The sequence below is a fragment of the Echinococcus granulosus genome, assembly GCF_000524195.1.
Source record: "Echinococcus granulosus chromosome Unknown EG_S00022, whole genome shotgun sequence".
Classification (NCBI taxonomy): domain Eukaryota; kingdom Metazoa; phylum Platyhelminthes; class Cestoda; order Cyclophyllidea; family Taeniidae; genus Echinococcus; species Echinococcus granulosus.
The window spans coordinates 280,036-350,537 of NW_020170402.1; the positions used below are offsets into that span (position 1 = coordinate 280,036).

At 43.1% G+C, this 70,502-nt stretch overlaps 9 protein-coding genes across 9 annotated transcripts in view; 7 read left to right on the forward strand and 2 right to left on the reverse strand. All coding sequences in view use genetic code 11, as the record gives it.

The window, feature by feature from the left end:
• Positions 1-1,508: 1,508 nt before the first annotated feature.
• EGR_03888 (Antigen B) lies at positions 1,509-3,248 on the forward strand (the record flags this gene model as incomplete). Its single annotated transcript, XM_024493137.1, has 3 exons — positions 1,509-1,552; positions 2,797-2,930; positions 3,136-3,248. 3 exons carry the CDS (start codon positions 1,509-1,511, stop codon positions 3,246-3,248), a joined length of 291 nt encoding a protein of 96 aa, XP_024352409.1.
• A 6,243-nt stretch (positions 3,249-9,491) lies between these two features.
• Positions 9,492-9,948, forward strand: EGR_03889 (Antigen B; the record flags this gene model as incomplete). The annotated part of the gene is made up of 3 exons (XM_024493138.1): positions 9,492-9,556; positions 9,644-9,650; positions 9,763-9,948. The coding sequence occupies 3 exons, from the start codon at positions 9,492-9,494 to the stop codon at positions 9,946-9,948; spliced, it is 258 nt and encodes an 85-aa protein (XP_024352410.1).
• A 2,991-nt stretch (positions 9,949-12,939) lies between these two features.
• EGR_03890 (Eukaryotic translation initiation factor 2A) lies at positions 12,940-18,592 on the forward strand (the record flags this gene model as incomplete). The annotated part of the gene is made up of 17 exons (XM_024493139.1): positions 12,940-12,974; positions 13,163-13,237; positions 13,320-13,438; positions 13,506-13,605; positions 13,643-13,725; positions 13,780-13,883; positions 13,923-14,066; positions 14,803-14,980; positions 15,073-15,349; positions 15,704-15,968; positions 16,493-16,715; positions 16,968-17,071; positions 17,177-17,297; positions 17,367-17,456; positions 17,504-17,585; positions 18,138-18,256; positions 18,402-18,592. 17 exons carry the CDS (start codon positions 12,940-12,942, stop codon positions 18,590-18,592), a joined length of 2,310 nt encoding a protein of 769 aa, XP_024352411.1.
• A 355-nt stretch (positions 18,593-18,947) lies between these two features.
• Positions 18,948-20,810, reverse strand: EGR_03891 (Dolichyl-diphosphooligosaccharide--protein glycosyltransferase subunit A; the record flags this gene model as incomplete). The annotated part of the gene is made up of 9 exons (XM_024493140.1): positions 18,948-19,106; positions 19,180-19,286; positions 19,326-19,597; positions 19,637-19,876; positions 19,911-20,002; positions 20,038-20,228; positions 20,264-20,374; positions 20,413-20,507; positions 20,788-20,810. The coding sequence occupies 9 exons, from the start codon at positions 20,808-20,810 to the stop codon at positions 18,948-18,950; spliced, it is 1,290 nt and encodes a 429-aa protein (XP_024352412.1).
• A 3,361-nt stretch (positions 20,811-24,171) lies between these two features.
• EGR_03892 (hypothetical protein) lies at positions 24,172-28,077 on the forward strand (the record flags this gene model as incomplete). The annotated part of the gene is made up of 9 exons (XM_024493141.1): positions 24,172-24,270; positions 24,401-24,646; positions 24,692-24,943; positions 24,990-25,575; positions 25,872-25,961; positions 26,057-26,149; positions 26,224-26,322; positions 26,389-27,791; positions 27,826-28,077. The coding sequence occupies 9 exons, from the start codon at positions 24,172-24,174 to the stop codon at positions 28,075-28,077; spliced, it is 3,120 nt and encodes a 1,039-aa protein (XP_024352413.1).
• Positions 28,078-28,186: 109 nt separating this feature from the next.
• EGR_03893 (Peptidyl-prolyl cis-trans isomerase H) lies at positions 28,187-28,935 on the forward strand (the record flags this gene model as incomplete). Its single annotated transcript, XM_024493142.1, has 5 exons — positions 28,187-28,338; positions 28,376-28,487; positions 28,524-28,619; positions 28,667-28,754; positions 28,826-28,935. 5 exons carry the CDS (start codon positions 28,187-28,189, stop codon positions 28,933-28,935), a joined length of 558 nt encoding a protein of 185 aa, XP_024352414.1.
• A 117-nt stretch (positions 28,936-29,052) lies between these two features.
• EGR_03894 (TIMELESS-interacting protein) lies at positions 29,053-31,779 on the forward strand (the record flags this gene model as incomplete). Its single annotated transcript, XM_024493143.1, has 4 exons — positions 29,053-29,480; positions 29,525-29,600; positions 29,641-30,082; positions 31,562-31,779. The coding sequence occupies 4 exons, from the start codon at positions 29,053-29,055 to the stop codon at positions 31,777-31,779; spliced, it is 1,164 nt and encodes a 387-aa protein (XP_024352415.1).
• A 3,296-nt stretch (positions 31,780-35,075) lies between these two features.
• On the forward strand, positions 35,076-48,793 carry EGR_03895 (5'-AMP-activated protein kinase subunit beta-1; the record flags this gene model as incomplete). Its single annotated transcript, XM_024493144.1, has 7 exons — positions 35,076-35,204; positions 35,268-35,659; positions 37,149-37,242; positions 39,325-39,462; positions 44,003-44,173; positions 48,523-48,621; positions 48,710-48,793. 7 exons carry the CDS (start codon positions 35,076-35,078, stop codon positions 48,791-48,793), a joined length of 1,107 nt encoding a protein of 368 aa, XP_024352416.1.
• Positions 48,794-57,328: 8,535 nt separating this feature from the next.
• Positions 57,329-70,502, reverse strand: part of EGR_03896 (Phosphatidylinositol-4,5-bisphosphate 3-kinase catalytic subunit alpha isoform) — a gene marked incomplete at both ends in the record, with an annotated part of 18,225 nt that continues 5,051 nt past the window's right edge. The window contains 6 exons of the mRNA XM_024493145.1: positions 57,329-57,627; positions 58,146-58,467; positions 58,506-58,886; positions 61,672-61,926; positions 67,967-68,533; positions 69,420-69,602. Of these exons, the coding sequence (XP_024352417.1) occupies positions 57,329-57,627; positions 58,146-58,467; positions 58,506-58,886; positions 61,672-61,926; positions 67,967-68,533; positions 69,420-69,602 (2,007 nt within the window). The remainder of the gene's footprint in view (positions 57,628-58,145; positions 58,468-58,505; positions 58,887-61,671; positions 61,927-67,966; positions 68,534-69,419; positions 69,603-70,502) is intronic.

The window sequence follows — 70,502 nt, forward strand, 5'->3', positions numbered from 1 at the left end:
ATTTTTTATTACGGTTAAGCGATTGAGAAGGTATTGCAGATGACAAGGCAACCATTATATCAAGTGGAATAAAATGAAGAGTCATAGCAAACCGCAAGTCAGTTTATTTATTTAATCTTATTTGATCAAGGAAATGGCGCAAATGACTCATTATTCACTCCCAAACTGCTTGACATACTTCACCAATTGCTTACGAATACGCTGCCTGACTAAGATAAAAAGAAAAGGGTAGATCATAGCGGCCTCAGAGGAATAAAAACCTACCTTCTTTAATCAGTTCCTTCAAATTGGCATAGTAATCAGCGATTTTTTGGCCTAGAGGATCCTTCTCAAAAAACTTATCCCACTTCTCAAGCTTCGCCTTGTATCTGGCTCTAATATCACGAATTGAGTTTTTCTACCAAAGACGAGGTTTAAATTTGCTTATTGGAAAGTAGGGGGTAGAACTTGGTGTTGTAGGACTTACCTCTCTAGGGAAGAGAAGTTATACCAATTAGTATCACACCTGCTCTGCGGAAACAGCAACGACAGCCAAAATGGTGAGGAGAGCAATAATGGCAGCCCGCATTTTGATGACCTAAAGGTGAAAGGAATCCGACTACTGTGGTAGATGGTGCGGTATTTATACTGTCATGTCGGGTTCATTGTTTACATGAGCCAAATGAATTTCCTGTATCTTAGACGTAAGTCACTTTTGAAATTGTTATTGTAATCGGACGCAGTGCGTGAGAGGAAAGTCTAACAAATCTAAAGACTGTCAAAGCAAGATTTGACTTCAGAATGAGATCAAGATGCATCTGTACCCTGATGAGGCTAAAGAGCGTGATGGATAGATGAAAGTCCATTGTTGATTATATTAACTCACGTAGCAAAATTTGTGTGCCTTCGAAGAGATTTTAGGACTAAAAAACTTGAAAGGGGCTTGGCTATAAATATGAGGAAGAGTTGAATGGCTAGCAACGCCGACTGTGCTAGCAAATCTTCATGCCGTCGCTGCTAAGTCCAATTCGCAGTAGACGGAAAGGGTTTATGCGATCATTTCATGCAGCCACACCGTGGTGATCGAATTCCTTCCCAACTCTAAAAGCAACGATTTTCCTGCATTGAATATCCTCAGTTAATTCCCTTTTGCCGCGAGATAATCTTAAAGATCAACAATAACGGTCCGCCTCTTGGGTTTTAATCGTACTGAACATCAATAGTGAACCACCTTTTCTGAACGGAACAAAACCTTGCTCTGAGTTGAACCCTAACCAAGCACATTGTCTTCATGTGTAAACTACCTAGGTCTGGGTACCGCCGCATCTATCCGGTCATATCAACTCAAGGGTACATGGAAGATGAGGTGGAGTAATAGCTTACTTCCTCTCGTTTTGAGGTAGGACACGAGATTTTCTTAGAGTTAATTTTTACTGTGGCTTGAGGTATTGCGCTGTAAGGCTAGGATGAAGTGGGGTGTACTTCGGAAAAGTGGACTAAGTAGTGGGTGGGCCATTTAAGGATGGTAAATGATTTGTCTTTTTGCTTACGGAATGTTAGTTCTCATTCTCAGGTAAGTCAGTCAGTCAAGTGCCAAACATTCCATCACGGATTCCATGGTTTTTCAATGTATGCGAAAGTAGGGACGGAGAAACTGAGAGTGTTCTAGGCCTACTCTCCTTCCTTAACACCTGTGGGTGAACCTAGCCACTCACCTTCTGCCGTCATTTTAGCACTCACTGTGGACACTAACGATTTGTCTCGTAACCTGCCCTTGGTGAAAGAGGATTCCCCATGGTCAATACTAGACTGTCATTCCTACCTGATGTTCTGCATCATTCATTAAGCTATTCATCACCAAATTCACGTTTATACAACCATGAAAACTATCCGGTCGGTGAGTGTCACCGCCTTGTTAAGTGGCGCACTCTCTCCAAACGTCTCGCATGGCCGAATTTGACGAGAAACCAGTGTCTCTGGCTTCGCAATCGGCTTCAGCTTGGCTCGTATGGCAGACAAGCTCGAGTCATATCTGTCAACTTTGAAGAGCATCTACAAAATGGGGGTTCAAAAGAGTATGAGACTACTTCTTCTGGTGGCGAGAGTGAGAGGGCTAGTACCAATGGCCTACAACAATCCGTATTGATGAGCTACAGCAAAACTCGTACGAATTGTTCAGCTCACCCGACTGGTTTCACTGACCTCACAGCCTCTACGTGCCTAGATTAGTTTCTAATCCACTTTGCATGATCAAAACTTATCATTTACTGTTCTCAGTTTTTTTGCACACTCTTCGTAAGCTTCTCATACTTTTATCGGATCTCGCTGCTCGGTATGACTTTAGAAGTGGATCTTACGGGAGGGTATCTGGAAGGCACAAAAGGCGTCAGCTTTGATGGCATCATTCAAACGACGTACAATTGACAACGGTATGGAAGCACCTTTTCAACGCTTTATTTCGACTAAAAGATCCAGATAGATGTGTACCAAGAAGAATTACCACTATCCACTTCCTTTCACACACCGAAAAGGCACTAGCTGTAAAGACGTTGACAAGTAACTGACTAACGGCAGCGCATCCATTGAGGACACTTAGGCCGAGAAACGTACGATAAACATACTCCTGTGTCGGTCATATAAGAGGCAGTTTTGACCACAATCGTAGCTGGATACCCTTTGAAATGCGCGCCTACATTCTGCTCCTCGCTCTTACGGTTTTTGTAGTGGCAGTCTCAGCCGAGTGGGTCCCCGTTTTGAGAGTCTACGTGATCCTTTGAAATATCTTCTAAGTGCTCTAATGCAAAGCTTTTTTTTTAGGGATGATTCATCGCGGGGCGTTATGAAAAGCATTAAAGAGAGGCTGGAATCTATCTATAAATTCTTCCAGGAAGATCCGTTGGGAAAGAAAATAATTAAACTCGTAAAGGACTGGAAAGAAACAATGAAAGATGGTAGGTTTTTACTTTTTCTGTAAAAAGATAACATCCGCCTTTTTTCTATTTCTAGCCAGAAGAAAAATCCGGGAGAAGTTGGCTGAGTACATCAAAACTCTCAAGAGCAAAGCTGACTAACTTGACAAATGTTAAGAAGGCCACCTTTTGTCAGGTTCACAAGGGAAACGAACTCCGAGGGTTTTAACTTAGATTTTCCAAGTAGAAATAAAATTAATTATTCTGAATACAAATTGCATTTTCTTCAGATTAAATTCTGTGATGGTTACTCGCGAACAAATGAAGTGCATTGTCCCAAGATATCAGAAGTCACCATAAGCTTTACCAGTAGGGAAATTGGTTCGATGCCAATGTGCGAAAGGGATAGATTGCTAATGGGCCTGGCCATTAGCCCATCCAAGGGGAATACGAGGTGATCACGTTGGTCTCTTCTACTTGGACCACCGCAGTATATTTGAGGCCTCTAAAACCACTCAGGAGCTAGGTACAGCGGTCATTTTAGTTCATGTAAAGGCAAGATAGCATTCGGTCCCAACATCAGCAGTACACCCCTTATTCTAGTTTTTGGGAAGAGGTGAATCTCATTGGCTCCGCATCGCCTAATGGTTGCCGATACACTGCTCCAATAGCTATTCAGAGGAGCATTTGTTTAGAAGACCAGCCATTATATGTAAAGGGGTTTAGATTTGTTCCAGCCTCGTCTTTCTTCTCTAGTGCTTAATATGGGAGTCGGTACGAATTCAACAGTCTGTATATTATAAATTTGTGTCGATTTTACCTTCCCTAAGAACCACCTCCTCTTATGGCTTTATCTTGCAGCCTCCATCCGGCAAAATCAAAAAATTCAGCCAAATCTCCGCAAAAGTGAGAAACAATGGATTTGTAAAGAACACAAAGGCCCAAATTCATCTCGACAATTTGAAAGTCTCTGAGTTTAGTAGCGCTGGAGTGATATAAGCGGAGCTATGCCGTGATTCAATTTCTATAGTTAAGGTTCCTCACATAAGATGGGCACCAAAGTGGAAAGCAGACTTTCATCTCTTGAGTCATGACCTTTTTAAAAGGCGTAGGAAACTTTAAAGTTATTTCTCGTGGAGGTGACCGATGGCAGACATAAGCGCATATTGCCCGTCCAAGTGGAGTGAATCAATCAAAAGTGCTAAAGAGTCTTATTCTAATTAGTTTCAAAGTTTGCCCCTTATTTTGTTTTGTCAAAACCCTTGTTCAGTTACTCTGTCATTTGTGAAGTACCACAGTCCTTTATTTGCAAGATCTCGATGGATTCCTGGCGTTATTTGTCATCGAGCCGCGCGTAATCAAACATGTTTGCACGAGTGTGGCTGTGGCTGTCCAGGTGCGACCGTTGACACAAAAATTAATATCCACCTTGACGACATTGCTTACATTAGCAATTTGCAAACAGTCGGGATAATGTACTAGCCTAACTCACATTGAGGTATTATTGGGTTGACTTCTTCACCCGCACTGTTTATCAACAAAGGCGGCGGGTCTGACTAAAAGACTGAGGAGGCGGGTTCATAGATCACCGCAGTCGGATTTATGTAAGCAGTTTCGCCACTATCAGTCAAATATTTAGGCTTTGAAGTAGTCCGCACAGCTTGTGATCGCTAGCAGTGGCGCCACTCATATCAGCACAACAATTTTTCCCATATTAAGCCTTCTAAGCAAACGGTTTATGCCAAATCACGTACCTTCTTAGAAGAATCTTCTTCTATGCTGAGACAATCAAGTGCAGCCCTCCGAGTCTTTCTCGTAGCTAAAAGCATTTTAGATACTTAGGCAGAATATGTTTTGCCGGCGAAGAGAAGGGTGGAGTGGGGGGAGGGCTACTAATATGGCCCGAAAGCCATGCCGTTTAGCAGAGGCACAGTGGAGAATTCCCTCAGTAGCCCGTTGCCAAAATCGGGACTTAAATATACTATTAATGTACTACATGGTCCCTCTCCTCATTTGATCCTGGTCCCCAGCACTTCCTTTTGGTCGGAATCCTGCATCTATCACCACAACGTAGCCAGTGCTGTGAGCAAAACACTGGCCACGAACCAACTGCGCCAGTAACCAAATTTCCGTACAAATGGGAAGATATCTGTCCATAACCTCACTTATCCCCCTTAACGATTCTGCTGAAGCTGGAGTTTTGTCATATTTAGGAACTGTATGAAGGGAAGGTGGAGTGTGTTGACAATCTTGATTATCCAGTGCTAATCGCAAGAACGCTAACTCAATGACAGAATCACTTAACAAAGAGTAGTGTAAGAACAAAGTTTCGAACCTATTTCTCCTTACCACTAGATCATGCCTTGACAACACCATGCAGGTACCGTAGACAGCGCCGTAACGAACTTGACTACTTGTTTCAAGGCTGGTATTGCTTCACTTGTTACCAGCATTCATGCAGAACACGGAAATGGGTTAGTTGGTAAAGATAGACGTTATTCCTATTATTCGGTTATAGGTCGAAAAAATTCCCCTGAGTAAAGGGTAAACTCTGCAGATCGTTGTGAGATTAGTCCCAAATGACTCCAAATAATGGAGAATGAATTGTAGCCTCCGACCCGCTTACTGACAGTTTGTTGATTGAAAATACGGCTTTTGTGATTTTGTAAATGATAGGGGGTGCTTCAATGAGTAGAGTAAAGGCAGACCCAAATTCATAATCTTGTGTGCCATTAATCAAATAAATAATCTGAGAAGCATTTGCAATAGCAGTGCCTCTTGTTTTTTTCGGATTCATTAGAGATGATTGTAGGAGGAATGTACCTACACCATTCTAGCGGTTTACAGCAGAATATAAAGGAAGAACCATAAATATACGAAAAAAAATGGCGTTTTCTCCCTTTCTGTTCAATTTCACTCGACCGATGCGTCAAAATATCTGAAGGTGCTCGTTGAAGGCCTGACAAAGAACAGCCATTCGCCAGCACACTAAGGCTCGAGTTAAATGCGTCTTCTCGGAACAAGTTGATTTGGTCTGCCTCCTAAAAATTATAACTAAGCAACGGATTACAATTCCGTATTGGCTAGACCCGGGTAAGTCCTCACCTTGATGTCCTCTCTATCGATCCTATTGTTCATGTGTGGCATGGCCTTGAACTCTCCATTACTCTTTCATCCCTTTAAATACTAGCATCCAAAGGTAAAACGAGTGCCGATGAAAACTATATTCCTAAGCTGTAGGCCAGTTGCCAGTCTGTAGTATCGAATGGGTAACTGTAGCGAATAGGAACTCCAGAGTTATTAGCCGCTGGTGCCCGACCGATCTCCTCTGTTGATTAGTTAGTGCTCGCCCAATTGTGTCAAATTATGAAAATCCGAGCTCCTGTTTTCATCCAGTTTTCTGGTTCCTGCTTATTCCATTTGGCTCCTAAGATCTTAATAAAAGGTTGTCTTGTCATTAACACTCATTTCCAGGTCGGTTTACAAATTCCGGTGTGATCTACAGCAGTAACGAGAGGCTATGAAGAAAGACAGATAGGTTACATCAGCACGATCTAATGTACAGCTGTAATAGTTGAAGTTGGTAGGATAATTACAAAGCAGTAGAATAAAAACCTAGAGCACGATATTTTGCTAGTGTGTCTGAACTTGTGGTCACATGGTCATCACTTGACCTCCAGGAAAGTGTGCAATCTGTAACTCGTTTCCATCCACAAAGAAATAATTGTACTTTAAATGGCTTAACCACAAATATTTAAAAAGAAAAGGCTTTTAAGGGGGCTACCTAGTCTCTGCTTCCTCTAACTAGTTTAAAACAAGGGGTTAGTTGGTTAAAGACATTCAATTCACAGGTATAAGTTTCCTAAGGTGTGTAATCACAAATAGGGCGATGGCAAACCATTTAAGCAAACCCTAACATTTGTGTTTTAAAGAGGCAATAAAGTAGTACTTGCTTTATTACATTCTGCAAGATCTAATGCCTAGATGATTCCAAGTATGAAGGTAGGATAAAAATGATTATCATTGGACAACGACTACACCTAAAAGCAGCTGCTTCAAATCCTTTAGCATTGCAATCTTGGAATTTAGAGGTAATCACAATCACATGAGTTATTCAGATTATCTTGCAACATATTAGAAGCTTTGGGATAACCTGATTGCTTGTTTTACTTTTACACTAAAGGTGCTGCCACTGTACTCCCACATCCTTCAGAATATCCTTTCGTGTCCTTCTGTACCTCGTCGATGCACATTCCACCCAGGCATCATGACTTTTTTCGAATTTAGGGAGGATGCTGGGCGCTCTAGCTGCGGATTCGTGCATCATTGGGAGACATAATTGAGAAGACCTCAGTTCCGATTTAATGAGGATACCAGTTAAAGGCATATGGATGGTAGCCGGGTAATTTTTACACAGTTCAACCCTTAAAGATGCAATAGAAATAGCTAGGAGTTGCACCTGTGTCCTTAACTTCACATAAATGATGGATATAAATTAACCTTCAGGAGAAAGCTAATCGTTTACCCCGATTGGGCTGCAGTCGGACCTCCAGATCGTCGATGCACGCGTCTTCATGCAAGCAAAACCTCTTGTTCTTACAACCATCAACAGTTAGAATGTTCTTTAATTAAAACATGGATGTTCACACAAATTAAACCACAGTAACCCGGTCTTCAACTTTAGGATCAGGCCATCATACTTTAGTGATAAACAATGCGGTTGCGTTGGTTTCTTCAATTAAAAATGGGTTAAGCTTATTAACCATGCACTCATCAGAATGTAAACAAATTACCAAATCCCATTTTACGAAAAAATCCGGTCAAAGTCTTGGTGAATTCTTCACACCTTCGAAATGTTCACTCGATAGAGTGGCACCTAATAGCACTAACCTGTGCCCGAATATCTAACTGATGAACTGGAAAAGTCAAGCTCGTTGTGACTACAGGCCTATTCAAAGAGCCTCTTGAGATATTTCATCTGTCGATTTAATCACCATTTCAATCTGTCATTTATGCTTACCATGACAGGACCTTGCTACCTTACCCACCTCAATAATGCGTCTTGTCTTTAGAATTCTGGAGGAAAGACAAGCCCCAATCAACACCGTTCCTATCCGCTATATCTATCCATCCCTATCCAACTTGTTCCTCAATTGTCTGTTCTACATGACCTTGTGGTTATCCATTTCAACTGTCAAGTAAAGGGAAGTGCATTTACACTTGCGTGCTAGAAATGATTACCTAATTGATGATGTGTGAATGATGACAAGTTATAAAGGCTTTTTTTCATCATGTTGTGGAGCGTACTTGGACGAGTGATTATGGCTAAACCTATCCCCACCATCGAACAGGTAGCATGCACAATTATTGAATCTTGTGCGACCTAAACCACACTAAAATTAGAATAGTTTCAATCGTATTCGTAAAGGTAAGGGTAAATTATTAAAAATTCTCCTAGTAAGAAAGGGAAAAGGTCAACACCAATTTACCATGTGGCATAAAAACACACTTTCTGTCACTGCATTTTCTCGTGCTTCAATAATATGAGAGGCACAACTTTTATGTCACCCTTTAACTGGTTTTACACAAACTGATGTTGCACTTGTTTACGAAGAAATTACAACATATGGACTGGATTTAGCGTGCATAGTGCACAACCAACGTCCACTTTTCCTTTTTACTTCACGGACGAATGTGGCAATCATCATTTAGATAGCAGGAACGATTGTTAAAGTCTAAATCGGGGGAGGGGGAGGGTTGCATGCATTATGCCCTACGTACTTAAACAGGTCTGCCTCTGCTCGAACTACATTGGATTGAGTGGTGAAAATGTCCTGAAGCATGTTAAACTTTACATTTTAGTTGCCTGATACCTCCAATTGAGCCAACTAGGTTATTGTATGTGGTACACGTTTTGCCACAGTTATTACGGAACCGGTTCGTAATGCGGAAGTACTCATTTACGTCTGACATTAGGAGTGTTATCGTTAACGTACGTTAAAACAAACGCCTAAAATCACATCTACCCATTTCAGAAGCCGCAGTAAGACATTATTATACGTTTACAGTGACCTCTTGAAGTTGTCTTTGTTTAAATTGCTACAAAGCTGTGCATCCTTAAATTTAGCCTTAATGACAGTCTTTTCCATTGTCCAAAAACGTTTCACCCTCTTTACACGAGTTGTAAGCCTGTTTAGTTAATGGGTATTAGTTGATGTCTGAAGCCATTAATGTAACAACGATTGTGCATTTATTCTACTCTTTCCATATTTGTTTTTACAAAAAACACTTATTTTTATCCCTTCAAACCAAATGTAGGTTTTTAAATGACTGAAGTAGCCTGTGCCTTGGGTTTATCCCTACAGTATGGAGTAGACTCTCGCGTACGTCATTATTATTTTGAAATAGTCAACTAACAATTCCTGTACCTTTAAATTTACCTATGGACGCAGAAAGGAAAGCCGTCTGAAGAATCATGGCACATACTACAAATTGAGACTCTCCGTACGTAAGCATAAACAACGGCGACCGGAAGTTGAGCGTATATATAAGAGCGGCAGGTCCTTAACAGACGAGCCGCATTGATCAAAGTAAAAAATTGAGATGAGAGCCTCCGTCTTTCTCGCTCTTGCTATCCTCGCTATTACCGTTGTCGCTGCCTCTGTCGAGTAAGTATTCGCCTCCCTCATTACTTAAACTGGTTGGAAGCTAAATTGCATCTATCTAACCTTCTTATCTTCGCTGTTTTCCATTAGCGAAAAGGTACGTGTGAGCCAACTATCCAAAGCTTTTGGTTAACGTCTATCTTACTTCTGTGATTTTGGACGCTTGCTTAATGCTTTCCATTGGTAAATGCTACTTCCTTCTCTTGTAGACATCTGATGATCTGAAGAAGAAAATAATGATGCGAATAGGTGAGACACGCCGCTTCTTCAGGGAGGATCCTTTGGGTCAGAAGATTATCGACCACTTTCAAGAGCTGGTCTCCATCTGCAAGGCTATCAGAGAGCGAATAAGGAAACGTCTCGGAGAGTACTTGAAGGGTCTTGAGAATGAATAAATCTGTGTTTTACCCCCGAGGCAAAGTAGATTAATTAATAGGAAGAATTTCACAGCACACTTAATCTCCTTAAAGACAAGTTATGGAAGGCTGATGATAGAAAAATAAGTCATTTTAGAGGCCAGCCCACTAAGGAGAATACCGAGCAAATATGTAAAAGTTCCAAAGGATCTAGACGGATCACTTTCTCCCACTTCGCAAAGACACTTTTAAATTAGTAATCGAGCCTCAGAAAGAATTTGGGTTTAAGCACTTGCCTTAAGGAGTTAAGCAGACTAATTAATAAATGGTCAATTATGCAAAAAACTGTACATTTTAGTTGTCAAAACAATTTTCCATCTTCCAGTATATTCACAACTATCTAAAACGGCAAATTGTGATTGCTGATTTACATTCAGCTAAATACATTAAAAGAAACTATTAATGCTTCAGCTTGTACTATACTTATATTCTTTAGGAAATATGGCTGGGCTAGTAAATGGAACTTGTAATTTGACTCTAGGAAATAAAACAACTTAGCTAATTTATTCAAAGTCACAATCTCCACAAAACACGATATTGGGTTTTCTCCTTTCATGATTATCAAGATGATACCAAATGAACATTATTTTTAAAGCAGATGATTCGATGAAATATTTTGTTTATAGCAATGTGCGGAGTGCGACCTCTGTTTGCCTACTAGGCGGACCTTCAAAATTGCGCTTTGACACTGGTTACGTAGAGCATTATAAGATATGGGTACCTGTTTGTGACGTAAGAACTTAATGAACTTACAGCTCGAAGTGCTAATGAACGGGCAAAGCGTCGGAACTATTACTGATGTTACTAATTTAGGTCATTTCATGAGTCTTGATTAGGCGTGTTGGACACAATTGACACTCACTTTACTCCTCTGTTCTCATTGCTATTTTATTGCTGCACAATTTTGTAAAACAATTGGTGTGAGATTTGATATATCTGTCTCTGTCCATTCATTGTTTTTCTGAGTTGATGCTTTTTTCAGTTACACCGCATGGTATACTCATTTAGGCATCGCATGGGATCCAGGTTGAATGACTAGAAAATACAGTAGAAAGAATAAGCAGTTCCTACCGGATAATACAATTACAACAGTGTTTTGATAAAAAAACCGAGACAAGTTCTGAAAATTAGCCTCGTTTATCAATTACGCATACATTTAGTATGGAATCGTTTGGGAAATTTGTTGCAATGCTTATTCGTTTTACTATACCTAGTTGGGTTGCTGGCCACCCAGTTTGACAAGTCATGATATTCTTCCTCTTTCTCCCAGGGAATATGAGCCTCGATTCCCACTAAGACTTGTACATCTTCATTCGAGCCCCGTTTTAACGATGCACCATATTTTCTACTAATCACCTATCTGTTCAAGGGCTTAAAAGTGATGATCAGTGAGTAAAAGGACGTAATTCTTTTCTACTGACAGCTCCATCTAACCTCTTCCCTTTTACAATCGATGCAGACCTTAATAAACAGGCCATCGCGCCAGAGTTGACTTCAGTTTCTACCCTAACTGACAGACTCCCCTCAAGATCCTGATTTTACTATCCCAGAATCTACTCTCAGTTGCTCCAAAAGGTGGCATAACTCTGAGAATTTGCTACACTAAACTAGCCAAGCTTATCTCCCTGGAAGAGCAGGAGCTACTTAGGAATTCGCTCCGTCTTGACCGGAGATTACACCAGAAGCCCCCGTGTTCTGACACGGGCTTAACATCAGCAAGAGCTGAAAGACGGGTAGTCATTCAATCCCTGCACGAAGTTCACCCACACTTTATAGTCGACGAGCGCAGTGACATACACACCGTATATCTCAGAGAAGTGGTGAAATGTGAGGCGAGGAGTCACAAAAACTGACTTTTACATCTTGCTGCGAAGGACTCGATAAACTTTATTAACTCAGAGTAACAACTTTAAACTAATGATATAAGAAAGAAAAATTTTATATAGAGAATAGCAGAAAAGAACTGAAGCGGTGTACAAACTCCGTATCTGCGCAGTGATTTGATTCCTCCCGTTCCCGCCTTGAGGGTGAGTTTCAAATTGTCGGCTGCGCTATGTCCAAATTACAAAAGTGAACCAGAGACGCGGCGGAGGTGACGACATATAGCACTTAGACGCTTGTTCAACCACACAGGCACTTAAGCCAACACAGATTTAGTTTGTCAGTTGGCATAGTCATCTGGCCATGATTACAGTCTCTTAACCTTTCGGTACACTAAAGACAAGCCATTCCATGGCGCCCCGAGACTTACCCTAAGACGAAAGAATACATAATGCTTGGACAGAATATACATGTATATGTCCAACATACAGAAGGTATTAGGGCTGCTGGCGTGGCCCGGAGGCCAGTTCATCCTGCGAGATACAATGGCCAAGACAAAGAGGACCTTTATCAAAACCGGGAGTTAAACAGCCAACGTATTGCAATGATTCCGTGATGTAACACATTAGTAGTTGACAAGGGAGACGCAGGACGCCACCATAGTAGGTTGATATTTTTCAACTGTCCCTATATCTGCGTGGGGGCTCTGAGCTCTGCGCTATGGTCTCTGAGATGCATCAGTAGCCTCCCAGCTCTTCTGCCATTTTACTGAGCCTCGGCTTGTTCCAACCTCAGGGAAAACTAGAAGATCTAAACTTATGCCATAGGCATTTCACTATAGCATATTGCTATGCATATATAATAATCTGTTATAGCTGCACCCTAATATGAGCACAATGCGTAAGTCCAGAAGACCTTATATAAAATAAAATGTAAACTGTGAATTTCTTTAAGTAGTTATTTGCAACTATTCTGAGGCGTTCACAATATACAGCGTCCAGTTATATATAGTTTACCATTTGGTGGAGATAGCGCACTTTATAAATTAACAATAAGCTTTTAATGAGTAATCGTATTAGGGCTGTGTATCAGAAACTAACTAGGTTTTTCCCTACGAGCGCCTAATTCAAACGCATTCGGTTGTGCTCGATGGTGTGCTACTATGACGAACTGCGGCATCATAAGTGAGGATATTTGTGTAAAGTAAATTTTAAAATACTTTAGCGAACACAAGTGATGGCATTCGATTCTTCAAATTTAACCCTACGGACGGACTGAAAATTATTAACAAGTACTTCTTCAGCTTCCCCGTTCACATTTCGACTCTTCTTGTGAATTATGATTGGCATAATTTTTATTTTTTTGCTTAAAGAGAGTCTGAAAATGCAGCAAGAGCTGTATGCTACACGCAGGATGGGTCCGTTCTGGCGATGAGTGATGGTGAAAGGTACTATTTGTTTGTTAATGTACTCATTGGTTACTCTTCTGATTTCTTACACTTCGTTGCATATATTCTTATCCTCTTTTAGAATCAGTATACGCAATGGTGATGATAATGTTGAGTTTGCCTCAATTGCTCACAAGGATGTTTCTAAGTTGGCGATTTCACCAGACGCGAAATATGTTTGTACATTTGTGCCATTTAGAAGTGGGTCGTCTGTCCATATTTTACACAGTTTTATGATTATTTGATCATTTGTGATGGTTGTTTTTAGAAACTCCTGAGTATCCGCAAGGTCGACCTAATCTGCTTGTTTTTGAGGTTGCATCACGCGAAATGATCGATTCTCGCGTTCATACTCTATCGGAAACATGGTTTGTTCAAGTTTTTTGACTTTCTTATCCCTTCCAGGCGTCCGCAGTGGTCTCTCGACAGCAATCTGTGTGTTCGTGTTTGGCAGGGCGAGATACAATTCTATGTTGATAACAATCTTGGTAGGTTCTCAACCATTTTTGATGATGAAATTCATTTCATTCCTCTTTGCTAAGGCGGAAAGCCAGCAAAGCGACTGACATTGAAAGGCATGCGACACTGCTCGCTTTCCAAATCGCCGAGGAATCGCCATCTCGCTGTCTATACTCCTGGTGAAAAGGTTAGTCTCTCCCTCGTGATCTTGCTGACTCGTTCGTAGAGCACACCTGCAACGGTATACATCTATGCGTGGCGAAACGGGGATTGCGTTCCTGTAGCTAACAAGTCTTTCTTCCGCGCTGACACCGTCTCCTTTCACTGGAGTGATATTGGCACAAGCCTGCTTGTTCTCACTTCTACTAAGGTTCGTTCCCGCTATTGTCCTTCTGTTTGCGTCGAACTGAGCGTGGTGAATGAAGCCTAACTCTACCGCTACCCATATTTCAACACGTTTCATTCCAGTGGCAAATATATCTAGGACTCCTAGTTTCATAACTAAGCTCAGCTAGTTGTGCTAAGTTGCGTCACAGACAGATCGGTTGAGTTTTAAAAGTAGGTTAAATGCTGGATGATCATGGCCTTAGGAAAAATATGTTCTTCAGGATTTTGAGCTGTAATATCTTTAGAACAATAAAACGCTTTGGTTGTAGTCGCCAGTTTCCCTCCGAGTTCCTTATGGCGGGCTTGCTAATTGTCATCTCCCACCATGTCTAACCTTCCACCCAAGCTATTTCTGCTGACGTTTGAAGGTTTACCGCCTTGGAAATAGCTGTGTTTGCAATGTAAAAAGGGCAGGTAGATTACTAGCTTTGATAGCTTGACTAGTGGTCTACATTAGCACTTTTTTACTTCGGACATCTGCATGAATTTAAAAGTACTATGAAGAGGAAAAGATGTTTCTACGCTGATTCTAATCTAAAGATAGTCCCAGTTTGTGTCGTCCATCGCAACAGTGCTCAAGTGAATGAAGAAATTTGTTAAGCTTATATTGGCGCTTTTGCATACTTTGTTATATGGTGGATGTACTTTGTACGATGCTCGCTTTTTGTGACCACAACAACCTGGGAGATGCCTTACCTTTCTGCCACCTTCACACTTAGATGAGTGAGAATAGCTACTATGGCGAGCAAATGCTTCACTTTCTGACCACCACGAAGAGTGGCGATTCAGCTACCGTACCAATGCCTCGATCGGGTCCGATTCACCAGGTCCTCTGGCGTCCCTCGGGAGGGTTACATGACAGGCCCTCGGATGAACAGTTTGTCATCTGTCAGGGATGTGAGTGCTTTTGATTCTATTAGTAATATTTTAGATTCAGAGCGGTGAAATTTTACCGTAATATAAATGCATCCAAAAATGCTTTAATTTAGCTCTGCCCTCCTCAGTCCTGGTCTTCAATATCAAATGCGAAAAGCTCTACTCCCTGGGTACAGGCCCATGGAATCAGGTCTACTTCAACCCTCAGGGGAGCCTCCTACTAGCCGGAGGTTTTGGCAGTCTGGACGGTAGTGTGACAGTGTGGGACTACAAGAGCCAACATCGTATCTGTGAGTTCTCCGCACGCAACACCACCTACCTATCATGGTTGCCAGATGGAGAACACATTGTCACTGCTACGACAACTCCACGACTCCGGATCGATAATGGGTAAGAGGTCGCTCTTTTCTTCTCTTGTTTTGAAATTTAACTCCCCATTGGTCACTTTTTATTAGGTATTGCTGTCGTAGTTTGTTCCTCATCTTTTTTGAACCTCTCTCCGTGATTATTAATCATTATCCCTCATTTGTGTTCAGATATGTGCTTGCCAATCACCGGACCATAATATATTCCAAAATTGTGAGCAGTCGGCTTGGAGCACCATGGATAGCACGGAATCTCTATGATATAGAGCAAATGATATTCGATTATCCAGACGAAACTCTCTAATGTGATCGGTTTAACGGCGTGTAAATATTTCACACCTCTAGATCAACGGCATTTGAACGTCTCTCTCTCTTCCAGATGGACCGTCTGGCACTTCACAGGTCGTCCAGTAGCGCACGAGACAGTGGAAAAGCGTGCCAATCCACGACCCGCAACAGTGGACCTGCCCGCAGCCACAGAACACGAGTTATATCAGGTTCTGCCTCGTCCAATGCCACTTGACCGACTACCTCCGCCTCCTGCGTTGCCCACCGGCTGGGCGGCCAATGGCAAGTCAGCTGCTCAGGCAAGGAACTTTAGAATTCCCTTCTTCTGCGATTTGATAATTCTTGACCTACCAGGGGTGGTCAAGTCGAATCTGAGATCTTGAGTCTCTTACAAGATCAGAACATATTTATTTTACTTATTTTTTGACTTGACTTTGCTCCTTGTGTAAGTTTATTCCAGTACTGAGCTAGTATCTGGGAGCCAGTTTTGGCACAAAAAGACCCATCTGCACGACTGAACCATCCTAGGACAGTCCGTTTCGCTGTCATCAGTGCTGGCAATTCTACAAGCTTTCATTCATTTGGTTCTTGTTTTGATTCCGGATTGTAATGCCGTACCCAGGATTGGTCACATTCCACCCCACCTCAGCCCTCACCCATCAGTGACTTTGAGTTTTAAATCTAGTTTAGTACGGTGACCTGGGGCTAGGTGGTTCATCAAGGGGATTATGGTTAGCTGATGTCCTGTAGCGAGTACATTTCGTGTGTCAACAACTTTTGTCCGAGAAAATTGCTGAATAATGAAACGTGCAAGGCACTAATTAGTCCCTCTGGATCGCGGACTGGCTTTCATCCCTTTTCTTGCCTTTACTCATTCCAGCTGCCAGCAGTGCGTCTGGAGAAACCGAAGGCCTATGTACCGCCGTCGCTACGAAATCGCTCCGCTACCGCCATCCACGCCGCCAACGTAGCTTCCGGCCGGTCTAATCGTGACCTCCACTCTGCTACGCACCTTGCTTTCACGTTAGATTCCGGTACCTCAGCCACCGCCTCCCATGGCCCCATTGGAGGTGTGGCCGTTGAGTCTGGAGCCTCCAAACAAGGTCCTGTCATGCATGCTACCTATGAGATATTGAGCGCTTGTGTTAGCTAGCTTTTTCCATTGATGAAGGCATGTACAAAACCTCTTTTGAGTCTTCAAAAATAATAATTGTCCTTGTCACGGGCTATTCCTGTAGTTGAAGCTGAACCTGCGCATACTGGACAAGCCTTTTGCTGTTAAACTAATGTTGAACTCTAATAAATCACCGTACACAATCACTCGTTGCTAGCCCGCCTAACTGCAACTTTTTCAGGAGGCAAGAGGAAGAAAAAGGGTGGTGATAGTGGTGGCGGAAATCAACGTGCCGAGGTCCCACAGCCTCTGCCCAATCAGAAGCAGATCAACTTCCTCAAGAAGGTAATGTTTTTTTCCATATATTGATGTCGCTAAAACATCTTGGCAGACTGTCGCCATTACCTCACATCTGATCTCCAAACTAATTTTTTGTTTACCTTGTCTTAGAAACTGGGCGAAATTGAAAAGCTGAAGGCGCTTCAGAAGACCACGAAACTGGAAAACACGCAGCTGGAGAAGATAGCGAGGGAGGAGGGTCTGCGACGCGAACTAGAGCAGCTAGAGCTTTGTATATAGTCGGAAGGAATAAATTTTGACTTTATTGCTGGATCATCACTGGGTCTTCTCTCTTTCCCAGTTGTGTTGCCTTCTGAGGTGCTTAATGCCCACTTCGGTCCTTTTTTCAGCGCCATGACCGTATCAACTGTTCGAATGAGGCGATACAACTGTAAGTTGGTTATGGAGAGAGGAGAAGGTAGCCCACTCCTTTTGTAGTTACCCTGCCAAAGTCGGTGAACACACCGGGACCTCTGACCGAACGCGGAATTCAGGGCTTTGTCACCTACATCTTGTCTTGGTTACTATTTGGTGAGAAGTTGTCTACTGATGTGATATTTGGTAAAATAGGATTCTATACACTGCTTTTTGGTTTTACAGGAATTTATCTGGTCTGGGCCTACGTCCCGCATCATTACTTACACAGCGTGGGGATAGCTTACCTTCCCTCGAGGTAAAATTTTGCCTTAGGTTCCCAAAACTAGCTATATTTGACTTGTTTTACCGATTCGGTTTAAATGGTTAAAGTGTAATTGGAATACGCGAGGTGGTCCATTGCGCCTACTCATAGTTCACTACTGTTGTCATACGTCACCATGGTCTCAACTCAGGCTCTCTTTATCAAGGTCGAGTTGTCAAGCCAAAAACATCTTGCTTTAATGTTTGCGGTCATCTGCGCCGCATGAGTTCATTCTACGGCTGAGCTGATGTTTCTATACCTCAGCGTAATGGAAGGCGCTGTGTGCAACAGCAGAGAGTACATCCCAGAAGGAATTGAAGCTTTTCCTGATGGATGCATCAGCACATAGCCAATTGATGCATTTGCATTGTCTTGCACCTTCTCCCTTTTCAGGTGGTGGGCAATAATCATTCCGTGGAGCCTCCTAGTAGCCCTGTTTGGTGGTGTCGGTATCTACCTCTGGATGAATCGCTATCTTGTCCATCCTCTCTCCTCCATCAACCTCGTCTGTGGTGCGTTTACTAGACGATCAAGGCTCGCATTTTGATGTAGTGAAGAATCGTTTAAACATCCATTCATTCCATATCTATCTAAAGTGGACTAAATAACGAAGCAGCTGGTGTGTCCTTTCAGATTCAAATGCATTGCTCTTTTCAGACGCCACTAATTCGGAACTAGGTCTTCTCCTTCGAAAAGACGACAGCGAAGAGGACAGGCAATTATTTGAGTCGCATCAGCAGAGGTATGCCTTCATACCGGATGGAGGTGTGATGCCACCCACCCTTGATCTCAGCCTTGACTGGGTCAATAAACAACTCTACCTTCGTTCACAGGGTTATTCCATCTAACCGCTAACTCATTTCCTGTTCAGTTTTTTATGTGCCTTGTAAAAAGAAGTTCCATCCAATACTCCCTGTTTGGGGTGATATCCGCCCGCCAGCACGGTGTTTACTGACTAACCAGGCGAGTTCTAGAAGGCATACTGATCACGACGTAGCAGCAATGGGTGGGGAAAGGAGTGTCAATTGTTGAGCCGAAATATCAAACAAGGGAACGAGAAGGACCGCTTAACTCCAAAGAAATTATATTTGCTAAATGTTTAACAACCTGTTGACACATAAACACGCAAATGCTGCTCCTTATTAAGACTACAAGCAGAAAAGGAAAGAATCGCAAGAAAACGACCACAGCACCGCAAGCACATCAGTCCATTTTCGCCTTAGGCTTCCCTTCCCTCAGGTAGAGATATACAAACGAGAAGAAGAAGACACCCAACATCATTGAGATGGCACTTGCGTAGTATGGGTAGGCTGATGTGATGAAGCGTTCATACTGCGTGTGAGTGAATGGACGAACGGAGATCTTCAGGAGGGATGAAAACAAACATTAGAGCAAACGTAGTACACAAAAGTACTAAAAAGGACATAGTGCTAACTTGTGTGGCACTAAAAACTGAGGTATAACCAATTCGATGATAATCCACAACTAGTTTGAAAACACCATACACGTCGGGTAGCTTCATTCGCATCTCGTAGCCGTGATCTAAACGTGAGATAAACCCCAAGGCGAAAAAGAACCTACCTTTGAACTTGAGATTCCGACGAATGAATGGATCAATTCGGACTAGTTCTAGCTGAATGTCCTCAGCCACGTAGTCTTGCCAAACACCATTCTCGTCTTTTTCCGCAATATCAATCCTGTAAATTATTTCGTCCGTTATCGTATATTCATGACGGGCTATCAACTCATCAACTCTATGATGTGAGACGTTGGCAACACGAAGAACACCGGATTCTTTGAAGGTCCATCGCAAGAGGTGATCACAGAACTCAGAGTTGCTAGAGTGTTCAAATCTGAAGTTTCAAAGTTGAGAAGAGCATCTACGATCTCACCGCCTGTTGGTAACTTTGTTAACGACAGGAGAAGAATAGAAGGTATCAGAAAACATCTCGATCGAGCCGGTGAAGACAATACGAGCATCATTCCTCGCCTGCAGGGCCGTGACAAGTTGGGTGTTCTTTCCAACTGTAGTGGGGTATTGTAAGACAATTCTTTTTGTGTCATAAGAGTATGACTTAGCCGATCCATGCAAAATATTGATAAGGAGTGGGTTAGTAGGATCTGTGGAGATTCTAAAGAAAATAAAATCACAGAGACATGGCTCACCCCACACCACGATAAAGAACTGGGTTTTTAAATCCCCCAGTGATAACTGATACATTTATGGCGTCTTCTGGGTCTGCGATAATTAGGGTGTGCTAAAAAAAGTGTGAAAGTAATAAAGATTGCTTACGTCCCCATTGTCCATCTCATCAAAATTGTGATGATCAATAACGGATGTGTTGGGTGCATCGAATTCGACGCCACATTCACTGGCAAAATCTCTGACAGCTTCTCCAAGTTGTGGACCTCCAGCAACGAGGACATTTCCACCATTATCAACAAAATCAGTCAGAGCCTTTACGTTTACGTAGCCGCCAAACTCTATGGTGGGACATATGTTGGCAGAAAACACTTACCTGTTGTAGTAGGAGCAAAAATGATAACATGGTGGTAACTATATTCACCAAATTGCTTTAGATCCAATGTAGAGTCGTCAGCATACTTAAAAGTAAGTTGGTAATTACGGTCTGTACAGCAAGGTATGAAGAAAAACGCAGTAATTTACCTGTAAGTGACTTGAAGAATTGGGAATGGGTATCACGAATTATAATGTTTTCTATGAGAACCAACACGTCTTTATCATCAGCTAGGCCCTCAGCACTGAATAAAAAAAATACGTAAAACAAAAGGAAGACCCTCATCAACCTTATGCAATTAGTCAAACACGACGGTGGTGTGAACGTGTAACTTGCAGCGTGTATAAACGAAATTATAGCCTGACTAAAATTTGGTGCCAACTTTTGAAGTACGACATTATCATGTATGTATGTTGTGTAAGCAAAATTGCTCAATCTCTTTTTAGATAAAAACATACGAGGGCAAGTCTAGCCTAGTGCTATTCTTTTGCAGATCGTTTAGCGTCAGATACCAGCCAAATCACATTTGATTTTGTTGCTGTAGCATGCCTAGTTTTCTGCCACTAAAAGTCTCACTTTTTACAAAGTTACAAGTAATAAGATTCACTTTGTATGCCGGTTAATTTAAAAATTTCTTTCTTGATTAATAAAGATGAGAGTAGGTCCAGGAACTCGCTTTCACTCCCTTTTCTCTTAATGATAACGTTAATCCTCACTAAAAAAACTTTACTGCTCACTGGATGGGTTGTTAAACGCAGAAAGCACATCCAAAACGCTGTTTTTAGTACCGTAGGAGGAGGCTTGTAGTTCTCCTCTTCTCTGGTCCCCCTACTCTTAGAACACCTAGGTTGATTCGGCTTCGTCATGTTTATTGGGTTAACTAAATGGGGAATGCAAGTACAAGCTAAAGGTTGCAGAGCGTTGACCCCTCAGTCGCGAAGTTCTATTCTTATGCCCGCCTCCTCTTTGAAAAGAACATAAAAAACAACATAGGTGTATGATATCGTCAACAGTGGATGCCATTAAGCTAATTTTCTCTATTGCAGAGTCTTGATTCTTCTTTAAAGTTGTAATGGGACAAAGTGGCATAAGAGAACTTCTATCTCTGAAGCCTAGAAGACCATGCCGCAGGGCGGAAGTAAAACATACTGGACGCATGTGCTTAAGCGCACTTTTAAATGAACTACAGACCACTGCATAGTCTCTTCTCCCCTTTGAGCGTCGTATTTCGTACTTTTTTGGTCTCCCTTGTCAGTTGTTACAACGTAGTCGAGACTCTAGAATTATCAGCAAACCAGCACTATAAATCATTGGACTTCCTAGTATGCGGGAAGACACATAATCTTGACTTTACCAATGCATCGCATTAGTTTTACTGTACCCGCAGTTGTGCCCTTTTTGCAAAATGCATTGGAGAAAGGGGAATACATTGGCTTTAAGCTGCTCAAGATCAAAGGTCTTCACATATTAAGAATATCTTGTAGGTCAATCACTTGTCATGGAGAAACCGACTTAAGTGAAATCATCCAGTTAAGCATTTAAATTAAAGGGAAGACGTGGAACGGCCATCGTCAGCTCACTTAAATGTCATCGCCATGTAATTACTGTAGGCAGCTCAACAATGAAATTCGCCTAAGGGTTCAAGTCTTGTGTCGCTTCAGTTGTTAGTGGACCTCTTGCGAAACAAGGGCTTGCGGTAATCACTCCAAGCCATTCCGTTAGGTATCTCCACAGACTCCCCTCCCTCTGCAGGCTTACGGGTTCATATTTAGCCACAACAGTCTGATACCCGTCAATCTAGTTAAGGATTTTTGCCATTAAAACCGAAGTAGCGACTCAAGTCTTCCTCAAATTCGTAATGACTTAAAGGAGTGTGAGAAAGCGGATAATTCTAACTTATGGATCCGAGGGGGCTTGAAGGCCGTGCCAAGAAGTGAAAGTACAAGCCGCGGAGGCTGTTTGCGTAGTTATACGCACCGAACATCAAGTCAATGCATCATTTCTGTTGTGAAAATCAAACAGACCACAAAGATTAATTCCTATCAATCTACTTTGGTATAATTCCCGTAAACGATAGGTTTTGTGGCTTAGTAATCTATTTAATTTATGCTTCAAAAATGTTCTAGTAGGTCCTTAATGAAGATTCGGCACAACCAAGCCGATACGTGAACATTTGTTTTAAAGTTTATTAACTGCACAAATTTACCTATTTGAAAGCAAGAGAAAGCTGGCCCCCAAAAGCCACTGGTACTTTAAACAAGACTGAATTGTAGTGAATACTCCATTTGACCTTCTGCTCTGTGGCATGAAGGAAAAAAAAGTTTTAGCCACACATGTGCGTTGTGATAAGAGTATTTGTGAGTTTTCATTGGACTCAAGACATCCATTTTTTCTGAAGTAAATAATAAAACTTTATTAAAAGTGTGTTAATAATTCATTCTTTACATTGGTAGATTTATGGAATTCGTTTGATTCAAATGCTACATGTTGGCATCAATGATGATTTAGCTTGTAAAAAGCATGGCTTTAAAACATCTGTTATGCTATTTCCGTGTACCGTTTTTGCGCGATATTACTGAACCTTGACGTGATAAAAAGGAGCTTAAATTAAAAGTGTAAGTTCGGTGTTACATAAAAGACTAAGCATTTGTGTAAACTCTACTTGTCTTTAATAATGGGAACCGAAGAAACATTACATCATATTTTAGCAGTACGAGATTACCTACTGTTGTTGATATTTTAGGGGGAATTTGTACGGTCTGCTTACTTCTCTTTCGGAAATAAAGTCATGTTTAGACTGCAACTCTTTCACTCTTGCAGCATAAAGCTCCTTTTGTATTTTGAGATAGGCTATGCCTGCAGCAGAGCGAGAAATGGTGTTTTCGCAATGGTTCCCGGGATGATGACAGGGCTCATCCCAAATACCGTGATAGTGACCGAATGGATTCCTGCCAGGCACACAATCTTGTGCCTCAGCCAAGTGGCCACGATCATTTGCTATGATTCTTGTTGGCACTTTCCTCCACCTAGGGTGCTTCAGGAAAATTAATGCAGTCTGTAAAGCCTGGGGGATTATTTAAATTGCAAAAGGTGCGTAATGTTAATGCTAATTTGAAACTGGAAAATAATCGCTTCTCTAAAATATCATGGCAAGAATGCGTGTTAACAAAGTTCCTTTGCATCACAAAAACATGGTGAAAAGGCACTGATCTTAAAACAAAGCAAAAAATCACTACTCGCGGAATCGGTAGACTTAGACTGCAAAGCATCATTTATGGCTCACATCGGGAAGCCTCTTTGTCGGTCCATAATAATTGCTTAGCTTGGGTGTGAAGGCGTCCTCAAACTGGTCAAGTAGTCAGTGCATAATACGCTCACGTACCTGCTCTGCACAGTAATTTTTTGACATTTAAAAACAAAATAAGTGTTACAATAGGTCAGTCATTTAAATTACACAATCTCGTGTTACCAGTAGAGGGAACTAAAATTCACCAATTTAAACAATTTCATAATTTATCTGTTTTTCAATTTATCTAGAGGAATAAAATTTTGCAAAAGAACCCTAGTTCTTTAATTTAGTCGAGTGTTAATGTTTTAGATCTGTGGATAAATTGAGTAAATAGTAGCATTTTAAAAAGGATCTCAAACGCCCCATTTTTCTTAAAAAAACCTTTTATTCAGGCATTTAAAGGACAAAAAGTTTATTTGTACAAAAAGCAATTGTAAATGGCAACCTTTAGCTCACACTCAGGGAATATTTTGGTCAGAGTCCTCTCTTGTACGTAAGCATGCAACTACAAAACCTTTTTGATCGACGTTTGGCTATTTTATTACTCTAATTACTGTGTCTACCCTTATAACTTTCGTTTATATCTCCATGTGGATACGCGCTCCTTTTGGGTTGTCGTATGATCCAAATATTGCTAAATGAGCGCTTGATGGAGGGTGTAAACCACGAGGATCACAATTTTAGATCAGATCTCCTAATTTCTAAATCCTGTGAAAACGTATGTTTTGCACTTTGGCCGCTACTTTTTTGTAGCCGTCTGGCTTGTTGTGTTTGAATGCTTTGCATAATAATTAACAGCTTGGCATTTAGGCGTTTTAGGTCTTTAGGCTTGTTTTTCTTGATTTTAGGCTTGCTGCCGTCGTGTCTCCGAACACGCATTGAGACTAATGCATGCAACTTCTCTTCTTAAGTCATGTATTTTGCAGCAACACCAAAATCAGACATATTTGAGTTCTCAAACTCACTTCGAAGATACAGACGCAGTGCTTCTTCGTGCTCGTACTGATTGTGCTGCTTTGCAGCTCCAAGTCGGAGCGGGACTTTCCCTTCAAAGAGAGGTGCAGCAATTGCGCAAAGAACTAGAGTTTCATCGCGTACGTTCCATAAATCCGTTTTTCAGCCATTGATTAAATACGTAGGAAACAATTGATAATTACAAACAATTACTAAGTGACGGAAACAGTCTTAGAGAAGAGCTTCGCAGTGAGCTGACACGGGCGAGGAAATCTGCATCTGTCGCTCGTGCTGCATTGGAACAAGAAAAACGGAATCAGATTCCGCAGGTGAATTTACTAACCTCAGTCCCCTTTGACGGTGTCAGTCGTTGGCTTGAGGTGTACAAAGAAGAGAATACAAAACTTCGCGAATCCATCCGCATATTGACCAGCAGGGTAACTTTTCCATTCATTCATTTGGCCCTAATTGTGTTTTTTTAAGGAAATGGAACTATCAGGAGTAATCTCACGAGTGGAGGACTACATAAAAGAGGAAGTGGACCGACTTGTCAGGCCAAAGAGCCAAAAGACGGACGTCGTTTTTTCCGGATCTTGGTTTATGGGCCTTTTGGGTTTACTAGGTCTTCCCTGTCCCTCCGCTCTGAGATACAAACTCACGGCTACGTCCGTTCGTTCACCACCATCGGCGCCGCGTCGGCAACCTTCTAAACGCTGTCGACGCAATAGTTCGGTTTCCAAACCCCTCAGCAAACATTCCTCTGCCCTAGAGAGTATTTTGAGTGAGCTAGACGAAGCTTGTGCCGACGCGGCCGTCCAAACTCCAGATAAAAGGTTGCAGCAGCGAAGTCGTACCTTCTCCCCCTCTGCATCCTCTTCCACTTTTGTGAAGGTGTCACGGGAATCGCGATCTCGGAAAGCAAAGCGGTTGCGGCGTGACAACGATGTTTCTTCATCTCCTCCAACTCAGCTCCCAGCTAAGGATGCTCCGGGAGATGTTTCACTAATTTTGTCTCAGAAGTCCCGGAAATTGCCTGAAATTGGGATGTGCTTTAGTCTCTCTGATCAGAGTGAGTTGTTTCTCTCCCTTAAGGATTTAAGTTTTTGGGAATGGAGTTCTTTCCTTGGAAGCAGCACTGACGTCTTTTCCCACCACTTTTTCTATTATGCATGAGGAGGTTTTTCCGTCTGTAAGCACTGTATGGTCTAACAATGACAACCTACATAATTATGTATGTAAAGGCATTTATTCATTGTTAATAACCTTCTTTGTTCCCCTATTTTGGACTTTCCATAATCGAAAATTTAAATTATTTTTGACTTCACTGTATAAGGTGGGCCCCTATACTAGTACTCTTTTTGGCAGAGAAATCGAGGAGGCATGATGAAAGGCAAGAATCGTTGCGAATTCCTAGCTTTGCACTAAGGAGTGACGTGCAGTCACTTGAGCAAATTCGTGAGTTACCCATTTATTTCCTAAATTCTTGAGTCCTAAGTGCTTTATTCATCTTCTTGAATTGTCTTTTCCTGAACATTCAACCACATTGCCAGCTATTGAAAATGTGAGTCCTCCCCTCCAAAAATCCACGGTGGATTTGGATGAGATGGAGGCCTCTCCGGTGGTAGAAAACCAACCCTTCATAGGTAAGCTAGAAATTGATCAGTATAGGCTTAATTTAGCGATTGAAATAAATTTGAGATGACTTATTGTTTTATAGAATCGGGGTTCTCTTCACCTGTTCTTCGACCTTCTTCACCTACAAAACCTCACAAAATTACCAATGGGGAAGTGGAGCCTGAAGAGGAAAACTCGCTTGGTTAGTTGTTTTTGGGCTTGTTTGCATGCATACGGTGTACGAGTTTTTGTACTTCATTTACTTTAGAGAAGAATGGCAATGGAGTTGGCCCACCAGAAAAGAATCCAGTGACAAAGAGTCCCCAGCTCCTCAAGACATTTCCTCACTTCGGTTTGTCCCCAACGGATCGCGTCCAAACGCGCCCAACTGTTGCCGCAACACGACAGAAGAAACCGCTTTCTCCACCTACCTCTCTAGCCGAGATCATTACGGCTAAATTCTCCAAAGCCGTTTTCAATTGGTTCAATGATATCACCACCTATGAGATAGTTAAGATGGCACCTTTGAGATTGCGATCTCAAGTGGCTGAGTCTAAACCGGTTTCACCTCCCCCTATGAAAGAGAATAGAAAGGAGGACACTCCTCGTAAATTGAGCATTCCTCTTGGTAGCTGCGTGGGAATGGAGTCGGGTATTATCAGCACTCCCCAACCTCAATCCCTCCTCGAAGGCCTGACCGCCCACTTTGCTGGTCAGCGGGCGTTTAGTCACCCTTCTACGTCCAACATATCCATGGATGTTGTTTGTGAAGCACTCATTCAGGCTTTAGAACTGGTTCCCAGCGCTGATACAAGTCTTACCTCACCTCCTGACCCCGTTTTCCGAGCTGCAAGTCTGTTGAAGGCAGTAGGTATGCCTCAAGATACATCAGCCTTCACCCTCTGGTTTCGTGTTCGTCTCCACGTCAAGAAGAAACGTCGGTTTCTTCCACGAACATCGTTGCAAATTTATCGGCTAGCACAAGCTGCTTTCCTGACGTGTGACCCCTCTCGCCGAAGTGACCTGCTTTACCAACTTGCCACATTCCTTTCCTTCAACGAATACAGTACAACTCCGATTTCATGTCTTCTTCTTGCCTCTTACCATGTTGCTTCCACCCCAATGTCAAGTCTGGATAGTGTCTATCAATTCCTCGCCTGGAAGGAGGCAGAGGAGTCAGCAGATGTCGAGTTCGTCTCCACCCTTCGAAATACTTCCTGTTGGTCTTCAACCCCGACGGTTACATCTCTACGAGACCTTGTCTCCGATTTGGTAGACAATTTTTGCTATGCGAGGGGTGATAATGCTGACGACAATTCAAGAGCTCTACTACTTATACTCACAGCTCATGCATTCACAGATCTAGAAGTTAAGAAGTCTTCTACTTATCGGTTCGGTTTGGTTGGCTGGCTCCTTAGGGCCAGACTTATCAATTGGATTAATGCCCTTGTAAAGAGCGTAGGAGAGGATTCAACGCTACAGTTAATACTTCGAGTCTGTTCCCTCTCTATTGATGTGATTCTACTGACCGTTCAATTGGACTTGAGACGATCTTCTACCCCTTCCAACAAAAAACTCTCAGCATGCCAACGAGGGGTTCTGGCGTGCTGTGAACGACTTTTCGAGGTGCTACTGTCCCTACTTCCTACTTCGTCACAACACCTCCCTCTTGTAAGTTTAAATTTACCGTATAACCATTTTTTAGGTTGTTTTCTGCCTTCTTCGGTTAGTTCCCTGTCTCACTGATGACCAAACAGCGAAACTTAGTGGACTTTTAAGAGACTTGCCCACGGACGACCTCTCCACTCCCAATGCCATTAGCATTTCGTCAATCCTGCCACCGCTGCAGAGTGCCTGTATCAGCCGTTCTTTTGAGCGCCTGCAGATACCATCGGCCCAACCACTTGCCCACTGGATGAGAAGAATCCTTTCTTCTTTTTCCCCACCTAATCTCTGAAAATACTCTTTTATCTGTAAATAAAGATTTGCATTAATTTCTTTTCTTGTGTCTGTAAATACTTTTTTAAAGCTTCACTTGTTTTGAGTCGGTTTTTATGGCAGAGAGAATGGCAGTGCCAGCTCCTATGGTATCCGAACGGATGAATAATCCAAAGAATCCAGTCGTCTTTTTCGACATCTCTATTGGAGGCCAGGATATTGGCCGTATTCAACTCGAGCTCTTCGCCGATGTGACGCCTAAAACTGCGGAAAATTTCCGGTTCGGTTTTTGCGCTACACTAACCTCCCTTCTCCAGCCAACTCTGCACAGGCGAGTATCGCAAGGATGGCGTACCCACGGGCTACAAGGGCTGCACCTTCCATCGAATCATTAAGGATTTCATGGTCCAAGGTGGAGATTTCGTTAACGTAACCTCGTCAGCCCTTCCTATGCCTCTTGTTTAGGGAGATGGGACCGGTTCTTGCAGTATTTACGGTGGCTCCAAGTTCTCCGACGAAAATTTCATAATGAAGCACTCTTCGCCGGGGATGCTTTCGATGGTAATTCATTTTCCCTCCCTTAGAAGTTCAAATCCCACCTCCTCTAGGCGAATAGTGGGAAAGACACTAACGGCTGTCAGTTTTTCATCACCTGTGCTCCTTGTGACTTTTTGGACGGAAAGCACGTTGTATTCGGTTAGCTTGATCGGATTTGATTAATTTGAGTTCCTCATTGACGTTAGTATCCAATTTGGTTCCTTTTTTAGGTCAAGTCGTCGACGGTATGCTGGTGCTCAAGAAGATTGAAAATGTTCCCACGGGACCTCACAATCGTCCCAAGGTCCCTGTTGTTATTACCCAATGTGGAGAAATGTAGAAATAAAGTTTTCTCTCCTACATACTTTACTCTTGCTAGTTGTTCCCCTTCTGGGATCATTTTCTAGGCAGTTCCACATTCGCTGGCGACATATTGCATATTTCAGGAGCACTAATCATGGAAGGATCGGAAGGTTCCTCCAGTGGGAGTTTTATTCTACCTCCTAACCCTATTATGAGTAGCACCCAGGTTGGCGAGCGCTCATTTGGTGGTAGTCGACCGAGAAGGAGACTCAGACCACTCGATTCAGATGACGATGAAGATGGTGGAAACGTCTGGGATGCCGACGCTGTACCATTCCCTATTCTGACTCACCCATCTGTTTCTCCAGTTGGGAGCCATTTCAGCGAAGAGGACGAAGAGCCAGGTGTGGGTGTTGATGGTGGTATTGACGTGGTCTCTGTTCACTCGGCTGATGAAGAGGATAATAATGAGACAGAGGCTCAAGATTTGGACATCAAGACATTGCGTCAGCTCAAAGGCATCTCAGCGGGTGCACGCAAGAAGACTGTTCGGCGACCACTGCCCAAGTTGGATCCACCAACGTACGCGTATTTCATTGTCAATTTCACTTTATTTCCCTTTTAAGTCTTCTCGGTGAACGCGGACTTCCAGCTCTCTTAAAAGACTTTCAAAATGTCCGTTTCAAAGGCCGTGGTCATGAGGTAAACCGTTTGGTATTCCTAACACATCTTTCCTGATTAGTTCGAAGATCTGGATAAGTTGATGTTCATCTATGAGTCGTGGGCACACCGGATGCTACCTAAGTTCTCTTTTATGGATGTGATAGAACGGCTGGAGGCGGTGGGGTCCAAACGAGAGGTCCAAGCAGCCCTTAAGAGTATGCGGGCTGGCACCTGGCCACCAACAATCACCTCTGAATCCATCCATGATAGCAGTGACAGCAATTCGGAAAACGAGACGCCAATACCTTCGGCCAATCCACCCAAAAATGAGGAAATGCGAGATTTGCTACGACTTCCTGAAGACGGGCCAAAATCGCCTTTTTCTCTACCACGTCATCCTCTTGTGCCCTCCACTTCGACGGCGGTTATGGTAAGAGAGCACGAGGAGGAGGAGGAGAGTGTGGCAGCACGAATTGAGAGGAATCGTCAAGTGGCTTTGCAGCGTCTGGAAGCCAAACGACGTGCGTCCATATCGCAGACCTCCACCTCGTACAGAGGTGGTCCCTCGGTTTTGCGAAAAGCTCTGCTTCCTGTGAATTCCTCTTATAATTTTCAATGAAGAAAATGACATCAAGAACTTGATAAATTTCTTTGTGAAATCGTGGAGTTCTAGAGTGTGGCATACCTTGGAGTTACAGTCTTCGAAAACTTCATTAGGGAGGTGTCATCGTTTACGGCTGTAGCAACTTTCGGCAGATATTGGGTAGGTGTTCAATTTCGATAAAGAATGCTACTTAGTTTAAGTAGGGCTACTAGACAGTCCGTCTGAAGCAGCAGACCAGATTTAGTATAAAGTGTATGTTACTAGAACCTGTGATTCATTCTCATCTTAACCTTTAGGTCAAGGGTCATATTTATGTCAATTCCGATTGGTCTGTTGAAGCGGTTTGTTATTTCTTCAAGTAATTTGGCCTTGCGAGGCGGTATAGAGACAGGTCCAATATCCACAATACATTGCGTGTAGTGAAAATACCTCTGGGAAGGGATATTGTACTAGAAATTCGAAACCACTAAATTTTCTTTTTGAGACATCGCCAAGTGAAGCAATGCCTAATATAATGGTGGTGGGAGGGTGTTTTGAAAGTCCTACTTGCTAGGTATTAAGGTGTCTGAACGTAATTCGTCAGACTTGATTTTTAGGTAGCGGTGTCAACAAAATCACCAGATGCTCATGCTTCCCTATTAAAGATGAAATAAATGCATCAAGAACGAACTCTTCGAGTGTAATATGTGTGGTGCTTAAGTGATATAAGTAGTAAGAAACAAATTGTGTACAGCTTCGCAAATGGGAAGAGGTTATTCAAATCGCAATCTAATTTTAACAAATCCATCCAATAAAAGAAAAATGAAAAAGAATGATGTTCTTTGAAATGGCTTCTTGGGACCCACATCCTGCTAGGTATGATTGTTAACGATTATGGTTATCAAGATAATTTCCCATGACACTAGTTATTTTATGGCTGAAAATTTGGCATGGAGGTAATTATTTTGTCACCAATTGTGTTAATTTAGGTGTATACCCGTCGCAGTAAAAGTCTCAAATCCAAAACAGCACCATGTGTAGACACAAGTAATGGAAAGGATACTTTAGGCTTGTGTTCACGTTAATTGGACAGTGTTAATTGCTCAAGCAGTTGTTACTTGTCTGAGTTGGCTCATTGTCTCCCACTCTATCCCTATTTTCCGAGCTGATCCTCGAAATAATGCATAACCATCAATTTCTTGTCTACTTTGCATCCATTAAATTGAAACTCCACTTGCGAAGACGTGTGGACTGGCGTTGCACATGGTTCTCTCCCCTTCTGTATTGCTCAGGCATGTGAGAATTGGCCAAAATTGTCAAATGATCTGCACTTTACTGTTGTCTTAAGAAGTGCAGGCATGGTAGATTGACTTTGTTCTCATTTTGGCCTTACTGATGGGGAAACTGATTGGACTAGGTAAAGTGGAGCGGTCTCCACCGGATTTGAAGTCACTTCATGTCTGGTGTGGATGGGAGTTCGCAGCCGTCTCTCCTGATGCGCCCGGCTATTCGATATGCTGTGATAATTCCTTGGGTGACCAAGACGTAGGTGTGGATGGCGGTGTGTCTCGTATGGATGAGTTTATTTGTTGTAACATGCGTGAACTTGTGAAATGCGTGCATTGCAAGGCGTGAGTGGAAATGAGTCGGTCGACCATCGGTGTGGTGCCCTTATTTGCGTTCTCGACTACTTTCGTGTTTTGAGGTCTCATTCGAGGAGGTTGTGTGGAGGACGTGGTTCTAGTTTGTTTGCCTCGTGGGCTGATTATGAGACGTGACATTTGCAAGCCGATTGTTTTTGCCCTTCATTTACTTGTACCGGTTTTTTAGGAACTAAATAAATGTAACTTTCCAGAGGAAATATTTGAATCACTGTAAAAACCAGAAATTACGAAACTTAATTGCTTACTTTGAACTTGTTATTTTAAGAAGAAACTCAAAATGAATCACCACCTTCTACTTTATACCATGGGTATACTTAACCTCCGGTCATTTTATTCATTGACGAGGCCACACAAATCAGTATTTTACAGGGTGCTTATACCAGTGGTCATTTGCAATGATTTAACTGTTTATACCATTGAAATTGGGTCCTGGCTTCTTAGATTCCAACTAATGAAATTGGGTTAGAGTATGTGGGCTCCATCAAAATGGGTTGTTAAGTGTTTTGTGCGTAATAAAACTTTACCCTCTTAAATGATATGATGAACAAGGCTAAGAAAAAAATTGTCCCGTGGAAAATGTAAGAGGGCTATGAAGGAAAATTTTTTATTCAGAAACATTATAAGGCAAAAGAGACCAAATTAAATATCATAGTCGTTGAAACGAACTTTTGAGCGCCTAGAGGTTCATGGGTTCCAATTCAACCCATCAATCTTCCCAAAGAGGCACAAGCCTGCCCAAATTTCACTTTTATAAACACCTTTTGTCTCTAGAAGCACAGCTCTGTTCTACTTCATTTGCCACGTAGTCTCGATCTTAAAGGACAAAAATCCCGAGTTCCGCTGCTAGGTGACAAATCTTAGCATGACGACAGAATTACATATACTACGGATGGGAGAATCTGACACTATCCCTATCAGAAGGTCTGACAATGACGTCCACCTTCTACAGCTACTCTGGTTCCGTGTTCTGCAGGAAAGTTATTAACGACTAAAGCAGCACTAACCACGAACCATCCGGAAAAGTTCATAAAGGAGCTGCCTACCATACCTATATGCCGATTCCAAATAGGTAAACAGGCCATACCTCCTCACCTCTCTACTGGCTAGATAGAACATAGGTAGATATATGACTGGGCAGCATTGAAGTCAGAAAAAATGATAAAAAGGAATAGGCTTACGATCCTGCCCCATGGAACTACCATAAACTCCGTCCTTTGTTTTGTGACTGCTTTTGAGCTAGTGTCCCTACAACTTCAGGAGGAACACGGACGATGGTCAGCACATTCCTCCTTCCCCCAACACGGTTTCCAAACAGGGCAAAATTCCAAATCCATTGGAATTGCCAAGAGGGATTAGTAACATTGTAGACAAATATCCTCTCGACTGCACATAGAAATTCGATGACTGGAATGGTTGGCTCTGAGGTGGGTTTCTCACGCCACCGACTACTTTGTGATGGTAGGCGCTAGAGGTTGACCAAGAGGAAGGCCGGCATTGACACTGTTAGTTGGATGGGGGCTAGGCGATGCTTTGGTTATTTATCTAACACTTCACTTAAGTTACGTGGATGCTAAGGCGCCGCCACTTTATTCTCGCTGGATGGATTGGCCTCCAGTCCATGCCAGAAGTCCCCCCATCACAGCCCTTCTGTATGTTTACAATACATATGCTGCCCTAGTACTATGTCTACTTTCGATTTCAGGGAAGGCTTATAGAGCTATAATTTTCTGCTACTTAAATACCGGAGTACATAACAAAATTAGGAATTTGTTTGGAAATTAAATCTTTATTATAGGTAAAGGAGATAAATAAGTTTACTTTTGTGGAGTAAATCAGCTGTGCATACGAAATAACCCAAAAACGTTCGGCTCGATATTAAGTTTAGCATTGCCTCACATGAACTTTGTAAAATGTCATTGTGGTATCTCCCTTAGCAAATTTTGTTTAGTGGTGTAATTAAATTTTTGTTTATCCACGTTGGCATGTAATTACCGAAAACTGAAGATGAATTATGCCAAAGATTAGATTCAGCCTAACTGTTGAGACTAGACGCTTTAACTGCTTGATTCTAATGCATAATACCTACCTCGCACGCATTAAACAGGCCCAAATTATTCATACTAGGCAGTGGCCACCACTCTAACATCAGGGAATTGATGAAATCGAGAATCGTGTTCTCGTAGCCTGTTAAGTATATTGCAAGATCATACCTGTTTTCGGACAAAGAACCTTATGACGGTTGACCAACTTATGAAAGGTATGAAAGGTTCAATGAATGGCAGATGGACTTTTTGGGAGTTCACATTCAGTGCTAATTGTTTGAGCCAAGTAAATGTCAGCCTAACGAAAGAACTAGTGGACCATAACTATTTGGTTTTAAACTGCTTTGAAGACAAGATCAGATTTAACAGAGCACTGCATGACGACCCAAGTGTTCGCTGAGGTCATAGCAACTCAGAGTAGATGGCATGGTCGGAAAATCTCCCCAAATCAACTGGAATATGGAAAGCGAAAATCTGCGCTCTCCTATGGCTTAATTTGCAGTCAAATGCATTCTAAAGCCATTCAGTTATTCAAAAATATTCCTAGCCATTACTTTAATCAAAAGCATTCCTGTTTGAACGTGCAACACAAACTCCTGCTTATGCATATCAGGTCTGTGACGAATATAAAAGTGGGACCAATCTTAGAGTTGCATGAGTATTTATTGTGATAGAATGGCTTCAGTCACTACCCATTGTTAAAAGTGTATATTTAATCTATTTGTTACTATAATCTGCGGTAAGTTTCGTTTCAGCGCTCTCCTCCCATGGTCCCAGCCCAAATGTGTTACCGAGATTATTGTTTATTCAAAGTCATCCACACATTTGAGTGTTGCTTAACGTCTGCTCTATAAATGCCAAAAAACTTGGGAGAAATGGCATAATGTCTAAGGTTTCCTTCTGATAAACCAAAAACATTCCGATCTCTGTATTTACAAATATTCCACAGACACATCTTTAATGGTAAAAATCGACATAAATGTTGAGACACATTTTTTGGTTCAAATACGTTACTTTCAATTCGAACAGACCTTTGTGCTTGAGTTCGATTTGTTTAAGCCCTCTATTATTAATGCCTCTCCCTTCCTTAATTGGTCGTGATATTGCATCCTCCTGTCGCGCCTGATTAGGAGCTTGACATGGTGAGCTGCCTTTTGTGTTTCTTAGCTCAGCCCTAAATTCAACAGGAATACATCTATTCGGTCCTAATGGGACACACCGTATGATGGGAAATACACCACTGCATAGCAAGCGACGCCTTTCCGGTGATCTTGACGCGAACTGTCTTGAAAACACACCTCCTCATATTTCTATGGATATTCCCAACAAGCGTCCCACCTTATCCGAACAAGAGGTATTTTTTCCAGCACTTTATGCCTTTGTGATTTACATTTTCTGAACCTATTACTATTATCAGGGATTTCCCCGCTCTGCTCCTATTGGGAGTAACTTCGATAATCGGGACGTGGACAATATGGCCTGGATGCTCCATGGAGCTAGCCTTCATGAACATGGCTCCCCCATTAAGTCTATCTCTATCCTTCCTGGACCTTCTGCGCGTCCAGTCTCCTTCCCCTTGCCATCTTCCTCTCAGGACCTGCCTCCAGGCAACCACACTTCCGGTGATTCAAGAGTGCTGAGCTCAAACGTTGGAAACGGTGGTATCGACTTGTCTACCGACGTCGAAATGACCCCTACTGCTCCTCAAAAACATCTTCCCACTGTCTTTCGTTGGAATGGTGGCGGACACGAAATTTATGTCAGTGGTACTTTTGACAACTGGCAAAAGAAAATACCAATGGCTCGGCGGTGAGTGGATCCTGTTTATTTTACATTTAGCTCATTTTAATCTTCGGAGTTTCGGTTATATGTTTGGTAAATTTTGTTTGAAAGTGTTGTTTGTCCAGTTGGGATATCTCCCTGAGTGATTGTTTAGTTTCCCGTGGTTTGCTGTCATTTCATGTCTTGCGGTGGTTAAATTTTTCTTTAGTGGTTCTTTAATTTTGATACTGGACGTATTTTTAAGAGGCACAGATTCGTTATTTTCACTCGCTGAAGTATTTTGTGAATTTCCTAGCACTTTTAAGTATTAACAGTGAGTTGCATCATACCTAGTCTTGCCGCCTGCATCTGTAAAATCCGGGATTTCTTTTTTATAGTTTGCCGAATGATTTCTTCCTGCTTTTTCAATTTTCTTGATATAATCATAGGCGTAGCAACCTTCAGACAATTGCTCTTTGGTTGTATTTCTTCATAGTTGTCACATTGTCCTCAACATTTTGTGTAACTGTCGTGCCTTTTCAAGCTTTAGTTCCTTCATCAGTATCATTTCAAAAATGGTAGTTGGCTTTTACATGGTAGAGAACCTTGTAGATAACCCTATAAGGCTCTGTCTCATACCGCATGCACACATAATTAATGCGAATATCACATTAAAGGGTCTGCTGAAGCGCAGAACGTATTTCCATTCCTTGGAGTATGCAGTGACTGAAAGGGGATTATGTCATCTCTTCTTATTCGTACTGTGACTTCTTAAAACTGCCGATTTTGTAGTTTGTGATCTATCCTTACCTTTCGCTCAATAGTTCCGCGTTCTCTTAACACTTCTCCCGGAACAATCGACCACTACAGACTAGACATTTTTAATGTAATTACTCTCAAACCAATACCATTCTATATCTGTTCTCTTGCCACTTTACGCTCATTTAATCTATTCGTGATACTATTCAGTAAAATTGATTGTCATAAACTGATAAAATGCACATGTTCCACGTATATCGCTGGTAGTGGGTACGTTAATATTTCATGTCATCAGCGTGACAAAGCTTTCCCTTTGTTGTCAGTATCGCTCCTAAGGTCACGGTAGACCTTTCTGGAATGCTCTATCACACGCCGTACACGCGCACGTGCACTCTATAGTCACCCAACCTCCGAGACTTGGAAGTTTTGGCTGGTGGGATTGGAGATGGTCAGTTTAAACTGCTCGGAGGGGTCAATGCTCAAGTGCGGCACTTAATTAAGGACATTGTTCGCCACCGCTATCGTTGTTTACCGTGCACCAACCCATTACAATCTACTACTGAGAATGCGTCCCTAAAGATTGATTTTTAATCCTACCATTTCATGTTGTCTAGTGCAGTTTTGCGGCCACTTGTAAGCCCAGTATACCTGTCAAGCTCCACGATTTGTTGCCTACGTGGTGGAACATTTGCGTTATTGTGAAAACAGTAAATCGTTTACACGGCTTTCCGGTAGAAAAAAAATCAGCCGGCTGCTTAGTTTTTGTTTCTGTTGGCAGGAAATCTGGCCATGTGGTGATTGTAGACTGTCCGCCCGGCAGGCACGAGTACAAATTCTTCATCGATGGTGCCTGGTATCATGATCCCACTAAGGTTAGTTCTCAAGTGCTATAAACTTTCTTGTAAAAAGCAAAGGAACCCTACTATCCACTTTCACTCTTCTGCTACTGCAAAATTTGCATAATTAAGCTAGCTTATTCAAATCGGGGCACGGGTTATGCAAAATGCCTGCAAGGGGCGGGAGATAGAGGAGTTTACGGGTGTAATCCCTTCCCCGCCTTCTGCTGTCATCGTTGTAGTGCATGTAAGAGCAAGGTGGGGTATGTCAATTTTTTGCACTTTTGCACAACAGGAATGTCCTTTTTCCTGGATTCGTGGAAAGTGTAATTACACTCCTTTTCTTTACTTGTTTGGACGTGTAGAACCATTTTAAGTGTATTCGTACCTTATTACCACACGCGCTACCAGGGCTTTAAAAGATTAACCACCGAGCTGTCGAGCTGATCATTTCAAACGTTGGTTAACACTGGAAAAAATGCAATTACTCTTGCATCCAGAACACCCTACATCTATTTTACCTCTGTTTTGAACTCAACCGACCAGCTTGCGATAAAATTTGGCGCAATCAGCTATTATAAACTGGGGCGTCGCATATATGTGACGCTGGAAGCGCCATGGTGAAGCGTGTATGGCTCCTGTTACGATAGGGCAGGAGATGCGAGTACGGGTACCCGGCTAGATCTTCACAGTTCACGTTCAACAAGTGTGTCTGCCTCCCCGTTTTGCGCGCAGGCTTACACACATGCATACATCCGCATGAAAGCCGTCAGTGTGTTTACAGTGCTGGTGTCTGACGTTAGGCCTTGGTTTTGGCGTGCACCAGTTTCCGGTCGGAGGTCTTGGCTGTAACAAACTGTCTCGTAAAATATTCTATCCCGTCCACCGCCTGTTCGGTAACCTTTGGTTGTAATGACTAAATGATTGAACTCTTTTTCATCTGGGGCCTTTTCTAGGAAGTATGTAGCCGATCTGTGAAATCAAAACAGTGATTTGGATTTGACATTGATGGTTGCTTAGCGAACATCATCATCAAGAAATATGTATGAATAAGTTATTTTGAAATGAAAGCATAATTTATAGTCATTCATACTTCATTTCACCAATCCTATCTACTCGGATCAAGCCTCTACCGGAATTAAGCATCCCCAGGCTTGTGAATGCATCATTTCTAAGCCTAAGTACTGGGGTCAGATTTACACTGCTATTTCTTATCTGCCATTAAAAAAAAGTTATTTGCACAATCTTATTCGGTCTAAACGCATATGTGGTTGCAACTAGCTGTTCTGTCAGATAATCCAAATGTTTCATGATAATGCCTTTAGTCTAGCTGTTCTTAATTTACCCAAATGCCAAGTAATCCATTCCTGTTTTTCTTTCAGCAGTTAAATGAATTATTCTAGCTCAGTTTTGTCATTCTGTTTCGATACGTTCTTCGCTACTAGGGGCTCTAGCCTTAGGCAACGATAATTACTCATCTAGAATTTCCACCTAAATGAATGCTTGTTCTTTTTTACCTCTGGGAACTTGTGACCATTGTTTTTTGTGAATAAATTATACCCGGACTTTGATATAAGGGCTACATTTCTAGGAGCAGGAACATGGTTCATTGAGCTAATGTATTGCTATAATCTTCACATTCCTGCTTAGATAAATTTCGGCCTCGGATTTTTTGACTACCTTGGCTGATTTGAGTCTACCTGCGTAAAGGATCCAACTTAATGTTGACTTATAGCTGAAAATTTTCCGCAATCTTTTCCAGGTTGAACAGTACTACATTTGGAATAAGCAAAAGCGATCATTCTGGGCTGGAGACAAAATTGCTGGTTAAGGAGCCAACTTTAAGCGGTGCTGTCTAGCCACCTAGACCTTTTACCTCATGAAGCCAATGGCTCCATTGTTTTCGTGAGTAGCTCAGTTCTGAATTTCAGTGACGTGAGCAGATCGCTGAATTTTTGGTTTCCACGCTCGAACCCTCAAAGCATCATGGATTCCTTTGTGTTCGAAAACTTCCCACCTTTTAATGGCGGCAACAACCAAACCATGCCTCTACCCATATCAGGAGCCACAGCCAACTTGCGCGTAGTGAAGTGCCACCCTCATGTTTTGACTCTTTAGCCAATGGTGGATAACGAGTATGGGACAAGGAATAATGTGGTGGAGGTGAAGGAATCCGACTTCAACTTCCTCAATGCTTTGGAACAAGACATCGCTAATAGCAAACACAAAGCAGATTCAACCGGAGCCGGCTCTGATGTAAGTCCTTTCATCCTTACTTGATCTTGGCCTTTAAATGTGAGGCATTCGCCTTTACCGATTGACTTGCTAGCTGCGAGTGGAAAGAACCCCCGATGTGATAAGCTTAGTGCTGGATTCACAGTACCAGCCGATTTGACATTTTCTAAACTTTAAAAGGTAATAACGAAAAATACACAACGTTATGAACTTGACCTGACAAATAATCCGAATATGTTTGCTTTTTTGGTGAAATCACATCTCAGTTAGTGGATGCAAAGTTATCTGTCTAGGGGTTAGCCACAGCACAATGGAGATGTTTATGTGTTGCATCTAGATAGCTTAAATGCGCTACGCCGATGCAACGTGAAGCGGATCGCGTGACCTTAGCTTTTTTCATTGCTGTTGCTTTGTGGATTGCGTTGACATTGGCGTGCGTCTTGCATCACAAATTTCTAAGCACGTGAATTGCCTGCAACAGCGGTGTAATAAGTCTTTGGTAAATCTGGTGCAGAAAAATTTTCATGCATTTGTAGGATTGCACATATTTGAGAGGAAAGTGCACACTTGTTGTAGGTATCTACAATGATATATTGGGAATTTGGGTGCAACGATTCTTTGTTTGCATCACCTATTTTCCCTCTTTAGTAATCATGAGTAAATTTAGAGGGAGTGAACTGTGGAAATTGCCCCGAGAATAGATGTAAAGTGCAGCCGGATGATGGTGATGCATCCTCTCAACTTTGACCCTGCGACTGCGATAAACATTTCCTGCCACAGCTAGATACGCTGATTGATGCTCCAAGACAAAGTAACCGACCTATCTCTATGCATCTGTTTTCAACGCATCATCATCCGTAGCATTATATTACTCAATCCTACCGTAGGTAGCAGTACTCTCGACTGACAGTAGCTTTGCTTGTTGACATTTTATTCCACCTATTTTCATGATGGAATTATGCGCTAAAGTATTTCGCTTTAGGAAGTAGTGATGAGATGCCTTCATATTTACTAGCCTAATCGCTTTACTTTAGAGGGGGCCCTATGCTATGTCGTTTGATTTGCCCCACATTAGCGGATTTAAATCCCCTCGGCTTGTATTTGAACTCCAATGGCAAGCGAAAGGGCACATGCATGTCACTGGGTCATTAAGGTCACCCCTCATCGTTGTTGTTGTTGCTGCTGTTTTTATAGTCGCATAAGCACAGACACAAACACGAAAGCTGGTAATGCAGGCGTCTTCCCGTCCCCTACCTGACTTGCCTCTCGCTATGCTGCAGTCACGTACGCTGCCTTTTTGCAACGCATCTCCCAAAAGGTAAGGAGGTGAGGAGAAATAACAACGCACTTGGCCCTCACCCTTGGTAAACCCCCGCCTATCCTCTATCTTGGCTCGTTGTTTTTTGCCCTTATTTCTTGTCCCACGTTAGATATCCACATGATCGACAATTGGCGCATTCGTGAGGATTCATCTAGTTTTCGCAATGCCGAATTCCCACCTCGGTTGATTTGACCACAAATGTAGTCTTATGTATCCCTTGGAGTAGAGCTTTAGGAGGAAGAAAAAAGAAGGGGGAAATCTGTCTGGCAATTAAATTCAGCCCAGAGGCAAGTTCCTTTCTGACTGAAATACTGCCTTCGTCTCACAGTTCGGAAAGCTGAATCACAGTCTTCACCTATCAGATTTTGTAATTGCAACCTCGCGTAGTGATTCATTTCGAGGTGATATTAATTATAAGGTAACCAAGTAAGCTGAAATAATCATCGCTGTTGCAATCCATCAACCCTCCCTGATGAGGCACAAGCCTAGCCCAAATTCTTCATTCATAAAACACGTTTCGTCTCCAAAAAGTCCATGAGAGCCTCGCACTACCCACCTCAATGGCCCTCTCTATCTCACTTCCACTTCCCATCCAAATGTCTATTCTACTCCATTTTCCACCTGATCATGTCCTATCCTAACGCAAATACTAAGTTGTATCCACTACTTGGAGCATAGAGTCGCAAGAGGTCATGACGGAAATCTTCTTACGGCTAATTCTTGATGCTATGGGACATAAAAATAAAGAGTATGGAGCATCAATTCTCGCGTTGTCCTATAAGTGTAAAAGTGAGCTTTTCGTCTGACCGAGATACTAGTCTTTACTGCCTCCCCTGAAGAAGTTATACTTGTACACCGAGGTGCATCGTACTGTATTGAGTGGATACACCATAGTCATGATTGTCTTGCCTCCATCAAGTTGTCAACTCCGTCTGCAGTCTGCTCCGGACGAACTCAAACCCACACACAAGGCAGGCCTAGTCTTATGGCCATTGACTTTTGGTAGTTTTGGAACCAGTTTAAACTTCTTTTGTGTAATGGGCAAGTATGCAATCATACTCTTAATTTGTGAGCAATTTTTAATGGAGATTCAAAATTAAGGGAAAGGTGGCGAACGCATTTTCTAGTGCTCTGCCTGTGGTCTATTTTCGCGTATAACCAGTAGTACGAACTGAACAAGTCTGCTATTTGCACAATGTTATTGCGGAGCTTTGGACACATGTCTTCCCACCCATAGTCTCAATCTCCTACACTCACATGTTTCCATTGTCAGTTCCAGCACCCCCGATAGCGTAGACGTCAGCAAGGCTTTAGCCTTGGAAGTGTGGACATGGTGGTGGTGAGCTAGTGATAGTTTAAGCCCTAATCAGAAGAATTAGGTGGCCAGATGTTTTTCGTGGGCATAAGTCAACATGGAGATTATCAGACAGCCGTTCTAGAATCGTACAGGCTATGGGATGAGATAGGACCTTATTTACACACGCTTTTTTTCTATTTAGAGATACATACTTGATAAATGCGTTGCCAATGTTGTTTATTGCAGTGAGTTGACTTGATGTTTCAGATTCGCTGAAAGTGCCGCATTTTCAGGTAGCTATTGTTTTCTTATATCATGATTTGTGATACGAAAAAACTTATGACATGTGATACGTGAGGTGACAGCCATATGCAGCCAAGGCGATTACAACAGAGGTCACCATATGTCCTGATATCATCAGTTTTGGTGATCTTGAGGCTTTCGGTGTTAGGACTGAAAGGCTTAATGTGTTAGGTGAGCGTTGTGCTTTGAAAACTGAGTGTGCAACAAGCGCGGGTTGTGGCATCAGGAAATGCTCTAGCAGATGATGTTAGGTTCTGGTGAGGTGTATGTTGTGACCAGAGGGTGAAGGGAGGAGGGCAGGAGGATTCCTTGTATTTCCAATCAGCGTATCTCCAGACTTGGAAGAAACAAGCAGGTAGTTGTTATTGGGATGATTGCACTGTAGTGTAGTGTTCACACTGGCGTCGAATGAGATGTGGTACATGCTGGTTTTGCATAGGCCATCTTTCAGTCAATGGAATTCACGAAGGTAAGTTGAATGTTTCAAGTCTCAATGATTGAAGATTAAGTGATGCAGAGGGAAGTGGGGAGGTGATGGATTACGTTGGTTCAATTGGATTGTGGAACACGGGGGTACCAGTAAGCTGTAGCGTGTGATGAGGCTGAGAAAATCTCCTCCATAAATATGGAGATATCCTGGAGAAGCGTTAAAGTGCACGATGAAGTGCTCGCCGGCTGCGGCATTGAGATGAGCATGCGTACTGATGTAGTTGTGTTGGGGCTAGGTTTGAAGTTTTAACGATGGCATGGGCGAAAGTATAGAACTGAAGTAGAGGTTGTAGTTAGACCCGAAATAGTTGGGGGGGGGGGGGGGTGAAGCATGGTCTTGTTGGCGTGGGGCGATGGACGAAAGGTCTGACCGATGTGTGGGCACTGGAATGAGATATGAGTAGTAATTTGTGGAGGTTGAGGAGCGTATATTGGCTTACAGACGCAGATTTGGACTGTAGTAGTGAAAGTTGTTTGTCAGAATGGAGGCGCAAATCCCTTGAAATGTATACTGTGAATGTCTTCGACATACCTCTACTGAAGTGGACAGTTAGTAGGACCGGAATGAGGTGAGGTGGACTTGTTTCAATTTGCCCTTGGAGAGTTGAGGTGCATTGGTAATAGTTGTGCATTCCATATGCGGTAGATATAGTGGAAGTGTTGATTGAAAATGCAGTAAGATCTTGTCTTCTCTTGTATTGTCCCGTTTCGTCTTCTCAATATACTCACTTTCTCTTGTGCACGGAGTTTCACGATTAGCAGTGTGGAATTTGAAGGCGGTAAAGTGATGTGTTGATATTTGTAATTGCAGAGTCGAAGCCACTGGTTAAGGTTGGGAAGGAGTAGATGCGTTTGAAACGCGAAGGAATAGGGAAAATTTGTATTTTTATCATGTTTTTCTCAATGGTCGCCTAGTAGATTCAGCTGTCGACTATGGAGGATGGACTGTTCATTATAGGTCGCACGTCTGTTTTAAGTTGATAACAGAATAAAGCGCTCGACCAAAGGAACATGCTTTTACTGTTGTCAGCATTATTGTCTTTTGAGGGGAGCAAGATGGAAGATGAATTGGGTGAGAATTGTACAATGCAAGGGGCAGGCTCTAAATTTCCCCATCAGTAGTGTGTATGCTACGTGTTTGTGTCCTGTAGACGGAGAGTCGAACACCACCGGGAGAGTACGGACGATTCATCCCGGAGTCACCGAGGGATATATATGTGCAACGCGACTTCGCGTACCCACACAAGTCGCACCAAGCTCCGCCTGCACCGGGGGTTGGCTCCATCACGCAACCACCTCTTTTGCCTCCTCAACTCCTTCAGGTTTGTCTCTCTCTCTCTCTCTCCCTTTCCACCTCCTTCCATCCCTCTCCTATTTTCAATTGTGTTTGTTTTGCTCTACAAACTTGAAAATATGTGCAACTGAGTGAGGCAACCGGCGTAACCACATGATGGTAGTCATTTGACATGCTGAGGTCAGTCTCCTCATATAGTCAAGGTCGTACAACGCCTAGGTAAAACGCATGAATGCATGTGAAATCGTTGAGTTGCTCTTTTGAAGTTGAAACGTGCATCCCAAGTATCCTTACAGGTGGTGGGTACATTATCAAAAGAAGCTGACAGCTGTCTCGTGTCACTGTTAACAACGCTGTCATGTGTGATAGTTTGGCTTAGGTTGACGTAAGCGGTAAATCTGATATAAGAGGGAAGTCCTGGACTTAATTTAATAGCTACTAATGCACTTCTGATTATGTGGCGGCTGTCATATGCAGTAGAACTATGGCTTATTGAATGCATCTTGGAGGCGGGTAGCTCGTGTCTTCGTACTCCTGATGGTGGTGCTTCCTGGGAGTTCGTCTGATTGTGCATGGAGAAGACTTGAGGTGGTATCAGACAGCCGCTTACTGTCCCTCTGAGCTTCCGCTTTTATGCATACATTGCAAATGTTAGACAGGACTTTGTATTTCCATCTAACACTTAGATTGTTAAGTCCACTATCTTGGTCGTGGTTGCATGTCGCCGTGAGATTGCCTGCTTCACTGTTCTCGGCCTTGTGCAACAAGGATTTGTTGCCCAACTTTGTCATGTGATGGGGCTACTCCTACATCGAGGTTATTGAAAGTGCACCAGTGCACTTGTACCAGCTTCTTGGGATGTGTTGGCTGATTTCCATCGCCATGATGTTTCGTTACAAAGGCGCCTAGATGGAAGTATTGATGTGGTTTTCGAAACCTGTGCCCACGTTAATATGGTAATGCGTGAATCGCTGAATCAATAGTCTGTGTGAGATGTGTTCCAATGAGTAGCTTCATTGTCCTCGATTCTACTTTCCATTGCCCCCACTGTCCCTTTCAATAATCCACAACTTGCATTTTCTCCACTTCATTGCGCATTTATTCAATTTAAGCGCCATATGAAAAGCTAGTTGGACAGATTTTGTACACAATTTTCTCCCCTTCTACGTGTCTCAGGGATTCAGGTTCAGGCCTAAGTTGTCAAATGAACTACAGTCCACTGTTATGTCAAGAAGTGTACTTTCGTTGTACTGGCCTTGCATTTTTTATTGTCTGACCAACAGGGAAGTTAATGGGACTAGATTGGGTAGCTGAGTCGATATCAACCGGATTTAAAGCCACTTTATGTGTAGGATGGATTGGAATTTGCAGTCGTCCCTTCTACCGTGTCTACAGGCTTGATTTGTTGTGATATCTACTTGGACGACCAAAAGGTAGATGTGGTTGGCGGTGTGCTCCACCTTAATGCATTGACTTGTAACCTGTTTGGATGCATAAACTGCGTGCGAATGTGTACACACACACATTGCGGGGTACAAGTAAAAGTCTGTAGGTCAAGCATCGGTGCGGCGACCCTGTTTGCAGCCCAACTATTCCCGTGTTATTGTGCGGCCTTATTGGATGGTGTGGGTTAAGGACGTGTTTTGAAGTTATTTGCCTCACGAGCTCAAAGTGATTATAACACGTGAAATGAGCGTGTCCCTTGGAAAATGTGAGGTAGGAGAGGGTACTGCGCAAAATCAAGTGGTTTAACAAAACGCGATTGTGGCGGTGAATCACTGGAAGGCAGATGAATTGGATTCATGAAGATCCTGTATTCCTCGTAATGGTGAAAAAATGGATATCCCAATTGACTGGAGTAACTGGAGGTTAACGTAGAAGGCGACGTCCGTAATTTATAAGGTGAATACCGAGACAAATTGTTGGGGCCTGGGGCACCTACGAAGTGGTGGGATCTATTAGGTCAGTTGGTATGGTGAATAGTGGCATGGACAAGGTGTAGCCGGTGGCGATGTCGTTGAAGGCATAGCGTTGTTTTGAGTACCTACCTTTTATAAGACCTACTGTATAGAAGGAACACTTTGCTGGCTGACTGGTTAGCTGTCCTGCAGTGGGAAATTGTTTTGTGTGTTGGGATTTCCTTTAAGGGACTGAGCATATCACTGGCTATTGTGCAAAAAAACCACTCGCAACTGGCCGCACACTATGGAGCCACGTACCACCTCATCGCCACAAAAGTATTCCTTGCCTTGTGAATGTGAATGTCTAACGTGGAATAAGAAATAAGGGCAAAAAACAACGAGCCAAGATAGAGGATAGGCGGGGGTTTACCAAGGGTGAGGGCCAAGTGCGTTGTTATTTCTCCTCACCTCCTTACCTTTTGGGAGATGCGTTGCAAAAAGGCAGCGTACGTGACTGCAGCATAGCGAGAGGCAAGTCAGGTAGGGGACGGGAAGACGCCTGCATTACCAGCTTTCGTGTTTGTGTCTGTGCTTATGCGACTATAAAAACAGCAGCAACAACAACAACGATGAGGGGTGACCTTAATGACCCAGTGACATGCATGTGCCCTTTCGCTTGCCATTGGAGTTCAAATACAAGCCGAGGGGAATTAACTTTACATATGTAGTTTAGGCCATATGACAGCGGTTGGGCCAGTAAATGTGAAGGGTTCTCATCTCCAAGCGACTGCTTCAAGCGTATGGTCACATGGCAATTGTCGTGGAATAGACATATGAATGTGAGGTCAATGAGATGCATGGAGAAGCACCAATGGTTAGTCTCTTCTAGGCTTTCAGAGGCGAATTGTGTTTGATAGAACTGAAACTTCTGGCAATTTCTTGTCTTATTTAGGACCTGTTGATGGATTGTAATGTCATTTTATTTCCCTTTGGGTAGATTCTCACTTTTTGTCATCTTTTCAGCAGTAATGTTTGCTTGGTCTTCTTTTTTCCTGTCTCCTCAGGTTTTTTGAGAGTATTTTTTGCCTTAATTGTTTTCAATCTCAACTGCAGTATTTACTTTCCATCCGGCCTACTTTTCACCCAATCCTATTTCTCGCCTTACAGTTTAGGCCCACAGTTAACCTAAAAACTTGCCTTACCATTCTGAACCACTCGTGGGTCTGTTATTTATCCCCTTCTCCCCTCCTCCTCCCACCCCTCCTCTCAAGAATTCGCTTTGTCTATGCTCGATTAAGACGCAGATGCCTTTGACTAACTCCTTCTAATGCGGTTTGTACTTCCGGTTCTAGAATTCTTCGTCCGGTGGGTCTTGGAACAGACATACGTTTTAGCCAACATTGGTGGCAGGAGATGTGTATTGTCACTCATTGATTGGCAATACCGTAGTCTCGAGAAAGCCATTTTAGTTAAATAAATCCATAAAGAAACGTACTGGGATTAAATAGCCTCCCTTGGAATACAATGCTGCTTAACGGTGTTAAAAGTGTGTCCTCATCTCGTAGGGCTTTATCTGGCCACAAATCCAAACTTCGCTGCTAAAGCTATCTCACATGACTGGGTCAAATTTGACAGTTACATATAGTTGCTATTTGGGATGACCTTGGCGTGATCGAAGATAGTCAATTTGGTCATTCTCGGTTTCCTGCCTCTGGTGGAATGGTAGTTATTACGGGAGTAAGCTAAATCATTTCAACCATTCTATTGGCTGAAGCGGGTAGATGCTTAGTCTACCCTCCTTGGGACGATGCTAACGAATCCCCATCTATTTGGCTCTTGGATAAAATTGCATGCGAACTTCCACTCCAATTTACGAAGTGTTGGAAAAGCAAATGTAACGAAAATCTACCCCATGTCCATCCTCTGCTTTCCACGTGTCCTCGCAAATAAGGATTAAAATTACCAAGGAAGTTGGTGGAAGCTACCACCGCCAGTGGGACCTGGATTCGGAGTAACCTTTATTAATACTTTATGACCACTCAACATTTTTGACTCGCATAACATTGAAGACTTTTTATTGTCGTCTTTTCCATTACCTTTGGATATTTTTCACTCGTATTTCGTGGAGGTACTCGTTTACAGAATGTTATGATCTGATTTTGTAAGTTAGCTTTCCTGACCCTCTCATTCGCATATCCCTTCCCCTTATGAAGTTTCGGCGCTGCCTCCAGGATGATTGTCCCCCTACTAGAGTAGGACCATATGCCGCTGTCCGACTAGTCTCTGAAAATAAGCATGGAAGTAGCTTCGTTGTCAGCTTATTGAAGGACTGCGAAATTGGTGATATAGTGGACTGGAAAGGACACACCTCATATCATTACCACTCTTTCAAGATCATAACATAGGTCAAATCGATGACCTCTCATTCGATTTCCTCGCTGGAAAAAGTGGCTTGATGTGTGGCTTGCATTTGAAGGGCATCCTGAACAAGGACATTGGAGTGCACTGCGACCCAAACCTGCTACCGCCACCGAACCATGTGATGGTCAATCACCTCTACGCTCTATCCATCAAGGTGGGTGCAGTCCCGATCTTTTCTTTCATCTACTCTTTTCTTTGAACAGTATGTCTAAATACGTTATTACCATTATTTCTTTTTTAAGGATGGGGTTGTTGTACTGAGCGTAATTACACGCTACCGACAAAAATTTGTCTCCACTCTTTTCTACAAGCCCATAGACAACTGAAGCAACCGATGACGATGATGATGGTAATTGTGTCATCACTGTTCCTTTCTCCTCCTTATCACCTCTCACCCCGCCTTATCTCGTAGGCGCCTTTGCCCGCATTTTGACTCGGTTTGATTACTAATGGACGCACGTGGGATTATGCAGGCCTATGTATATACTTATGTGTGCACATATGAGTATATACAAATATACATATTTTGGAAGTACTACCTTCTCCATCTCGTCTTTCTGCTGGTAATTCATGATGATGGCGCTGGAGACTCGAGAAGCTGGAAGAATGGTGGCACATGGGGCATGGAGTGAGTTTAACGTCATCACCGTATAGGCCATAGCCCAGAAAGCTGGATCGGTACGCAAAAACCATGCAGCTTTGAGAGATGATATGTGAGTTTTGTTATGCTGTTGTAAGAATTTTTACTTACATATTTGCCTACACGGGATCTTCAGTCTCCGTAGCTTGTGCGTTCGATTGGTGGCATGGCCAGACGTCTACAGCCTCTCGGCTCTTCTGTACGTCTATAATGCGTATTTACTGTAAGTTACGAATCGAGGCGCTGGATTGCAGTCAAACGGAGACAGAAACGTGGACATTTCTGGTACGAGTGGCAATAAGTCCGATTTTTAGTCTTGTGTGAAATTACGAACTAACGCCAACTCGTACTTGTATACGTATCTGAATCTACACTTGTCTACTTCCCATGCATAGCCTTGAAAACAAATTTTGGTGTCTTCACGATGAAGTTGACAGGCTTTGCTTCATGTTTAAAATTAATAATGCCTATTTAAAATCTATTTAGGCTATGGTAATCCCGACAACCGGCCACCTCATATGTAATGGCCTTGTACCACCCAAGTTGCCTCTCAAGACGTTATACGAGTCGGGAGGTAGTTGACGAAGACGTAATTTTAAGTCTAGCAAATGAGATACAGATAAATTGCGGAAATTTTTTTCCGGATAGAGCTTTATTTGTACGGATTCCAGGAGGTCTAGTGTCGGTCCATTTATCTAGCTTTCATTAGATGGGCAAATTCGAATCATACGCAGCGCCCCATGCCTTTCCTGAAGTCGTGATATTCAGCGTCTATTTCTCCTTGCCATGTCCATCCAGTCAGTAGGGAGGTGGAGGAGCTCTCCTATGTTCGCATAGCTGACATCTTCATACATGTACCACAGCCAACTCCGTAACACTTCTGGATGGTTCATGGCTGGTGTAGGTCTAGTTGTTAATACTGCTTCTGCAGAACACGAGATTGGGGCGGTTGTCGAAGGTAGGCGTCATTTTTAGACCTTTTGTTAGGCGTCTTCATAGATTTTCTCATCCGCTTCAAGTCATTTCTGAAGGCAGAAGTCATAATACTACTACAGAAAATGTATTACCGATGTACAGAAGGGCTAAAAGGCAACCACCATGGCTTGGAGGCCTTCCCACCGAGTGGACGTACAATAGCTCAGCCTTAAGTGCCCGCGAAACCAAGATGCTCAAGTAAACTATCTATACATGGATTATACACTCCCCTCGTTGGTGTTTCGAACTATTTGCCTGACGACGGATCTCCACTTTCCATTCACAAGGTCGAAAAAGTGTTTCAAACCATTAGTGAATTGGGTTTCAAAGTACTGAAAAAAGCCCATTTAAAGTCTGATTTGTCGACGTCCAGATTCATCTTTCATTCCGTCTTCTGAAATCTGGAAAGGCTGCAGTGGCAAAGCAACTGAACAAGGGATGAAACGTTATCACTTTTTTAGGAGAAAAAAACAAAGATTTGATATAACCTAAAGGGCTTCAAGCAGTTGAAATCCACAAATTTAGGTTCTATGCATAAATACCTGCATAAATTGGTCTTCCTTCCTATGGGAGGGTTGAGAATCTACCATTACTTCTGAACCCATTTTGAGGTACCTCCAGGGTGTAAATGTCTTGATTGAGTTTATTCTCGTGGAGTTGACAAGTCACGGGTGCGTCAAAAACTTTGGCAAAGTTAGCTGAGTGAACCGACGTTTTGGGTGAATGGTTCCATTGTAGTAGGGTACCACTGACGTTGGTCATGAATGACCCGCTTGCCGCCTGAGAAACCTGAGCTGGTGCTGAAGTGGCCTGAGGCCAATACACACGTACTTCTACTTCGAAGGGATATATCCTTTTGCAAACAAACTCGAGTCCTTTGTTAAATCAGATGACAGGCCATTTTGCAGCTGGCTAAGGCTGAAGGCATGTGAAAGCAGTGCCGCTTAGTGGGAAAGGTATTGAGTGTGACTTAGGGAATGTGAGGAGAAGGAAAGGGAGAAATCAGGAGGGGCAAGCATCACGTGTTTTTTCAAAGTGAAGAAGTCTTCCTCTCTTGAGGACGTCAAAAAGGTTCCTTTCTCGGTCCTCATCCCTACATTAAAAATAGGGCAAATCTTGTGATGCATAGACACTTCCCTTTTAAATTATTACCCAATTAATTGTACATTTCATAATGCTGGACACGTTTAATGGGTAATTCTGGTCACTAAAAACGCCTTTTGAGACAGCTAGGGTGTTGTTTACAGTTACTGTGGTGGTGGCGGATTAACTGTTAGTTGATGAATCCTGAAGTCGTCGCCTCATCGGTTGTTGCCTCGTTTACGATGGTCTTTTTCAAGAAAAGTGGACTGGTATGTGGGTCAGTGTAGAAACCCTCTTCTCATTTTTTGTGAAACAAGCAAGTTATCCATTGTTTCTCCTCACACTTTGAAATTTCCCAAACCCTGGGATTTCACTGCAACTAAGTTGTCAAAGTTGGACGCAGCGTCTCTCAGTCCTAATCCAATGTTGCATCGCTCAGTCGAAAGAAGGGCGAAAGGGGTTTTGTTGATGTAGAGAAGGGCTGAGGGGTGGAACTACCATAGCCCGGAGGCCACTTTGCCCAGTGGAAATATAATCGAGGAGCCTTAAGTGCCTGTGTAACCGAAACAAAGGATCAAAGTATTACATAGACCCTTTCTGCCCTTTTGAGGGTCGTCCCCGGCAATCCACTTGATCAACCTCCCGCGTCGGCTATTACAATGTTGTTGGTAGCGTAGAGATGATACCCGCGAACCAACCGCGCCGGTCATCAAATCGACGCGCAACTGAGAAGATATTTGGTAGAAACGTCAGTGATCCCTCTTGACGATTACACTGGATTTGGAGTCTCCTCCCGTTTGGGAGCTGTATTGGGGGAGGGGGAAAAGTGAAGGCCTTTACGTATGTCCATCGCTAGTCGTATTGACACTGGGCACTGTTAATCGCTTTTCTACGTACCAGGGGACTGGGGTAGTTTCCAAAATAGACGTCATTTTCAGGCCTTCTGTCAGGAGTTGTCGCAGATTCCCCTGTCCATAGCATATACGCTTCCTTTGTCAAACTAGAGTTTATCACTCACCAATTGAAATCAGGGCAGGTGTCCTTTAGACTCCGTTTCGCTGTCTCCAAATGTAGCGTTCCGAGTTTTTTCTGAAGCCGAAGGAAGACCTATTTCTAGGGCGTAGTATGTAACGCCGGCGCACAAAAGGCCTGAGGAACTAATGGCCATCGCCCGAAGGTCATACCGCCGAACAGAAGTACAACGTACAAATAACCAGTATTACAGTCAAAACACACCACTTTCTCAGAACGCTAAGGTCTCATTCAGGAATTAGTAGTTTTCTTATTAAATATTTCATATTTCTGTGAGGAAGACTTCAACTACGCAACTGGTGTTTTTGGATGCTCTTACAAACCAGCACGTGTTTCACAATCGTGAGGCAAAGAGATTTGAGAAAAAGACTTCACGACTGCTTCAGCATATCTAACATTCTAAATCGGATGCTTGCAGCCCCCCGAGACTTCTCTGGAGACGAATGCAGAAAGAGTACTCGGGTAGAATATGCATTGCCGCCACAAAGAAGGGCATGGGCCACTAGCATGGCTCAAAGGCCAGCCCTCCCGCCAGAATCACAATAAGAGAGCCCCTCAGCAGCCCGTTACCAAAACCGAAAGTAAAAAAAAAACAGTTAAAATATTAGTGTTTTCTGGAGGTCAAATACATTGAAAAAGATTTTCTTTTCTTCAAGGCTTCGATAGTCTATCTTGCTTAAAACTGATGTGGTCTTCACCATTTTTCCTACAGGCCTCGAAACTAATGGAAGTCGGACAGTTTTACGCCATTTGTGCCAGTTAGAACATCAAATCGGCTACAGATGTTCACAAAAAGTGGACCATTCGACTTACTCCGAACCGAGGAGACTGAAAGTGCCATCCAGGCCAAGGGGATCGGATAAAGTTTTCTGCCTTGTTTAGATCTTTAGTCAGTTGCCATCGCGTGGATTCGCCAGATTTTAATGACATTTGACAGCAGCAGATCACTCTTGCCCAGGAGATTGGAGGCAAGTTTAATGGCGCCTTCTTTTCATGAGTAGAGCATTTGAGTAGATAGATTTTTTTACACTTCCCAAAGCACTGAGTTCACCTGTCATCCTTCCATAAGAAGCGGAAATGCTTAAAACACGACTCCTCCAAGACAGAAGTGTTTACTTCAAAAACAAGTATGGGCACCAAAAAGTTAGGAAAATACGCATCATTTTGAGTTGTTTGGCCTAATTGCCAAATTACCATACCATCTCAGTTTTAGGGAAATATTTGCCCGCTTCGAATTCCATGGTTCCTATCTATTGTGATGTTTTTGAGAGTCCCAAACAAATATTTACCGACCGAGGATTGTGGAATCTGGTCTGATAGAGGGGTACAGAGATGCTGAGATACTGCCAGCTCCACACCGTCGGTATTAAGATCGGGGGTGGTGTCTAGATAAGTTTGGACAGTTCATACTTAATTACTTGGTACTTAACTGCCGCTACTTACTGATGTTTGACGCATCCTGAGTCCTCTCCGAAGACGAAAGAAGGCAATGTCGACGTAGAGTACTGCTGAGGGGCTACCAACATGGCCTAAGGGCCATGCCCCCTGGCAGTAGCACAAAGGCGAAGCCTCAAGTGTCCGGAAAACTAAGATGTAGAGCGAAGCAAACAATAAAAGTATTAAAAAATTAATAAATCTAGTTTGATTTCACCGAGTTTTGCTAGCAGAGAATAGTGTAGAACCTCGATTAACCACTATTGTTCATCCTGAGTGCGGAACAATGGAACTTTGAACTCTGAAGTCCAACATAATCTGGGAACACTCCCTACCGGTAATCATAGAAATGCCAATTCCTCAAGGAATTCCCGAGGCTACTGAATTTGGGAATAAATATCTGGTATTCCTTCTTCTTCTACAGCGCCCCTAGTCTTGCCTGAGGACGAAAGACCTCATAGTACTTGGGCAGAATATGTTGCCGACGTACAGAAGGTTTAGCGAGCTAATGGCATGGCCTGGGGGACAGGGCGCCCAGCAAAAGCACATGGCCGTGCTTTTCGGTGCCAGCATAACCCAAGCGAGGAGTTAAGTAAACAATCAAAGTATTTCATGGCCTCCCTCTCCTCTTTTGAGCGCTGTCCACGACGCACCCCTTGGTTAACCTCCCACGTCGACCATCACAATGTTGTCGGTGCTGTAAGCAAAACCAACCGCGCCGGTCATTGAAGTTGTGTGCATGTGGGAACTGTATTGGAGGGGGAGGGAATATGCGGGCCATCTCGTAAGCACATCGCTATTTGTAAAAACACTGGCAAAAAAGCAGAGTAAGGTTACAAAGGACGAGAACTAACAGGCCCGTAGGGATAAGCTTTTCCGTCTGTTCCTCTTTGCCACCTTTTTCTCACTTTATCGCTGTCCACCCGTCTGTCGATCTGGGTTCTATCCCGTTAGTAGAGAGGTGAGGGAGGCATTGCGTGTTTACCTAGTTGACATCTTTATACAGAACATGGAAGTGGGGTAGTTGCCTAAGGTGGACTTCATCGTCAACCCTTGTTACGGGCATCATATATTCCCCCATCCGCGGCATATGGGCTTCTTCAGAATCACTGGCATGGTCGGGAGGCCATGCCAGCGAGCTGAAGTACAATGGCGGAGCCTTAAGCGCCAGCATAACCACACCGGGGGGTTAAACAAACAGCCAAAGAATTACAATCTCCTTCGTCAGATTTTCGCCCTCTTAAGTACAGTTTTCGTGAGATCAAGGAGAAGTCAATCAAAACGAATTTGATAAAGGTCAGATCGCCGGCCCGCTACGGAACATTTGGACCGTGAGACTAATTGATGGTAGAGGCCATACATCCTGTCGGTCAGAGATTCGCATGAGAGATTATCCTCCAACATAATAATAATAAATAATAAACTTAATCGCAAATGAATCACATCCCGCGTAAGCTACCCGAGCTCCCATCCAAAGTGAAAGTCAGCAGGAATGAACTGACAGTAGCTGCACCCAAAAGCAACGCACAAACTCAAGAAATAGCAAAACCAATGCCTGACAAATGCGTAATAAAAGCTAAAGCCATCCTCACAGGTTAAAACTTTTGAATCAAAAGCGGACACCCGTGTGGACTACGTCCGATAACTGAGTTGCTTCAGCTAATCACAAATGAGTTATTTTTCCTTAAAATGAGCCACGCTGTCTAAGCGTTTAGTGATTGTCTCTTCCAGGCTCAAAAAAAGTCGTGGAACCAGTGATAATCTGAGCCTAGTCTTCCTTCACTTAGCTCGACTCATGGAGATAGCATAACTACTCAAATACCAATGACAACGCAAAAGATGGACAATTTTTCGATCCTCAGGGGAATAGCTCATCTATGGGATCATTAGAACAGGGATTTCTCGGGGAAACCACTAGAGTAACGATAAAGCACTCATTTCAATCATGTTTGAAAGTTGGCATCCAAAACTCCGAAGTGGTATTATCAGACCTTTTGCCATGCTGTGGATATGCATCCCCATCACCGTCCCAACGGGTCATCTTGAGTTGTGCCCACAGAGTTTCGAATTACAATCCATTTCAAATCACTTTTAGTCCCTCTGGCACTTAAGGCTCCGCCAGTGTACTTGTGCTGGGTGGCATAGTCTCCCGGCCATTATTGTAGTCCCCAGCCATTTTCTACGTAGGCAATACATATTCGGTGCCAGCATTGTCTCCTCCTTTTGTCTCCAGAAAAGTCTGGAGAAGTTACACTAGCCTCCAATCATTGTGATCTTGGGCCTGCTACTCCGAAATTGTCTTTGCAGGAACAACAAAAGTGAACAAACAAATTGCCGGCGAATGGTTTGAGTGAGAGATTTCTCTTCGGCGGATAAATCCAGAGCATAAGCACACCACTTCTCGGGTGGCAGACCCTAGCTGAGACTACAAGGAGTAGGTGAATGGTGATGACCGGAAGGAAGTTGCAAAACATGTGAGGTTAAAAAGCAGCCCAGCTCACCGATTATTTATAAGCCTACGCCGATAGTGGCTCTTGAATCAAAGTTATTATGAGAGGCATCAGACTCCATTAACAATTAATGGCCTGAGGTGACACACCTTATCGCCCTATTCACTAATTTTTCAAGGAAATCGTAAACATTATTCTATCATCAAATGGATTAAATTTCCCAAGGACTGCATCAGTACCTTTGGTGAGATCAAAAAAAAACGTTAAATGACGCAAACAAGTCATCGCCATCACGATAACTCAGTACTATCCATAGAAGTGGAGGCGAGCGTGCCTAGACTGAAGGCCATAGCTTCCCTGAATGGAAGCACGAGGAAAACCATCCAAAGGCAAATAATGAGGAATCGACGTTTTGGCATGAACCTTCTTCTAGCCAACGACATCCATACGTAAAGTTTAGCTTGCGTGCTACCAAACGTGGCTGAAGATTACCCCAACCTCTCCTGGGGTTCCCTGTAGACATCAGGAATACTTGGCGCTTCAACTTTAATGGCATTTAATGCCGCTGAGAAAACACTGGTCACCAAGCCAACCTCATGTAAGAGGCTAGGTTATGAAATATTTGACTTATTACACTTTGAGATTACCAAACACTTTGGTTCCCTTAAACTATGATTTGAGAACACCCTTCTTCGATTTTTGATCCTTCCGAAGGGATTTTTTGTAGCTATAGAAGTATGAAGCCGTAAAATGTTTCTGAGCACTTTAAAAGCTGTTTCGAGGCTTCACAAATCCATGTAGTGTAAACAGATATAAAAGGCACCTAAAAAAGCGGCTTATTATGGCTAGGCAAGTGCATAGCCCATCAGTCATCAAAAAACAAACTTCAACCGGACGACAGCAACAATGACAGATTAAAATTAATTTTACAGGAAATAACGCAAAAAGTAAAGTCGAAAAGCCACAACAACACCTCTGAGGCGACTGCCAAAACCTTTGATTTAATTTAAGTCAGAATCCGCAAACAAGACCACTTTTTTGACCCCGAACTCCACCACCAAAAAGCGACAAACATAAAAGCCAATAATATTTATGTCTAGACCGACGGCGCTGACTAACCACCTCCCCAACTAAAAATAACCAGACACACACACACACACACACGAGCACACACATTGAGTTCGGTTGCATATCTGTATTATCACATATAAATAAAAATGCAAGTCTCTCTGTCGGTACTCTGTTAATCATCGGCGGACCCAGTGGGCGAACCAATCGATTTTCGTAGTCCACGCACCATTGTAGGCCTCATTAAACTTGGCGTTGAAGTAGTTTAGCGCCTCCTCCTCGTCACGCAGCTCCACAGCCAGGGTCTTGCGCACGTATTCCAGATCGCTGGCGCAAGTGAGTTCGGGCAGACCGGAGGGTACCATCATGGCGAGAAGGGTGAGGAGAAGGTTGGAATGCCGTCGCAGAATGCGGTAGGCATCCTCGCACAGCCGTGTAAAATCCATGAACCCCTTGCTTCGGTAGGGCTTCTCCTCCCCTAAAAGGGTGGAGACAGACAGGTGATCAGAAGAAAGAAATGGGTGAAGTACATCGGTTTTGTCAAAACTGAGGTTTTGGGTATCTATCTGAGCATTCTGTCACCTCATTGAGCGCGACCACTGTTGTCTGACATCTTGATTAACGGTATGTGGACTGGGCTGGCCTACGATATGTGCACCGACTTCTACTGTCCAGGTTTGACCCAACAGCTTTTCGAAGTAGTGATCCAGCCCATAATAAAACTTCAAGGGGTATAATCAATGGATTACAGTAGAAAAATTGGAAGGACCGGTGAAGGAAAATGTGAGAGCGTGGAACTAAGCAACTACGAAGGGTCAAGGCAAAAAATTGAAGCAATAAACCACCATTTCAGCCCTTCATTAGGGCCAACTACAACGAGATTGGATCGAAGGATGCGAAAATTAAGCCTTATACCGTGAGGTAGCATTGGCAACACTGTAGTTGCTAGGATCATACGCAAGATCATGCTAGAGGATTAAAATCAACGCAGCTAACCTCGAGCGATCACACAAGCAAAGTCACTTGTCAGCACGAACGGCACACGTTCTCTTGTGATGCCAAACTTCTTCTTCTTGTTATTTAGAATGTGGCCAAAATCAATATGAAATAGACGACCCGAATCATCCACCATAATGTTGTCATTGTGCCGGTCGCGAATACCTAACACAAAGGTAGCCACACAGTAGCCTGCGCAGCTGTTCGTGAACCGCCGGATGGCCGACTCATAGGCCTCCTCCGAGCCCAGTGGAGGAGCCTTCTTCTGCAAAAACCACTTATGTAGTTGGGAGGAGTCAATCTGCATTGCGGAACGCACTCGCTGCCCTGAATGGACATAATGGTCTGAGAGTTGCGCACCACCTCGATCAGGCCCATCTCATCGCCTGTGGCAAGGCAGTCGTAGGTGGTGAGATCGAGATTGAGTCCCTCGTCCTTCCAGATGTGATCCATTACTTTGAGGATCTGGAGAGTGAGCATATCCTGCCGCAGATCATCACCGTGCTTGAAGAGGAGTTGATGAATTTTGTGGTGGTGAAATCCGAGATTGTCTGGATTGGCCCAGACTATCCAAAGCGGACGCTTTTTAGAGCGTTTCACGGTACATTGCTGTTCTACCACTGGACCGAGTTTGATAGAGAAACGTAAGGGGGAGAGGATGCCCTCAAGATCGCGTCGAACTTCACTGCGATGTAGCTCAAACTTGAACCGGGCTCGCTGCTCCTCATCCTCTGCGATACGCTGCAATAAAAGTGAATTTAACAAACCCTCTCTTAAATTAGTACAATTTATAGAGTTCATTGAGAAAGAGCGTTCAGCAAATAAGTTTTCTGCGAGAAGTCTATGTTCGTTAGACCGCAGGAGGCTCTAAGACTGGTTTAGTAAATTAAGCTATTGGTCCTCCGGTCCTTACGTTCGTTCACAGTGTATAAACTTCCAGGCTGGTAGAACTTATTAGGTCTAGGAGGATTACCCGCAACGCCATTTCGGTGGCAAAAGAAAGACTGCTGTAGATGACCAAATCTGTCACGATTCATAATAGAGGAGTGAAATCTCAGGTTTCGACAACGATGCCAAACTCGAATCCTGCAAAATGCCCAGAATTGGGGCTGCTTACCCTCCAAGTAACAGAGAAGGAGCCCACATAGGCGTTTGAGCAGGATTGAACCGATGATAAAGTGGGAAGAAGGAACGAATATAGGGTGACTCTGAAATCGCCTTGTACCTTTTTGATAAAGAAATAAATGCGTATAAAGAAGTTCCTTCGTAGAATGGTGCCCAGCCTACAGTAAAACATGAAGAGTATCCCCTAACATCTCGTTCTCAATCAGGAGAGCTAATGAATCTGAAAGGCGTCTCGCTATGATGGGGAACTATGTGCCTGCCTTGTGGGTGACTACAAAGTGCTCGACGGCAAAGCTATAGCCAAATTCGTAGAATAACTTCAGCCGTGAACTCCCTGTTCATCAATCATGTTTTGTCTTTAGAAGCCCAGAAGAATTTCGTACCAGCCACCTCTGCTCCTATCTATATCTCAATTTCATTTACCGTCGAGTCTGTTCCAGCTGTCATCTGTTCGTGTGATTTTCTAGTACCATCAGTACTAAAAAGGGTGGAGTTCATCATTTGGATCCTGGAGAAATATTATCAAGGCCGTCCAAAGAATGAGAATGATGGTGGGACAGTGTCTTTCTCCCATCTTTAAGTGCGGTGAGGCCTTCACACTAGGGAAAATTAAAGTAAAACTTGCCTTCAGCTCACTAATCGTGAAGACCTCTGAGGTATTTTTTCTACAAATCGCCGGAGGCATCCATTACCTCGAGTGGATAGATCTAAGCAATGATTGTTTGACCTTCAGTAAACAATTCATTGTGAACAATTCCTTCTACAGTTAATTAAGACATAAACCCGCGAGGGATAGTATTTTTTGTGAAAGGAGTGAAGGACAAGTTGGTGGTCTTCAAAGCTTATTGTCATCTGTCAGTGACTTTCTCCGATGATGTAGCATAATGCCTGAATTTCCTCAATACACTGACCCCTCTATTCTTCATCATTATGGATAGCCCACATCCCCCTCCCCCCCATTCGCCTACTTATTTTTGGTCTTTTCAGCTGCCAGCCGAGATAACTCCCCCACACACCAATCCACGTGAGTTTGCCTCAGCTGAGCCTGCGACCAAAATACAGCTAACAGTTAGAAACCACAGGAGATGCTGGATGTATGTTTGCAGTTGCTAAGCCCTGTCCCTTCACAAAGTCAACTGCACCGAAACCTATACGGGAATCTCATTTGATCTGAGGAAAAAAACAAGCGCTAGAAGAATGCTTACATAGGGTAGATAAACAGTGTACTGCGCGGTAAACTGAGATACTTCTGTTAATGAGTTCTACCTAAAGCGATTCCTGTCAGGAATGATGTAAGCTGGACTATGGTATATGCACCAGCTACCAGTACTAACCACAATACCATTTTCACGTGCAAAATTTGGTCTCCAGTCCACTTGAACGTTCCTCGAACTATGCGGGTCTTCTGGGTATACCGCAATAATGGTTGTCACACCGGTGTCATAAAACTCTGCCTATGGAACTCCTAACCTCCCAATCCTTCTCTGCGCTAGTAATGGAGCAACCTATGAATTTGTTCGCCTGTTAAAGTCTCCAGAAGGCTTACAGTGACGTCAACTGTTTGACAACTAAAAGTAAAGCTCTGCTTCAGGTCTAGTAACGGGACAAGCCCTCCATGGAAAGACTTCATCTCAATCAGCAAAGAAACAGCGAACGATGAGCCCCAACCGAAGGCCTAATACTTCTCTACGTTAGACTACTGAGCAATGCTAAAAATATCTGTAAAATAAAGAGGGAACAAATTCCAGGTTAAATACCATGGGAGCCTCTTTATGCATGTTCCGGCAAAAATCGATTGATGAATGAAACGGGTCCACTGCAGAATGCCCTCTTAATAATTCCTCTCAAGTCTTACCAGTAAGGAATGTTGCAGAAGAGCCCCATCGAAATTTACGAGGTGCAAAAAAACCGGGCCTAGTCTAAAAACCTTAATAAGACCCTTATTTCTGTCTATCCCTCGATTACTGTTGCTACGACTGCAAAAGAAGAGCAACGCATGGGACTACTGAGAACGAAGTTTAAAGCTGGATGGCTGTTAGGCAATGAAATTGTATGCTTTAGTTGCATCAGCTTTTTATTGTCCCGAAAATCAGCTACATGGCACTAGAATACAGGATGGGCTGATAGACTTCTAGCTTTCTCGACTTGGTAGCAAACTGACTTTGAAATTCACATAGTTTAATGTCTTCAGGACCAACTCAGACGCTACACAGGCATCAGCGACTTTGCCAACTGAGCAACACATTCGAACGGTGCAAAAGTATACTCAAATTTATGATAGAAGGGATCTAGAGCAAATGGCAAAATCGACGGATTTTCGCAGCAGGACTCTTTCAAGAACTGGCTCAATGCGAAAGTTCTGCACTGCGTCTAGCACTGCTTACGATAGTGATGGCCTTACCTTGACAGAGATGGCAAGATCCGTAAGTCGATGAAGTGCATTGACTTGTTCATGGACGAAGAGTAGGAGCCGAGGTCCAAAACCGCGACAGAGGGCGTCCAGAATCAGACCGAAACGAAGGCGGGCATCCGGATTGTCTAGTTGGGAGCGCAGATGCCAGCACAACCGAACCCCGATCAGTGTGGGACAGTCGAGGGCTCGTTGAAGAAGGAAACAGGTCAGTGGGTTCACCAAGAAGGCTTCGGTTCGTACCACCTGTATAGAGACAAAGAGGCCAACAGGAGGAAGGAAAGACGGGCGGCGAAGTGGGCGATAAGAAGCACCCACACTATCTTTTTAACTGACCTTTTTACTCCTTTGTTACAAAGCTAGGGAACAAGAGACATTTCAAGCTTATTTGTCATCTAAATAGAAATGTTTCGTATGCACGTCAGATGACAAGCAGTAGTGCAAGTATTAATAAAGCAGTAATGACACTAAACCCTTCAGCTCTCAATGACCTAGTCGGGAATTATTTGCTTAACAATGAAATATCCCCATCTGAGCTATTTTCCCCGGAGAGGGGGGGGGCAAATAAATAAAGCAAACCTAGTTAAACAAAATGTAGTTTAAATAATAATTAGTCACCAGGGTCCGTCAAAAGTGTTATAACTGCTAAACCGCAAATTTAGCGCATAGAAAACACTAGTTTGCAATGGATGGGCTGTGGACATGGAAGGCCAGGTGTAGAGACAAACTTTTGCTTTCCTAGAAGATCGTATGAGACGGTATAGCTGGCTTCAGCAACAGCAAAGAAGCCCGAAAATCGGAAAGAAGCTAATGCAATGTTGAGGGGGTGCTTTTAGTAGTAGTAGTCAAAATGGAGGTTTTTTTCTGACAGCTTGTAAGAAGGGATCCACTACATGGAGGACTGATCTAGAAGTATACAGTAATAGGGCATCAAACGGTGAGTTCAAGGACAGGGCATTACCACATTTTCAGCAGCAGGGACATCGGTGATTGCTTGGCTGTTCCAGAACTTTCAACTATTGCAGTGGAGTGAAGAGATGAACTCATAAAATTTGGAGATGGGTCCACAAAAGGCGGTAACTCCTGTCAGTTCTAGACGGGTCGACTTTGTCAAAAAAAAGGCCTCCGTGCCAAAAGGGGGAATACAGGACAGACGCAGAGAGCTGGGTTAGGGGGGGCGGGCGGCGGTCATAAAAATGGCCTCACCCACGTAGAGGAGGAATTCACGCGACTACCCCATGCATGTGGAGGAATTCAAAGGCAGCAAACATTTTATTAGTGTGCGAGAAACTAACTATTTCGCTGCCACAATTTCATTTTGATTATGAGAATGCGACTTCAGTTTGCTGATTCTCTATCACCTGATCACGAAGCAAACAGGAGAGAAAACACCAAGCAATCAAAGAATTCACACATGAACTGATATTTTCCGTTTTCTCAAAGGGTGAGCTGCTTGGATTTCAAAACTCCACAACTAAACGATTGTTGAAAGTACGTCTAATTCAAACCCATGTAACAAGGTGCGGATGAATCGATACAGTACACCATTCTAGAAAGATAGTAAGGGTCAACAAATCTGGAAATGAAAACCAAATCACAGCTCTACTGTCTCAGCAACGCTGTTAGCTTCGTTACTCCAAGTACGACCGCTTTACATGCACTATCAATCACCGCCTTGGTACCAGCCAAGGTATTGATATCGCCCACCAGGGTGAATTTCCTAAAATCCCCGCAAGAGTACCCATATTCTCGTCAATGAAACAGTTCGGTTAATCCGATCCATTGGCTTGACCTACGGCGGAACACCTTGCCCGAAAAGTCAGCTCACGCTATTCAAGTTTTAAGCCAACATAAAAACAGTCAAGGTGAAACATCCACTCTCAAGATCACTAATCAATGAGAAAACTAGCCAATTGGCTTTATTTTCAGTTTTTGACAGGTGACTGCACTAAATCGGGTCGAAAACGGTATGACCGAACTTAACAGCAATAAAGTACAGGTAGCATGTTCATGATTTGGTGACGAAACAGCCAGCTGGGTGGATGTTGTGGACGATTGCCCTCCAAGACCGAGCCTAATAGCAGACATGTTAATGAACCAAATGAAATTTTTAACCTTAGCATGCAAATTCGCGGTAAATTTGTTCATTTATTTATTCATCATTTTTCACTTCTGCATTTAGCGGAAACTGACTTCGTGCATGCACTGTCCAAGCAACACAAGCAACCTTAGCGTGGTCAAAACTAGATATTCATCGGACAGCCATAATTCCTTCGCAGAATGTGTGGCTGGTCGGTTAGTTAGCTCCCTTATCGCGCATGATTCCATTTGTACTTGTCACCTCACCATTTCACTAAATCAGTTCGCGGCAATGGAGTGTTCTGAAACCTCGCGAGAAGAAATATTTCATTTGCGTGGCGAAAAGTTCCTCCCCATCGTTTAATTCAACTAATAAATACTCAGGCCATTTTCGTCCAGGAGACGAAACACCTCACATTTTTGCCCAAAATAAATTATAAACGAAGAGATTTACCAGGCTAAAATGAAACACGATACTCCCATCTTCTGCACTAAAATAAGGACACTTAATTACATACCTACAGCACCTAGATTGAGATTACAAATGTTGTAAAACGATTAAAAGATAACCCGTGTTTCACTGAAAATGGACCGAAATTCTAGGCAGTGTTTTTGGCAACGGGCCACTGAGGGTCACTTAACCTGCGCCGGATGACCTGGTCTTCGAGCTGTGTCAGTAGCCCCCAGACTTTGATGTAGGTAAACAAAAAGTGCTCTGCCCGAGTATTATGTCTTCTTGCGTCTTCGGGGAAGTGTAGGAGCACTACGATAATTAAACCAGAGAGTGAACTAGATCTTAAGGCAGAACTAGCCTGATTTCTACTGCTAGGTGATAAACATGACTGTGACGGAAGAAGTGCATAGGCTGCGGACGGGAGAACATGTAACGACCTCCAACATAAGGGCTGAAAGTGACGTTTACCTTGGGCAACTACTCCATTCCCGTGGTCCATAGAAAAGCAATTAACAACTGAAGTGACACTGGCTGTAAAACATCAGGAAATGTTTGTTACGGACCTGTCCAAACCTTCCCCATGAAGATGTCAATTAGGTGAACATGCAATACCTTTTCCACCTCCCTACTAGCTGAACGGAAACACTACAAATATACAGCTGGGCAGCGCTGGAGTGAAAATAAAGTGACAAAGGGAAAGGACGCGAAAAATTAATCCAGTAAAACGGTTTTAAAACCCCTTCCCTATCAAATGACTACCTTTCGGCCAGTGTTCTTACGACCAGCGATGGGCATACGTGATGGCATGCACATTTTCCTTCACCGACTACAGTCCCCACACAGGTCGAAACGCCAGATTCAGCAGAATCCCCAAGAGGGATCAATGACCTTGCAATCAGATGTCTTCTCACTTGCACGCAAATTCGATGACTATTGCGGTTGGTTGGTGGGTGTTGTCGATCTAACAGCACTGACTACATTGTGAAAACCCAGTGTTTAGCTAGAATAAGACGAAGGCTCTGCAATGCTCAAATAAGGCGGCAAAAAGGCACAGTGGAGCAAAATGGCTCTACAGTGGGTTTAAATTAATTGGGCAATGAAGGGAAGGATTTAAAACAAAACTAATGCATTAAAAAATTTCATGAAAACTTAAGAAAATCGCTGAAATGATGCCCGGACAAAAATGTACTTTGAATTCGGTCCGCAAAAAATTGGTTGAAAATAAGTATTGATAGGACATAATTCCAACGGACTTGAAGTAGTATCAGGGTGACTTTCAGAATTCTGTTTCGCTTAAATCAGGCTGGGACTTCAGTAACATTCGGGAAATAGGCAAACGGAATTTAAACAGTGGATATCAACCCGTGGGCATCTTATTCAGCCTAATGGCTTTACATTGCGCTACCAAGGCGAATTATAGACCAGGCACTTGTGGTCATCTAGGAAAAGTAAACCGTTCATTGCTCCTTTGATTTCCACCTACACATGAGGACTCCGCCAACCTACCTTCATAACCCCCAAAATAGGGCTATTCCTGATGGAAACCGAAAGGGTCCCTATGTCAACCTGTAACAAAACTCTCACTCCTTACGCAATGGCAAAATAGTTGTCATTATTAAGAGGTACGGCATTTCGATGAAATTATTTACGACTTTATAAATAACCGCACACGTCAAGACAGGCAGGAAGGCGTGCAATCACAAACTAAAACGTGTGTTTCAAATGCATGTGGCACTTGCAGAACTAAAAGAGAGAGAAAGAGAGTCAGGAATGCCCAATGGGAACTGCTGAGGCACTTTGAGAAGTGGCCTAACATTCATGCCTCTGCTCCTAATCACTTGCGTTGGCGGATGACATGCACTTTTTTACGAAGGGAGGGAATGACGTTTCTCTGTTTTTGATGCCAGGTTTTATAAAGCACTAAATTGTCCCAGATGATTCAGCAGCACCGGAAACTGGGAGTTATGTTACATCTTCAAATGGACGCATTCGTCTTGACCTATCTCACCGCATTATGGTTATCAGTCCCGCGGCTGACACATTAATAGTTTAGACTGACATCGTCAATTAAAAAAGGAATTTCATGCTTAAACCAACTGGGACCTACATTTTGCGCATCCATTGATCATGCTTATTTCACTGCTGCTCTGTAATGGGAGCTGGATTTTTTACTACTGAGGATGCTTACAACACCAGGACAACTATCCTATTTCAATGTTATAGAAATTTTCATTAAATTCACCTTCGTGTTTGTTCGCAAACATTCTAGAGTGTCTCGCGACTTTGGACTCCTACTTTCTCCTGATTGGTCGATGGGCTTTATAAGTACAAGTACCCCCAGGGTCATTAAAAGGGATAAAAATACACGAAGGTTAGGATTTCGAGCCGACATAATCATTCTAGGATCCGTAGAACGCAGGTAATGGCACAATCCACGAACACTACAAAAGACTGGAATTTCGTTAACCTTTCATTGGCTCACCTGTGGTTCCCCCCTCAAGAACCATCGACATCATCTAGGCGAACACAACAAAAGGACCAAGTCACAAAATGCTTGCTTGCCAATCAAAGTAGAAAGGTTCTGGGTCTCATGGTGCGTTACTTACCTAACTCACCGCGAGACAGAAAGAAGCTATAACTAAAATAAGGGCGAGAAATAGGCACAATCATGCAACATATTTGAGAGGCACGATAATATTTCACGTAAGCAATAAACTAAGGGGGGTGAATAGCACTCCAACGTGTATCATGCAAATACCAGATCCACGAGAAAAATCTAGAGTGATACCCCATGCATCATCAAAGGTTTCACTGGAACTTAATTAATGAGCAAGCGTAATTTTTAGATGTTATTTAGTGGTAGTTCAGCCATCTGACTTGTGCGGGATACTAAGTTTACCCAGCTTACCATCCAGACGATGACAGAAACGCGCGCCATCAAGTTTACAGCTCTATTCATTACTTACTTTTACCTTACTGGGAGGGGCAAAGGAAACGACAGCCAATGCATTAGTACACTGTACGGGGAGAGGGTAACATTGCCACACCGTAATGTAAAAGTGCTATGGTGGCAAATAACCATTAGCCGATACTGTACCCTATTCTTACGCCAATCATCCACTCCTCTAAAAGGTAGTGTATTAAGCTAACTTTGAAATGGAATTCAAGTGCTTTGGGTGCATGATTTGGAACATAGTCAAGGGTTAAATTCCAGAAGCATTTATTAGCGCTTTCAGTGAGTTGTGCCAAACATTCACGATTCCTCCTGGTTTACCGATGGTTCGGAAGCATAACCTTCCAAGTCTCAAAATGGAAATAAACAGTCAGACAACTCGATAATGGTGTCCATGAGGACAGCAAAGCCGACTGAGTTATGCTGCATGAATCAAATGAGCACGGTTTCCGGTAAGATGTTAAAATTATGCACAACTTTCTCGTCACCCAGTCAAGACCAATTTTTAATAGACGCCTTTCGATGGTTTCACAAAAAGCTGTTCTAACAGACGGTGCAATAGTCGTATAAGAGAACGAAGGAATCCATCGTCAATAAGCGATCAGACACACTGAGGAAGAAATAACCTTCAAAAAGATGACGTCTCTGTCGACACTCGCACAATATGTCAATGTTTTCAGCCACTTTTAAGCGGAGATTAACCAGATTAACCCAGGTCATTTTTTCACGGACACCAGGCCTACTAATACGACAGGCAAACAACCAACAGAAATCAAAGACAGCCGAATGGATACACTCACCTGTACCAGTTGAAGCAAATAGTCAGCTAGATCCGCATTTGAAAGTCTCGCCTGCAGCCCTTGCACCGCAATATCGCGAACCAGAGGGTCCGCTACACCGGTCGTGCGCCCCCCGGCCATCACATAACTGCCCCCACCACCCTCTCCAAACGTCCCTTCGGCGGCAGCGGTACCAGCAAGGCCCGCCACACCCAGGAGTTGGAGAGAGGTTTCCACGGGTAGGGGTCGTGGCCAAACAGCAAGGAGGCGGTAGAACTCCTCCACCAACTCGCGTCTTTCCCAGGCCACAGCCTGCACAAGCCAAGGCAACGATTCAGCAGGGTAAAGTCTACGGCAGCATGAGTCGCGGATGCGCCAGAGAAGAGCCTTGTCCTGCTCTGATAACTCGTAGAAGGGGTCCCGGTGTATGAGATCACGGATCACACGGATGTCGGAGTCGCTGGAATGGAGTGAAGGGACGATGGTAGCAGTGGGTGTGTTAGGGGAGGCGCCGCGCACGGTGGTGATGAAACGGGAGATAGGAAAGCGGATACGGGCCTTTTGGTTGCTAGGATGACAGAAATTCAGCTGGAGAGAGAGGAAGGAAGCATACAATTAGTGATGCGGCTTTTGAATCCCAGCTCATACTTAACTGTGACAGAAGGGGGACGTAGGTGTATCAGTTTTTGATGATTTCGCAGTCTATTCTTTTCCTCAGATTCGAAGTTAATGGAGGTCCAATGTCTACAAGGCATGTGAGCCCCGACACTAGAAACATCAGGGCAGGAAAACACAAATTCCGATCTTAACAGGAGGGAATGACGTAAACAAAATCACGATTAAGTTGTGGAAGCATTGAAATGGGGTGCAAACGCTGGTTTTAAGAAGATATGTGAATAAAGATTAAAAAGCAATATTGGGAAGACACTAATTTCTCAAAAGTTGATAGAAAAATTAATTTGGACAACAGTTGTCACCTCAACATTCAAAGCTAGGGGATACAAAATCTGTCAATTAACTTTCCATATAGAAAGGAGGAGACAAGGAAGTGAAGCCGGAAAGTTGAGGATCGGAAATTAAAGCTTCGTGATCTTATTGTAAAAGGTGTTTTATCACAATCATCACATTCTCTCAAAAAGACAGTTATTTCCATATCCACCAAAAGAGGTACCATAGGTGCTCATGTTCAACAAGAGGGACCCAGGAAACCCTAGATTTATCATGATTTAAAAAAATACGACTTGATAATGTAACCTACATCAATCAAACCGGTCGAAGGATTGCGAGAGCACTCAAAACCACTGCAATTTCTTCTTAAAGGATTAAAAAAGAGAGGAGAACAAGAGAGATGTTGTTTTCAAACATTCAACCACCGTAAAACAGTGTGGATCACACTTTGTATCTATTAAAGCTAAACAGATGGTCGAATGGAGGCTAGAAGTAGCTAGAAGTGGAAATGACGAGTCGCACTTACCACAAGAGTGAACTCGGGATCGGGATTCTCGGCCACAGTGCCGGCGAGATTGAGTTGGTGGGTGGTTTCAGTTTCTGGTGAGGTGAAGCTGCTGCGCCACAGGGGAAGAGAGCGGCGACCCGTAACAAGGTAGCCCCTCTCATCAAAGAGGTTCATATTCGCCCAGCCTACCGGGAACTCCATCTGTCGAGGCGCACAGCACAGAAAAGCGTGAAAGAATTGGATCGATCAGGATACCGATTTCATCTATCCAAAACATTTATTCCAATTGAATGGGTACCTAGGTCTGTGTTTTCAAAACATTGGCAGCGAAGAATTTAGTTTTAGTTTTCAAATGTTCCGGCAGCAAGTGTTAACCGGACCAAGCAAATCACCACTTGAATGCGAGACAATTGTGTAAAGCAATATAATTCTTGCGGAAATCTGCAGCCAATAAGCCAGTTCCATTCCATAATCATGCAGGAGTCAGTCTCGTCTATCAATGTTTACTTTGGGTATTCTGTAATGTTGTTTCACGGTAAAAAAGTGACAAAATTCCTTTTCCTTCTGGCAGCTGCTCCAATTATCTTGAGAATTTTTAGAACCCATTTTGATAGAAATCCGTGATTAGAATGAGTGCTCGAAGGCAGAGAATCCCATTTGGAGGAAATTTTCGCTAAAAGTGTTCTAGCGCAGCCATAACTCAACAGTAAGATTTTGATTTATCAGTGATAGTTTTGCTAGCTCAAATAAACCTCATTTATTTTAGCGGTAAAGGATTCGGGAGATTTTTCAAACAAACATACCATAATGCGGAAGCACGAGAAACGACCGATATCAGACAGTAGAGCACTCGATCGAGATGTCGACCAGTTAGTGAAGGCTTATGTGCAATGTATTAACTGTTTTTTAACTCTCAGGTTTGGTGACAAGTCACTCAGAGGCACTGCCATTGTACCTCATGTCGGGCGGCCTGACCCCCGGGACATGCCAGTAGCGCTTCCCTACGTCGACAATACATATCCCGCCCAAGTATTATGTCTTTCTTCGTCTTCGTGGGAGTCTCAAAGTGCTACATACCCATACCAGTTTGAAGGATTAAAA